Source organism: Manihot esculenta, chromosome 8 (assembly GCF_001659605.2).
Source record: "Manihot esculenta cultivar AM560-2 chromosome 8, M.esculenta_v8, whole genome shotgun sequence".
Classification (NCBI taxonomy): Eukaryota; Viridiplantae; Streptophyta; class Magnoliopsida; order Malpighiales; family Euphorbiaceae; genus Manihot; species Manihot esculenta.
The window spans coordinates 5,067,690-5,137,680 of record NC_035168.2 but is presented as its reverse complement, the minus strand read 5'-3'; the positions used below and the strand labels follow the sequence as shown (position 1 = coordinate 5,137,680).

At 30.9% G+C, this 69,991-nt stretch overlaps 4 protein-coding genes across 7 annotated transcripts; 1 reads left to right on the top strand and 3 right to left on the bottom strand.

Moving 5' to 3' along the window:
* The first annotated feature begins 19,848 nt into the window (after positions 1-19,848).
* Positions 19,849-20,196, top strand: LOC110620947. The gene has a single exon (XM_021764900.1). The coding sequence runs from the start codon at positions 19,849-19,851 to the stop codon at positions 20,194-20,196; it is 348 nt and encodes a 115-aa protein (XP_021620592.1).
* Positions 20,197-21,092: 896 nt separating this feature from the next.
* LOC110621781 (polygalacturonase) lies at positions 21,093-24,360 on the bottom strand. The gene is made up of 9 exons (XM_021766083.2): positions 23,999-24,360; positions 23,726-23,851; positions 23,458-23,625; positions 23,334-23,354; positions 23,042-23,249; positions 22,829-22,910; positions 22,634-22,742; positions 21,891-22,004; positions 21,093-21,456 (listed from the first exon to the last, which is right to left on the bottom strand). The coding sequence occupies exons 1-9, from the start codon at positions 24,344-24,346 to the stop codon at positions 21,235-21,237; spliced, it is 1,398 nt and encodes a 465-aa protein (XP_021621775.2). The 5' UTR covers positions 24,347-24,360; the 3' UTR covers positions 21,093-21,234.
* Positions 24,361-38,016: 13,656 nt separating this feature from the next.
* On the bottom strand, positions 38,017-44,544 carry LOC110620790 (probable galactinol--sucrose galactosyltransferase 2). 3 transcript variants are annotated; one of them, XM_021764661.2, is made up of 14 exons: positions 44,322-44,544; positions 42,994-43,201; positions 42,234-42,481; positions 41,747-41,837; positions 41,472-41,520; positions 41,276-41,367; positions 41,043-41,153; positions 40,524-40,646; positions 39,731-40,283; positions 39,560-39,627; positions 39,295-39,429; positions 38,985-39,202; positions 38,651-38,739; positions 38,017-38,567 (listed from the first exon to the last, which is right to left on the bottom strand). In XM_021764661.2, the coding sequence occupies exons 2-14, from the start codon at positions 43,176-43,178 to the stop codon at positions 38,205-38,207; spliced, it is 2,325 nt and encodes a 774-aa protein (XP_021620353.1). In that variant the 5' UTR covers positions 43,179-43,201; positions 44,322-44,544; the 3' UTR covers positions 38,017-38,204. The 3 variants fall into 3 exon arrangements, with proteins under 3 accessions (XP_021620353.1, XP_021620354.1, XP_043815152.1); XM_021764662.2 differs by lacking the exon at positions 44,322-44,544 and adding an exon at positions 43,665-44,306; XM_043959217.1 differs by lacking the exons at positions 41,043-41,153; positions 41,276-41,367; positions 41,472-41,520.
* An 8,843-nt stretch (positions 44,545-53,387) lies between these two features.
* Positions 53,388-59,408, bottom strand: LOC110621059 (calcium-dependent protein kinase 32). Of its 2 annotated transcripts, XM_021765097.2 has the most exons (9): positions 59,192-59,407; positions 58,261-58,733; positions 57,390-57,513; positions 57,137-57,280; positions 55,630-55,782; positions 55,392-55,507; positions 55,088-55,255; positions 54,291-54,521; positions 53,388-53,872 (listed from the first exon to the last, which is right to left on the bottom strand). In XM_021765097.2, the coding sequence occupies exons 2-9, from the start codon at positions 58,444-58,446 to the stop codon at positions 53,717-53,719; spliced, it is 1,278 nt and encodes a 425-aa protein (XP_021620789.1). In that variant the 5' UTR covers positions 58,447-58,733; positions 59,192-59,407; the 3' UTR covers positions 53,388-53,716. The 2 variants fall into 2 exon arrangements, with proteins under 2 accessions (XP_021620789.1, XP_021620788.1); XM_021765096.2 differs by having other exon boundaries at positions 58,261-59,408.
* Positions 59,409-69,991: the final 10,583 nt, after the last annotated feature.

Below are 69,991 nucleotides of genomic sequence, written 5' to 3'. Positions count from 1 at the left end.
AAAATGTGGAATATTTGATGATTGATATTTTGTGTATTGTTTTATTCTATTAATATTTTTATCTAATATTATTGAAAAAATATTATTTATATTTATTGTTTATAAAAAAAATTTGTATTAAATTAATAATTTTTTTTATATTAATGTGGTTGAAAATAGAGTTAAACTGGGATTTATCCATCTATAAAAGAGAAAGTGAGATGGCGCCACTCTAAAATTCAAGTCAATAAATTGATAGAAAGGAGCGTGTGTAATATATTACTTTTTGTGTTTATATGGTGCACAAGTAAGAAAATGGAGTTAGTTATTGAATCTCTTGAAAATCCGAATGGTATCGACTAGTAGATAATGAATTCCATAATTATAAGTATATTAGAAATTTACTAGATTATATTCGCTAGCGGTTCGTAAGAAAAGGACAAATTTTAGTGAAATACCGAATTTCATCGAGTGTTATGATGTCTGATTTTTTTTTCTTTATAAATAAGACATATGCGACTATTTGTCAAAATTTTAAAAATGTAAAAATAGATAAAATATTATTTCGGTTGTTGGATTGGAACTTATCTGTCTTATTAGAAGAAGGACGAATTTGATACAAGCTAGTGAGCTACAAGAGATTAAAAAAAAATGTTAGACAATATTACCAAATTAATTTAGAAATATTATTTTATTATTTAATTTGTGATGTTTCATAACATCTCCTAAAGAAAATCGCGAACTATCACGGCGATGTAGGGTCACGTGACAAGAATCAGACACGTAGAAAAGATTGTCTATTTTGAAGAAGAAAAATCCGGATACCACGAACACATGGATTATAACCAAAGGACTTGCCCTTTCCTCATTAAGGCGAGACTTGACACGGAGTTACCGTTGTCAAGGACAGTCCAGTATATCTCTATTACGCCTGTAATCGCAGGATTCCTACTTGTTAGCCGATAATGTCCCGTATCAAGCAGACGGTCACATCACCGCCGGATTATCAAAAAAATATCATATTCATCTCTACCTCTAGCAGTATAAAAAGGAGGAGCATCATAGAGATAAATGTACGCTATTCTCTAAAACTACTATTGCTCTGAGTAATCCATTATATTGTCTCTATTCTCCATATACTAACTTGAGCGTAGGAATGGCTGCCGTGGACACCCACCACCGCCTCACGTTTTCTTCCTTGTAGGTTATAACCAATCACAATACTGTTCTATTTCGGCCACATCATCCATCTCATCTCAGGCACATGGGCACCCACCATCGCCTCATGTTTTCTCCCTTACAAGTTCTAGCCAATTACAGCGCAGTTCTATTTCGACCACGTAATTAATTTAATCTCAGACGCATTATTTGGTTTCGTTGCCAAGAAACTCCATCGAATCCTCTTTATTTGGATTACGATCGGTTTCTAATTCCTTCTCTCTTTCTTCACTCTCAAAATGGCTGGTAGTCCTAGAGCAGCTGTAAATATTGCTACCAATGAGGGAGTCATTGTTCCTCTGCCCTGGACAACATAAAAAACACACCCCTAGTGGTCAATGAAACAGACCTCAATAATTTAAACAACGAACGGATACTTCAATATATCCAAAGGCTGCAGGCTACGCCGAGTAGTATAAGGCTCGAGAAGAGGTATCAAAGATGGACCTTGGAAGAAGGGATGAAGCCTCTGTAGACACCTCAAGGGCCCAAACAGAAGTGGCCAGATTGCGGCCCAAAGGAAAGGTCGACTCTGAAGATGAATTGGACGAAGCTCCAAAAGGAGTGGATTGGAAGCTAGTACAGGCCATACAAAGATACTAAAAGAAATAGGAAGAGGATTTTAGTTTAAACGGTGTCTCGCCTCTTTTAGAAGAAAGATTAGCAGAAACCTTTCTCACCAAGTTTAAACTACTTAGCTTAGACAAGTACAATGAAATGGCAGATCCCAGAAGCCATCTGGCCATCTTTAGGATGACCATGCAACTTCAAGATATCAATGACTTTGTATTATGCCGAGTGTTTTCGTCAACACTCACTGATTTGGCTTAGAAATGATACCAATACCTAAACTCAGGTTTAATCTAAAATTTTACACAGTTAGATACGATATTCAAATCCAGATTTATTACTTGCATACCTCCCAAAAAGCTTTCCTTTGATCTGCCAAAGATCCGCCAGAGAGAGAGTGAGTCTTTAAGGAGTTCTATTTTTCGTTTCAATGTTGAAACCATACAGGTGGAAGAGTTGAATCATGAGATAGCATGTGAGGCATTGAAGAAAGGAATTCGCAATGTCAAATTTATTGATTCCTTAATTAAAAATCTGGCCGAGACGTACTAACAGTTAATAGACAAATGAAGACAAAAGGGCAAATCAAAAGCAAAGTCAAAAGCCCGAGAGACGAGCCTATGAAGGAGATAACAGGAGCTACCCCATCTCGCGAAGGAAGGACGAACAGAGTAAGTATAAGAATTACTCTGCTAAGTGATTCACAAACTCGGATCTTCATGTGGATCAGGAAAAATGATAAAGAAAATCAGGTGACTTCCCAAGCTCAATCTCGAGAAGGTAGAAAAACAAGGCAAGACTAAGTATTATCGCTTTCATGAAGATCATGGCCACACAACAGAAGAATATCAATAACTAAAGGACGAGATAGGCTAATAAGGGATGACACCCTCTGAAAATTCACGAGTTAAGGCCATAAGGCAGTTTTCGCCAGACTAGGTCACAAGACAGTTTTCGTCAGACCATTTGGGCATTGGTGCCTTGATGTCTGGCGTTGGTCCTATAAATCAAGGCCACAATGCAATTTTTACCAGGACAGGTCACAAGACAGTTTTTGCCAGACGATTCAGGCGTTAGTCTCGCGAATCAAGGCCACAAGGCAGTTTTCACCAGGCTAGGTCACAAGGCGATTTTCGCCAAACCACTCAAGCATTGGTCAGTGAATCAATTCACAAGACAGTTTTTGCCAAGCCAGGTCACAAGGCAGTTTTCGCCAGACCACTCGGACGTTGGTCTCACGAATTAAGGCCATAAAGTAGTTTGTACCAGACTAAGTCACAAGGTAGATTCTGCCAGATCACTCGAGCATTGGTCCCACGAATCAAGGCTATAAGGTAGTTTTTGCCAGACCAGGTCATAAGGCAAATTTATGCCAGACCACTTGGACATTGGTCTCACAAATCAAGGCTACAAAGAAGTTTTCACCAAGCCAGGTCACAAGGCGGTTCCCGCAAGATCACTCAGGTTCGGTCCCATGAAGTAAAGCCACAAGGCGGGCATCAGCCGTACATTATGTTTGGATGTTAGTCCCATTCTGAAAATTAACTAAGTCTCTTATTCCATGGCCAGAAGACAGGTCAGTGACCGGGCATCATAAACGGGTGTTAGCCCCTTGAGCAAATTTTTTCAAAAAAGATTATTTGTAGAACAAATAAACGCTTAACGAAAATATAGGCAAAACATTCTCATTAGAAATTACGAAAAGTTACAAAATGGTAGGGTCATCATGCTCATCCCCCGAGTCTCCATTGCATTGATATTTTCAACGTCTATTACATTAATAGGGAAAATCCGGTCGGAGGGAACATCTTCATCACGCTCCTCTTCGGTGGGAGCATCTTTAGCACGCTCCTTTTCACCCTCATTTTCTTCCTCGGGGATAATGTCATCTATCCATGAGAAATCTTCAAAAGAAAAATGCTTCATTAGCTCTTTCCTCATGGAATCCTGGTCTTGAATAAACATCTCCCCGCCTTAGGCCACTATCTCCTTAAGTTCTGCCTCGAGCTCAGCAACCCTTGTAGTGGCAGCCCAGGCCTTCTCAACTTAATCCTGTAGCTCCAAGACCTAGTGCTACAATAGGACCACTTGATCCTTGGTGGATTTAGCCTGACCCTCAAGGCCAAGTTAGAAGCAAGGGCCATGTCAAGCTTGTCCACCAACTCCAGGGTCTCCTTCATGGTGCCCTCAACTTCGATAACCTGGGTCTTCAAGCTTGAACATTCCTTGGCCTAGAGTCCCCTGTGCATCTCGTTTGCACCAAATTCCCACCTCAAGGCTCTAAAATGCTCCTTGGCCACATAGGCGCAGATAGCACCCTTTAATGTAAAATGAATGGCATTAACAAACAACTCGTCCATCTCAACCTCATTCAAGTGGTAGCAATCTGTGGGTATCACGACACTCTTAATTAGCAGGAGACCTAGAGAAGGGTCATCAAGGAGCGAAGGCCACCGGTTTAGCACCAAGGCCAAGTGTTGAATGCCTGCAGGCCAGGAAGACTCAACCCCCGCGCTCATAGAGGCAGGAATGGAGGAAGAAAGGATATCAGCAGGGAGCTCAGAAGCTAGGGCAAAAGTACAAGCACACGGGGTTGAAGATTCGGGTTGAAGGGGTGCCAGATCCTCAGCCATAGGTTGGAGAGGAAGAGGAGGAAGTACAATCACTGCTTCTGAGGGGCGAGCGCGCTTAACAGAAGGACTAGCAACCCCAGCAGCAACAACCTTGCCCTTATGAGCAGCATGTACTGCCTTGGTGAATCTGCTTAACTCGACCATATCTGCAAACAAAAGAAAAAGTAAGTAAGTAATTGAGTTCGAAAAATAAAGAAGAGGGAAAGAGAAGCACCCCGATCCCGAGCCAGGGGAATACTTTCATAAAGGCTGAAAAAATTGGGCAAGTGAGGATTGCGGGTCTAGTTTGCCGATAGATGACTCTGCCAGGACAAAAAGGCACTCCTCACCGCATGGGTAATATTAATTTTCCTTAGGGTTTTAGTCATCGCCAGGAGAAGGGCTAAAGCTTCGACCTCCTCTCTCCTCGGACAGATCACATCCTTCTTCAACTCCACCCAGTAATGCTAGCTGATTTGAAGACACCCAAAACCCTCCGGTGTCCAATGACAGAAGATAAAAAATTTATTCTTCCACCGCTTCAAAGAGGAAGGCATCCAGTAAAAAATGTTCAAGTGCTTTTGACTACTAAAGTAGCAGAATTCCTCATTTTTACAGGTATCCAGTTGGTATAGCTAGGAGAAGAGTGCTACACTAGGTTCAATGTGATTATTAAGGCATACAAATCGAAAAAGCCGCCAAGATTTTTCAGCCTTTGGGATAAAGTTGGACAACAGAAAGCTTGTGAAATCGGAGGATCTCCATGAAGAATGGATCAAGGGGGAAGTGAAGGCCCGCCTTCAACTATTCTTCAAAGACAATGATGGTATCTTCGACAGGGATCAAGTCATTAGCATGAATAGGGGAGAATGAGCAAAAATTCAGAAAGGCTCACGAGGAATGTGGTAAGTATCATGCTAACGATCCATGTCATGCTCTATGAAGACAGACGGGGTATCGCAGAGAAGACCACCTCATTCTTTAGAGCCTCCCTCAAAAAAATAATAGGGGCCGGGCTGGCGCTCAGATGAGGCCATCAAAGGAGGAGCCAGAGATAGGCTCAAAACTCGATTCAAAAGCTTTAAAACTCGAAGCAAAGATGAAAACTCGTTAAAACCATTGGAAAGATCTAGAGGAAACACTCAAGATCGAGGGGGAGCGGTGGAGACTCACCTTGGCCGACCAATGGGAGAGAAAAAGCTCGCCCGTGCGGACCAAGGGGACCCTTTTAGTGGCTGGCCAGGCCACGTTCGGGGGCCGAATGTTGCCTCCGCATCCATGCAATGTTCGGCGGCCGAACATAAGGTTCGGCGGCCGAACCTGCACTTCCCTCACTTAGACTTTCGGGGGCCTAACGTGCCTCCCAAAGTCCATGCATGTTCGGCGGCCGAAAGTGAGTTTCGGCGGCCGAACCTGGGTTTTTCCTTAAAGAATTTTCATGCAACAACTTATTTAAAATCATACTTAAAACATTAAAATACATGAAAACATTTTATAAAAACATGCTTTTACCCCTTCTAGAGGTTTCCGACACCCAAATTCCACCGGACGGTAGGAATTCCGATACCGGAGTCTAGCCGGGTATTACATTCTCCCCCCCTTAAGAACATTCGTCCCCGAATGTTCCTCAACTAATACATGCATATCATACACATAACATACACACATATAGCACATGGAACACATCTCAACTTACCTTAGAAGAGGTGGGGGTACTGCTGGAGCATGGACTCCCGGGTCTCCCAAGTGCATTCTTCCAAATTGTGGTGGTTCCAAAGGACTTTCACCATCGGGATTTCCTTGTTCCTCAACTTTCTGATCTGAGTGTCAAGAATCCGCACTGGCTGTTCAACATAAGTGAGATCCTCTTGGATCTCCACATCAGGCTCGCTAAGAACCTTGCCCGGATCTGACACGAACTTCCTCAACATGGAAACATGGAAAACCGGATGGATCCTCTCCATAGAAGCAGGTAAATCCAGCTTGTACGATACATTCCCAACTTTTTGCAAGACCTCAAAGGGTCCGATGTACCGTGGAGTTAGCTTACCCTTCTTACCAAACCGAACCACCCCTTTCATCGGAGACACCTTGAGCAATACTAGATCCCCCTCCTGAAACTCTACCTGTTTCCTGTGGATGTCTGCATAGCTTTTCTGCCTGCTGGTGGCAGTCTTTATTCTCTCTCGGATAATGGGCACCACCCTGCTGGTGATCTCTACAAGTTCAGGCCCTGCTAAGGACCTCTCTCCAACCTCTTCCCAGCAAACAGGTGATCTGCACTTCCTCCCATACAAAGCTTCATATGGAGCCATCCCTATGCTAGCATGATAGCTGTTATTGTAGGCAAACTCCACCAAAGGTAGATGTTGCCTCCAAGAACCGCCAAAATCTAGCACACACATCCTGAGCATATCCTCTATTGTCTGGATGGTCCTCTCTGACTGTCCATCAGTCTGGGGGTGGAAGGCAGTACTGAAATCCAACCTGGTACCCATAGCATTCTGCAGACTCCGCCAAAACCTGGAGGTGAACTGGGGCCCTCTATCTGATACTATTGAAACTGGGACCCCATGCAGTCTGACAATCTCATCCACATAAACCTGCGCTAATTTATCCACAGAGTAGTTGCTCCTAACTGGAATGAAGTGAGCAGATTTGGTGAGTCTGTCCACAATCACCCATATGGAGTCTAGTCTGTTGGATGTTGCCGGTAACCCCACTACAAAATCCATAGCAATATTCTCCCATTTCCACTCTGGAATCGGTAGCGGGTTAAGCATTCCAGCCGGCTTCTGATGTTCCAGCTTCACCCTCTGACATATTTCGCAGGCTGACACGAATTGTGCCACTTCCCTCTTCATAGCTGGCCACCAATACACTCTCTTCAGATCTTGATACATCTTGGTGGCTCCAGGGTGAATGCTGTATCTTGCATTATGAGCCTCTCTCATAATGTCTCCTTTAAGTCCGATGTCATCTGGTACACATAGTCTATTCCCATAGCGGAGGATCCCCTTACTGTCGAATCTGAACTCACTGTTTTTGCCTGACTGAACAGTCCTGGCAATCTTCACTAACTCTGGGTCCTCGTGCTGTTTCTGAGCCACCTGCTCCAGAAACATGGGTGTTACTTTCATCTGTGCAATCAAAGCACCTGTACCAGACAACTCCATCTGTAGACCTTCCTCAATGAGCTTATAAAATTCCTTCACCACCGGTCTCCTCTCTGCCGTGATGTGGGATAGACTGCCAAGTGATTTCCGGCTTAAGGCATCAGCTACTACATTAGCCTTACCCGGATGGTACTGTATCTTACAATCATAGTCACTGAGCAGTTCTACCCATCTCCTCTGCCTCAAGTTCAAATCTCTCTGACTCAAGATGTGCTGCAGGCTCTTATGATCTGTAAAGATCTCACATTTTACCCCATAGAGGTAATGCCTCCACATCTTGAGGGCAAAGATAACCGCTGCCATCTCCAGATCGTGTGTGGGGTAATTCACCTCATGCCTCTTTAGCTGTCTAGAAGCATAAGCGATCACCCTACCATTCTGCATCAACACACAACCCAAGCCTACTCTGGATGCATCACAGAACACTGTGAAGTCCTCATTGCTAGTTGGCAGAGCTAACACTGGTGCTGAAGTCAACCTCTTCTTGAGCTCCTCAAAGCTTTCTTCACATCGATCGGTCCACTCGAACCTCTGATTCTTTCTGGTCAATCTGGTTAAAGGAGCTGCAATTTTGGAGAAGTCCTGTACGAACCTCCTGTAATAACCAGCCAAACCCAAGAAACTTCTGATCTCCGTCACTGAGGTGGGTCTGGGCCAGTTAGTCACAGCCTCTACTTTCTTGGGGTCTACCTCTATTCCATTTTCCGACACAATGTGCCCCAAGAACGAGATGCTCCTCAACCAGAACTCACACTTGGAGAACTTAGCATACAAGCCATGTTCCCTCAAGGTCTGTAATACAATCCTCAGATGATGGGCATGCTCCTCTGTATTCCTGGAATACACTAAGATATCATCTATAAAGACAATAACGAAGTGATCCAGGTATGGTCTGAATACTCTGTTCATGAGGTCCATGAATGCTGCAGGGGCGTTAGTTAACCCAAACGGCATTACAAGGAACTCATAGTGCCCATATCTGGTCCTGAAAGCTGTCTTTGGTATGTCTTCTTCCCTTATCCTCAGCTGATGGTACCCAGATCTCAGATCTATTTTGGAGAAACAACCCGCTCCTGCTAGCTGGTCGAATAGATCGTCGATCCTTGGCAATGGGTACTTATTCTTGATGGTGACTTTGTTCAACTGCCTGTAGTCGATACAAAGCCTGAGGGATCCATCCTTTTTCTTCACAAAGAGTACTGGAGCACCCCAAGGTGAGGTACTCGGTCGGATGAAACCCTTGTCTACCAGTTCCTGCAACTGTTCTTTCAATTCTTTCATCTCAGCTGGGGCCATCCTGTAGGGAGGGATAGAGATAGGCCTAGTTCCAGGCATCAGCTCTATTTCAAACTCTATCTCCCTTGCAGGTGGAAGTCCTGGAAGCTCGTCTGGGAAAACATCTAAAAACTCATTGACCACTGGCACTGAGGCGGGCTCTCTAACCTGACTGTCCAGCTCCCTCACATGAGCCAAAAACCCCTGACATCCCCTCCTAAGCAACCTACGAGCCTGAAGAGCTGATATCAGTCCTCTAGGTGTACCCCTCTTGTCTCCTCTGAAGACGACCTCTGACCCATCCTGACATCTGAACTTAACTACCTTGTCCCTGCAGTCCAAGGTAGCACCATGGGTAGATAGCCAATCCATCCCTAGAATGACGTCAAAGTCTGTCAAATCTAGAACCACAAGGTCGGCGGACAAGCATCTTCCCTCTATAAAAACTGGACTACACTGGCAGACTGACTCTGCAACTGACGGGTCACACTTGGGTCCACTGACCCATAGGGGACACTCTAACCCAGAGACCATCAACCCTAACCTCTGAACGGCTCTCGGTGCAATAAAAGAGTGAGATGCACCCGGGTCCATTAATGCATACACATCAGAACACCCAATGATGAGATTACCTGACACCACGGTGTTGGATGTGTTAGCCTCCTGCTGTGTCATGGTGAAGATCCGTGCTGGAGCTGATGGACCTTCACCTCTGAATCCTGCTGAGGAAGAAGCTGACCCTCTCCCTCTGCCTCTGCCACTGGCCTGGGTAGCAGCTGGAGCTACTGGCTGTGCCACACTTCCTGAAGCTGTCTGCTGTGTCTGTGCCATAGGAACTGTTTTAGGGCATTGCCATGACATATGCCCTTCTTGCCCACATCTGTAGCAGGTCGTCGTCCCAAACCGGCATAAACCCCTGTGTGGCCTACCACACTTCGCACAAGCTGCATTATCCGCCCCAGAACTAGAACCACTGCCAAATCCCAGACTAGACTTGACCTTGTTCCAGAACTTATTCTTCTTACCCTTGGGTTTACCCCATCTCTTACTGCCTGAAGCTGCTGCACTCAAGGTAGAGGGATCTAACCTTCCCCCACCCGGAGTTTTAGAACCAGAAGCTTGTGCCACTGTCTGTTTGACTGTCCCCTGAACGATGGCACTAGCCTCCATTCTCCTAGCCATGTCTACTATGGCGTGAAAACTCTCTCTATCTGCTGACTGTACCAAGGAGGAATACCTGGGATGGAGCTTCATGATATACCTCCTCGACTTCTTCTGGTCTGTGCTAAGGTCTTGCCCAGCAAATGGCAGCAACTCCATAAACCTGTCAGTATATTCGTCTACACTCATGTCATCAGTTTGCCTCAACTGCTCGAATTCTATCATCTTCAATTCCCTTGAACTATCGGGGAAAGCCCATCCTGCAAATTCATTAGCGAACTCCTCCCACGATAGGCTATCCACCCTCGGCTTCACATAGTTTTTGAACCACTCACGGGCCTTTTTGCATTTCAAAGTGAAACCAGCCATCTGAATGGCTCTACTATCATCAGCCCCAATCTCCTCTGTGATCATCTTGACCTTCTCCAAATATACAAACGGGTCATCACCTGACTCAAACTGGGGAGCACCCAACTTCATGTAATCTGTCATTTTAGCCTTACTTCCCCCAGATGAGCTAGGTTGGGGTATCTGGGTATCTGGGACGGTAGGTGCTGGTGGTGGAGGAGGTACAGCATCCCCAGGGGTAGGGTTTGCTGGATTTGGATAGTATGGTGGAGGTGGGTACATTGGGTACTGTGGATATGGTGGGTAGTATGGTGGGTATGGCATCTGTGTGGAATAAGGGTTAAAACTAGGGTAATCCGATGTACTTCCCATCGAATACCCGGGATGTTGTGAGAAATGTGGGTAGTGAGGTGGCTGTACAAATCCCGAGGCCTGAGTGCCTCCTTGGGATTCTCCCATCCCTTCTTCTGACATACTGACTCCCAAACTGCCATCCCTCCTCTGTTCTACGTCCATATCATCCCCCATATCCTCTGACGCTCCTCCCTGAACTGTTCCTCTGACTGATCTGCTTCTACCCAGATCCAGAGACCTTCTAGGGTCTCTTGCTACTCTGTCCCTGTTGGACCTGCTAGACATTGCCCTAGGCAATGCTGGAGGACGGGCGCTCATGCCCTCATCCTCAGGTGGCATTCCAGTCAATCGCGCAGATCGACGGGTTCCTCTCATCCTGTTTTCTGAAAACAGCACATAGCATAGCAACCATTAGCATCATATGATTCATGTGGGCACACATGAACCCTCATCACATACATATCACATCATTTATGCACATGCATTTTATCATGGCATATCACATCATTATAGCAAGACAGGACTCTACATCCTATCCTAGTGGACATGACTTTTCCTATTGTGCTTGACCTTCTATAACATCTATGAGCCCGACACTCTAGGTCCGACCATATGAACCTAGGGCTCTGATACCACTCTGTAACGCCCCGGAAATCCGGACCGCTACCGGCGCTAGGATTCAGGTCGGCTTAAGGCCGCCGGAACCCGTAGCAAGCCTACATACATCCTGTTTACCTGTTTAATCCCATACATGATCAACAAACATACATAAGAATTAAAAACTTTTCTTTTTCTTCATACACCAAACTCAACCTGTGCATGCACTGTATTCATCATATACATAAACATTAATCCCTCTGTGGGATCTCATCAAAGCCTCAAGGGCTATACATCATATGGTGAGTTGGTTTACATCAATATCAAAACACAAGATCATGTACATACCAAGGGATTAACATATACTATGGTCAAGCACAACTCTATCCTCAACAACATAATTACATTCTTATCATTTGTCATGTCCACATACTCTAGCTATTACATACATATGACTTTTCTCTTCTTTTCTTCTCTATCAATCCCGTACCTGCAAACCTGGGGGTTAGGGGAGAGGGGTGAGCTAAAAGCCCAGTGAGCAGAAACTAAAAACATTATATTAAAGTCATGCTTTCATGAAATGCATCATATCACAGACAATCCACGTCAAGGGTGAACCTGTCACCAATTAGTCCCAACATAGTCTCTTGCCAGGCCGTAGCATGGGGTCCTGGTCTTCCTGTCATAACATACATAATGCCTCGTGCCAGGCCGTAGCATGGGGTCCTGGTCTTCCTGTCACATCATATATCTATTAAGTCTCGTGCCAGGCCGTAGCATGGGGTCCTGGTCTTCCTGTCATCTCATATATTAAGTCTCATGGACTAATTGGATCATACAGCATTCACCCACAAGCGCAAAGGAAAATGCAATGCAACATATTCGTGAACTAATGCAATCATCCTATTACATATCATCATGATGCGTGAAGCATGCTCAAAACATTTAATAACTTGATTTAAAACATTAAGCTTGTTTCCACTCACCTCTGGCTAGCTCTGACCGGACACTGAAGCAGCTCACTCACTGCTGGGGTCCTCGGTTCCTCGGGTCCGAACCTACACAGGTGGACTCCAATGAGGGACCAAACATATATAAACATAACTCTAATATATCCCCCAAAAACCCCCTAAAACATCATGAAAACATCACAGAAAATATGCATGAAATGGCTGAACAGGGCACCTTCGGCGGCACCTTCGGCGGCCGAAAGTCCTGGACAGAGACGAAACTCAGCTAGGTTCGGCGGCACCTTCGGCGGCCGAAAGTGTCAGACAGAGACGAAAGTCTCTTTTCGGGGGCACCTTCGGCAGCCGAAAGCTGCCTCCACAAGAGGGGTTCGGCGGCCGAAACTCCCTTCGGCTGCCGAACCTGGTTTCTGCCAAACGGCAGAAACTTGGTTCAAATGAACCTCCTGCCTCCCAAAACCATAAATCGTGCATATATCTCAACCAAAACACACATACAAGTTCCTAGGGGTCTCAAACATGCATATACCCCATCTACAACACTTCAATCACACACAATCAAGCTACATTGTTCAACAAACCTCAAAAACCTAACATTTACTCAAATATACATATATCCCCAAACATGCCATTCTACCCCATGAATCTTACATGAAACTTATTTAAAACATTACAAGAGTTCAAGATCGACCCTTACCTCTTGAAGATCGAAAGTAGAGGCGATCTAACTTGGAGTTGGGAGAAATCTAGCTCCTTGGGCCTCCAAGCTCAAAACTTGCTCAAAACTCGATTCAAAAGCTTAAAACTTCAAAGCAAGATGAAAACTCGTTAAAACCATGAAAGATCTAGAGGAAACACTCAAGATCGAGGGAGGAGCGGTGGAGACTCACCTTGGCCGACAATGGGAGAGAAAAAGCTCGCCCGTGCGGACCAAGGGGACCCTTTTATAGTGGCTGGCCAGGCCACGTTCGGGGGCCGAATGTGCCTCCGCATCCATGCAATGTTCGGCGGCCGAACATAAGGTTCGGCGGCCGAACCTGCACTTCCCTCACTTAGACTTTCGGGGGCCTAACGTGCCTCCCAAAGTCCATGCATGTTCGGCGGCCGAAAGTGAGTTTCGGCGGCCGAACCTGGGTTTTTCCTTAAAGAATTTTCATGCAACAACTTATTTAAAATCATACTTAAAACATTAAAATACATGAAAACATTTTATAAAAACATGCTTTTACCCCTTCTAGAGGTTTCCGACACCCAAATTCCACCGGACGGTAGGAATTCCGATACCGGAGTCTAGCCGGGTATTACACCTTCGGCCGCCGAAGGTGCCGCCGAACATGCATGAGTTTCGTCTCTGGAGTGGGGTTTCGGCCGCCGAACCTGCCGCCGAAAGTGCCCTGTCCAGCTTTCTTTTGCATGTTTTATGTGATGGTTTGAGGATTGTTTAGAGGGGTTTTGGGGAGTTTCTTAGAGATGTGCTTGAGTAAGTTTGGTCCCTCATTTGAGTCCACCTGTGTAGGTACGGACCAGAGGAATCAGGGAAATCAGCAGTGAGTCCAGTGTCAGAACCTGCAGAGTCAGTTCAGAGATAACTAAAGGTGAGTGGAATTTAACTTAATGTTTTAATATGAGAACTGAATATTTTATCATGCTTCATGCATCATGAATATGCTATAGGGTGAGTGCATTAGTGTACACAAAGATGATGCATTGCATTTATCCTTGTACTTGGCACTGCTCCTTGTACATTGCTTATGTGAGACGGCACGGACTTCGTGAGGATTCATTAGCCCTCAGAGGAAAGACCTGGAACAGCCCTACGGGGACCAGGCACACAAAGACCTGGAACAGCCCTACGGGGACCAGGCACATGGTACTTAGGTACCCCAGATGAGATAGAGGGATTTTTGATCCGTCCGGCCGAGGTGATGTGCTTATATGTTGCATTCCATGAGAGCATGTTTTATCACCTGTTATTTTACTATTCTACTCACTGGGCTATAGTAGCTCATCCCTCTCCCCTAACTCCAGTTGTGCAGGTTCAGAGGTCAGAGAGAACTCAGCAGGGTACAGGAAGAGTACAGAGTTTTGTAATAGCTAGTGTGGACATGTAATTGTATAGAGATAGTGTATATGTATAGAATGGTGCTTGATTTATAAGACTTGTAATCCCTTTGTGGAGTCACATGATCAGTTTATACATGTTTCTTATTTGTTGTATGTGTATGAGCAAAACCAGGCTTAACATTATGAGTTTGATCCGCCTAGAGCCATGAGGAGCTCTAGTAGGGATTAGTAGAGCACAGAGAGAGTGCATGCACAGGTTAAGCCTTTGAATGAAGAAAAGATTTATGTTTTTACAGCAAATGTATGATCATGTATGGGATTTCACAGGTCGATAGACAGGATAGCAGGCTTACTACGGGTCCCGGCGACCTTAAGTCGATCTGGATTCTAGTGCCGGTGGCAGTTCGGTTTCCGGGCTGTTACACCACTACTTCATGTTTTGTTCATTGTAGGTTCTAGCCAATCACACCACTGTTCCATTCCGGTCATGTCATCTATATCATCTTAGGTATTCACTATTGCCTCATGTTTTCTCGTTTGCATATTATAGCCAATTACAATGCAGTTCTATTCCAGCCACACCATCAATTTAATCTTAAACACATCAATTTATTGTAATTAAAATACAAAATATATCAAATTTTAAAGGCCTATTAGATATAAAAAATCAAAAGTTTACGTTTAATTATAATTATAATTAAAAGTTTCAATTTTAGACTATAAAAGCTGCAATTATAATTAATTTCTAAGATAATTTTATTAATAAGAGATTATGATTATAATAAAAGAATTTTAATATTATACCCAAATATTTTATTTTTTTTATAATTATACACTTTAAAAATAATTTTATCTAATTTTAAATTAGTGCATATATAATATCATGCGTTGTTTATTTACCTTTTTAATTAAATATGAGTTAAATCTTTTTTTTTTAATCGAATGAGTTAAATCTACTTAAATAATCATTTAACTTTAATTAATCATATATTCTAAAAACACTTAATTTTTATTATTCTATCATTTAAATAATCAAAATTTCCCTAAATTTATTTTTGAATTTAAATAAAATTTCTTTAAATTTTAAAATTTTAATTTGTGGTGATAAAATTTAAACTTTATGATTAAAATACAAAAGCGTGTAAATGATCAGAATTTTAGCGCTATTATTTAGGCCCATGAAATAAAATAAACAAAATAATTTTTTTTAATTAATAAAAATTTATATATAAAAAGTAATGGTGTTAAAAAGAACTTAAAAAAAAAAAAGAAATTATTTTTCTTAAAAATAATTTTTTTAACTATAAAAATATTTTTTATTAATTAATTTTTTTAATACTTTAACCATCGTAAAATGTGAAAAAGTGTTTTACTAAAAAATATTTTTATAATGGAGCCTTTAGCCTTAAATTTGATATACTTTTCATGGTTATGTATGCATATCTCAACAAGGTCACAAGAATCTTTAGAGGTTGATGATAATCTTTTGAGTTTCATATGGATATTTGGAATTCCTTTATTTTCATTTGTAGTTGGCTTTAGTTTAGACAATGCTTCTTGCTAATGCCTTGAATTTGTTATGAATTCTCATATACATGATTCTTATTTACTTTGATTTTTTATATGTATTAAGAATAATATTTTTTTTTATTAATTTTCAAATTATACTTATCTCAAAAATATTATATTTTATTAAATATTAAAAATATTTTGAAATTTTTTTAAAAATAAAATAAAATTAAATAGAATTATAATTGTTAATTTATATGTTTTTTTTTTAAGCAAAGCCAATTAATAAAATTCCATCAGAGAGATATCATCCCAAACAGAAAGACGATTATGTCTAATAGAATTGTTAGCCAAAATATAATCAGTTAGAGTAGAATTACGACGAATTCATCTAATAGAAATATCAGTTTTAGAATTTAGCAAAAATTTACGATCATTCAAAATCAAATATCTGCATAAGATAATTTAGTAAAAATATTTCTCAAGTGTCTATCTAAACTCCTGCATAAGATAATTTAGTAAAGATACTCCTCATTTTTTCTCTCTGAGTATAAATCATTAAAGTTTCCCGAACAAAACCACAGAAGAGAGTTTTTACGAGATAAAACTCGAATAAGATTTCAAAACTGATGTCATCATTGCGATTTCGGAAATCTATAATAACTGATAAATCTTCATTGAATATTACCTCCCGAAACAATCGAATTAATAAAATTTGAAGAAAAATCAACCACAGAAGAAACAGATCCATAACTCTTCCACATTAACGAAAGATCTACTCTCAATCCTTGTTTATTAACTGAGAAGCGACCAACAAAATTTAAAAAATTATGAAAAAAATTTATATGAGAATTAAGGATTTATATGTTATTATAGTGTAAATAAAAAATGCATAATAATTTTTGAAATAGATAAAAAAAAAATTGATAAAATTGAAAGAGTATTAATTTTTAAGTTTTGCCTAACCTCTCTCTTAGGCTCACACTTTCTCCATGCACCCATAAATATTAGGACCGCTTTGCGTTTTAATGAACCTTTAATAACCATAATCCACTATATATTAATTATAGTCATATTTACTTGAAAAAAAATCACAACTTTATAGTTTTTTTTATTCTTATAAATAAAATTTTTATTTTTTATTAAAAGATTTTAATTTTCAAATTTATTATAATTATAGTAATTTTTAAATTAATTTTGATCAGATTTAATATTAGTTTATATGATACGCATAATACTATGTATTATTATTATTATTAATTCACATAAACAACTTGATTAATTTAAATTAAATTTTACTTAACATTTTAATTCCTTAATTTCTTAAAATCCTCAAATTATTTAATATTTTGATTTAACTTTAGTTAAGCAGTAGTAAATCAGAAATTTTAATTTTATAAATTTATAAATATTTTATTAAAATTAATTTAAGAAGTTGTTATAATTATAGTAAATATAAAAAGTGAGTTTTTTTATTTAAAATTAAAAATTTTGATAATAAATATAAAAGTTTATAAAAACTTATAGAAGAATTATTTAATAAATTTTTTAAAATGTTAGAAATATTTTAATATATTTTTTAAAATTGAGAAGTGATTAATGTAAAAGTGCAAATTTTAATGTTTATTTATTTTTTTAAAATTACAAATTTATCATTATTTTTCATTTTTTAATTTACCATTCAATAAATTTCTATATTATTAGTTTAAAAAAAATTAATTGTAAAAGAATAATTTTTTTTTTTTGAAATGAAAATTAGGAAGTGGAGAGTAGAATTGAGAGTTCTCATATTTACTCAAATGCATTTATCATTAGGTTAAGTCTGTGAGTGCAAAAGAATAAATTTTATACTATTGATTTTTAAAATATTTATTATTAATGAAGGTATAATAATTTTAATGTTAAATATTAACATTTCATTTTATTTAAAAATTAAAATGAATGATGGAATGAAAAATATATTTTTTTAATTATTTTTTAAAATTTTTAAATAAAGGATATAAAAATAATTAAAAAAGTACATCTGTATAAATTGAAAACTTCAAAGAATTTTTTAGCCATTAACCTTAAAATTAATTAATTAATAAAGAAAAAAAAGAAAAGAAGGTGTGAGTGGATTAATTGAGTCTCAAGGGCTAGTGGAAATGGTGAAAAGATATAACGTGTGATTCAGGGAAGGTAAAAGTGCGCATGTTGCTGTCATATGCAGCAAAATTTGAAATCCAACACTCTTGTAGCCATCACTGACAACAACGAGGGTAGTAAAAAGGTGTCACCATTCAATTTGGACAGAGGCTGGGCCGTCAACCCGGCTGCTCGTGATAGCCCCAGGTTGCCCACGAGTTCTTCTGTTATCACTATCAGGACAAAATCAGAAAGCTGAAATCTTCTGCTCTTTTTTACCTTTTCTTTCTTGTTTCATTGTTTGCTACAGCTTTAACCATAAAGGCTAAAGACAGTTCTTCCACTGGTTGAGCCTTGGCCCTTGGCTCATTGCAGGAGAAATTAATTATATTGGACTACTGGAGCACATACTGTTCGGACAGACACTCAAGAGATGAAACATATTCAAGGAACTTGAAGAGAGAATCAAATGTGCTGGATTGTTATCGTAGACTTGTACAGCAATATGAAATGTAAGAAACCTATCTATAATACCACATGGTAGGGCAGACTTGGCCCCATTGGTCCCTGTGAGAGGGCTTATAGGTTTACTCACCCATTCAAAAACACCAAATTCTCACATTTTTTTTATTAATGTTGCCAGTAATCCTGCTGCAACTTTCGATCTTGTTAACCAATCTGCAAGAAAAGATCAAAAGATGAAGTGGATGATGGTCCATGTTAGCCCCTCTAACCATCAAAATTTTAAAAAGTTTGAATTAAAAAAAAATAATTTAAAAAACTTTTTGAATTTTATATGGTAATCTAATTGATATATGTTCAAGATTTTTTCAAAAATTATTATTTCGGTAAAATTTAAAGTATTTAAAGATATATTATTAAATGTGAAACTGATACGATCAAAATTGATAATACCAAATATTTACTTTTTTTAAAAGTGATTGGACGAGTTATTTTATGGACTTGTCTTTTATGACCATGTCTTATTCATCGGTCAAAGAGACAAAACTCATATTAGAAATGCTAAATCATGTCATTTATAAAAGGTAAATAACTGAAAACAAAAAAAAATTTCAAAAGGTTTAAAAGGGTGGTAGAAAAAAGAAATTTACAGTTGTATTCTTTCTTGAAGGTCCTAAAATAAACATTAAAATATCACATATGGCATAAGTAAGGACAAATTGAAGAGATATCAAACAATTTCCCCTAGAGAAATTCAAAAATTATAAAATTGACATGTTACAAGTCTATCGATTTAAATATACATCGAAAATAAGAGAGAATTATACTTATTTTACTTGTTATTTTCACCTTTTAATTATGTTTTATTATTCAAAATACCAATTTAGATTAAAAAAAACACAAAACTTATAAAAATAACCGAATCATATTAATTAGTATTTTAAAAAAATGAGATGAGATAGGACAATTTCTTTTCAAATATAAGAGTTCGGACTCTGCATATGAAGCACATTTAAAATTTGGAAAGAAAGCTCTTTGCTTCTTTATAAGCTTGTCCAAGTGAATCCGAACTAATAAATTTCAAATATAAAAAAAAAAAAATCAATTATAACCAAAAGGAAGATCCTAACCCCAAAAGCAATGGAAAGGAGATGTTCTCAACTTTGGCAACGGCTCCAAATCCGCACAACGTACATCACCCTCATTTTCTCTATCTTCTCAATTTCCCAGTCCTGTGCCTTCAGCTTCCAACCACATTGCCTCATACGCTATAGCTAGCTAGTACTCTAAGCACCAAGCTCAAGTTCTCACTCATTTTTATTCTTATTTTCTCCCTCGACCTTATTTTTACTGTGTCACAACCGCATAGATCCACCTTCTCTATATCAAAACAAGACAACCTTTGCTTGGAAAATAAAGATCAGATTCCTGATGGGGTTCATGGTGGCAGGTCTACATGACCAGTTGCGACCAGTAGTTGAGGCACCACCAGCAGCGGCGGATGCAAGTTGCTATTCACATCGATCCATTGAGACACTGGTGGTTGTAGTAGCTGTGATCACCATAATATGTGTTATTGCAGGGATTATTGCTCGGCTTTGTGGTGGACAGCATTTTGGCAGCAATGGGGAGCATGACATAGAAGGATGGGTAGAAAAAAGGTGTAAAAGTTGCATTGATGGTGGAGTGACTACTGCACCACCACCACCACCACCGGCAGAGAAGGCAAAGCCGCCTTTGGAAGAAGCAAAGCCAGCAACAGAAGAGGCAAAGAAGTGATATGGTCATAGTTCAAGTATTATCAAAGGAATTATCAAATGTTCTTCAAGTCTATGATGTGTTGCTGCATTGCTAAAACATGTCTGAGGATTTCATTAGTAACAATCATCTTCAATATCATATATTTTTAGGGCTAGAATCAGTACCAGAAATTTTAGTGTAACCCTGATCTTGTATTGATTTTTTCTTCAACTACACTGGGTTTATTGCTCTTTCTCTCTCCATCTGCAACTACAGTTAGGTTCCACAGAGGCCCCTGAAAGCTAGGTGAGTATCCTTAATCAGTGAAGACTTAAGGGGGGCAGGGGTCCTCCCTTGATATTTTAATTTTTAATATATATTAATATTATAACTCTATTTAATTGTGTCTTATTTCTAATAAAAATTTAAAAATATTTTTTAATATTTAATAAAATTTAATATATTTAAAATGAGTATAATCGAAAAATTAATAAAAAATTAAATTTTTTAATATATATAAAAAATAAATAAAAATTATGGGACGAAAAGACTATCTTGTATTCAAAGTCTAAATGTGTATGAATGTTGCTAGTATCATTGTCCTTAGTCATAATTTCAAGAATCTAACATGCTGGATCTGCCACTATCTCCACAACGAAAAGGCAGAGCAAAATCATATCAAAAAGGGTATCAGAACAAACAAGCAGATTGTTGCTTTTTCAAAAGCTGAACTTTTTACAAGCTAACGTTCACCTTACAAGGCTTTTGAATTATTACCGTTGCCGGTTCTTGTATTTTGGAAAGCTAATGGGAATAAAGTAATTAATCACCATGTATAGTTTTCTAGCAAACCACCAAATTTTCTTGAGAAGCATTCTTGTTTAGTTGAAACGGTTTCAAGAATGTAAAGCTTGGCAAGACAGGGGCAGTTGAGAACTGAACTCGGAATGTTCAAGCTGGGTAGCTATGTGTCAAGATTTTAATATTCTATCTGAAATGTTCAAGCTTGGCTTTCTTGATTTATTTTGGATATATGATTACAACATATCAATGTCAATGCACATGATTTATTTTTAGTCATGGACAATGTGGAGAAACAACTCCTTTTTCAACCAAATTAACATTGTAACATAAAGCTTTTGCTTTTTGATCCTCTGCTTCTCTTTCCAGGATAACATCTTGCAACAAAATCCCTTGACATGGATAAGCTTTGCTGCAATCAAATTTTATAGCTACTTCAGAAGCACTGCTCCCCTTTATGTTCTTGTACATCACATTTTTCACTTCAACTGCTGATCGCTGCAACAATCCCGAACACAAATAATGTTAAAGATACAAGTTAAAAGGAAATTCTTATTTACTATATTTGATCTACCATTGATCCAACAATATTTATAGTAATACTTGTTAAATTTGAGTTAAGTTCCAAAGAGAAAGTGTCTAAACTCTTATAAGAGACATATTACTACTATTTGACGTAACCCAAAATTATATTAGAGTGTAAAATATTTACGGAAAACACAATATTAGTGAAAATTTTTTATACATGTTAAATTTTAATCAAATCTAACTTATCCAAAAAGTTTGCTTAAGAGGAAATAGTGTTTAAAACGAGCAGGTTACCTATATTCCAAACCGACAAAAGATTCAACAGTATTCACGTAGAATACATTATTTTGTTATAATCGATAAATAAAAAAAGAAAAAAGTCTTTTAAGTTTAGATTTATTTACCTGTTCGTTGCATGATTTATGATCACAATAGTACTGATCTATTATAATGGGATTTCTCACATTTTGCATTTCAATATTTTGAAACTTGATGTCTCTAGCAACTCCTGATCCTCCCTGCTTTTATATATATATATACAAGGCAAAATGAGATTCAACTTTGATATTCTTCCATATTGTAGTATTAATGAATTATTAAGGGATATATATATGCTTCGTTTTCAAATGAAGAATTCAAATAAATTTTTATAAAATTATACATGTTTTTAATTTTTTAAAAATAATAAAAAAAAGAGAAATTAACTATTTAGTCCCTATAGTATTGCAAAATCATTAATTTGTTCCTCTATTTTGAAAAATGCATTAAAATGTCTCTGACGTTTTAAAAAATCTATTAATTAGTCTCTATTAATTTTTACCGTTAAATATTATAAAAAAATCTAAAATACTCATGATACGGAGAAATTAATTAGTAGATTTTTTCAAAAATATGATTCACTAACTAATAAGTTTTTAAAATTATAAAAATTAAACAGTAAAATATTTAATTGCTAAAATTAACGGAAGGACTGATTAATAAATTTTTTAAAATGTCAGGAATATTTTAAAATGTTTTTTTAAAATAAAGGATCAATTAACGAGTTTTGTCGTATTATAGGAATTAAGTAGTAATTTTTTAAAAAAAATAAAATTTTTCATTCTAAATAAGAAAATTAATGGCAAAAAAAAATTAATTCCAAATTAACCTGCCATGTTTTGATCCTAACACCGTTGCGAGTACCAGAAAGCTTAGCACCATCAATTGTTACTCCTGAAACATAAGCTCTTGATTTGCCAGAGCCTAAGCTTCCAATACTGTGTTTTCACCACGAAAAATCAATATAGCTTAACAATGATTGCTATTAGAATTGATGACTAAAATTAGGTAGAATTGATGAGACCTTATCCCATGACCTGGTCCACAGGTTATGTCCATGGCATGCACATTTTGCGACCCACTTACAATAGAGATGCAATCATCACCTGTAATAACATTTTAAACACAAATCGGTTAGAAACGGTAAGAAAAGTTCTAGTAAAAGAATCGGACTGCGAGTGAGTTTTAAGTTAATGATACTGCAGATTTCGAAGAAGATAGATGAGAGTGTATATACCTGTTGCTATGACTGAATTAGTAATGTAGATGTTTTGGGTACGTGTTACATGGATTCCATCTGTGTTGGGGCTATGTTCAGGTGAAGTTATACTAAGATTGGAGACTTGAACATCCTTGCTGCCTTCAAAAGATATATGCATTTGTTGTGCATTTTGAATTTTCAAGTTATCCACCACCAGATTCTTGCATTCATAGAAAGTGAGAGCCTGCCAAGTTCCACTTTCCAAATATTAATTTTGAAATGCAGAGTTTTGTGAAAATATACATATTGAAAAGAAAAAAAAACCTACCGTAGGGGCGTCCCTGCAGGGCTGCAGATGATTAAGAAAAATCAAGAGTTAGTTTCTTCATCAACATTAACAAAAAGAAGATAAAAGAGAGATTAAGAATGTAGAGAGAGAAGTAATATTTTACAAGATCCTTATCAACTTTGCATGAGTTTTGCCACCAAATCTTGCCATTCCCATCAATAGTTCCACCACCTTCAACTAGCAAATTCTCAACTCCATCAAACACAAGCCAGTGTCTATCATCTTTCTTATAGTCTGATCGATCATCTGATGCTTCAATTACTCCATATATCTATCATTTCTCAAATTTCAAAAAAAAAATATTTATATATCTAATTTACATTTGTTTTGAAAATGAAAATCAAGAGCATTATGGTCGTGTTTAACCTCACCTGCACTGTGAGATTGGATTTGCATGGACCTGAGAATCTAACCGGCTTCACACGGTACCTGTTTTTCGGCACAACAAGAACTGCTCCTTTAGACGAACAAGCTTCCTCCCATGCCTTTTCAAATGCCTGAAAACAGCCCATGCATAAATAAAATATACACCAGCTTTTTACCCAGATTAAGCAAAATTATAATATTGGATGGTTTAGATTCGTGACAGATGTAGCATTTACACTTAAAGATAATTTATTGATAAAAGACAATATATATTATACCTTTGTATCATCGGCGCTGTCTGTATTAGCACGATAATCATCAACATTAACGGTTTTAACTGAAGTTGATGTGCTACCTACTTTGTCAAATATCTTCAAATTAAGAACATTACTAGATCTTAACTTGATGAAGTCCTTGAACTGGCTATCCTCAATGGAACTAAAATAAGAAGGATAAGCTTGAGAATAATGATACCCAAAAGCTTCTCCTCCTTGTTCTTCAAGATAATGATTAAGGGTATCTCCTGGCAAACAATAATAACAAGGGATAATGATAACAAAAATAATAGAGAGAAGAAGAATGATGAAGAATGGAGAAAGATGAAGTCCTTGTAAAGCCATAATCATAAATAATTAATAAATTTCTTGTTGCTCAAGATAAGAGAATTGAGAAAGTTGATGGGAATTGAATTAGAGAATTGTAAGGAAACTGGGTATGGAAATTGAAGGAAATGTGATGGATGATGATTGTGTATTTATAGACTTAGAGAGTGAAAAGTTGATATGCTTAGGTGTCCTTATAGAGGTATGGTGTATATGAGATAAATGAGATTGAGACGAAAGGATCTCTTCTCTTGGGCAGTCTCTTGCTGACTTTGATTTAGCTTCATACACAGGTAAATTAGCAATCAAAGAATTTTTTTTTTAAAAAGAAAAAGGTTTATGAGATATGTACACATCTTTATTCCATACCTATGTATCATCCACTAGCAAAATTTAATTCTTATATATCTTACATACGTATATGATCATGATTGACTTTTTCTTTCTTTTTTTTTTTTTCCCTTTTGGTTGCTATAATTAATTATATTTTATTGATCAAAAAATAATTTAATTTTTTTTATAATAGAAAGATTAAATTTAAAAAATAATATTTTAATAGTGAATGTAAAATTATTATTTTAAAATTATTGAAAGCTGATTAAACATTAAAATACTGTAACAACATTAAGTTTCAACTGCACTCTTTTTTTTATATAATTGACTCTAACGAAGATTTCAAACTTAAGGTTTTATAGTATTAGAGACGACTCTAATACTAATATGCTAAAATTTAATAACTAATACGCTAAAATAACTGTAACGTAATAAATATTATGTATAATTATATTATAAATTAGTATAAAAATATTATTAAAAACTTTAAATTATAGACACTATAACAAATTGAATTTTTTATAATGAAGTTTTAATGGAGAAATAATTTACTACTAAAAATTTATTAAGTGGGATAAACACTTAAATTTCGCCATTAAATATATAAAATTGCCACTAAAAATTTAAGTATGTCATTTTTTAAGGCGATTCAGTGGCGAATTTTAATTGCTCCATTAAATAATTTAGTAGCAAATTTTCGAGTTTTAATGACAAATTTTATTCCACTAAAAATTAAATTTTTTATTTTATTAATTATACGTTAGAAGATAAATTTATGGTAATAATATTATGTTTTGATAGAATTAATTTCAAATTAAGACGCAAACAATCAACTCCAACTAAGTTTATTGATGTAACATAAATACATAGTATCAATTATTATAAAATTAATTAATATTAAAATTTTGTAATGATAATAAATTAGTTGAATCTTGTTGACTTAATTAGTTTAATTAGAAAAAAGATTAATTCAATATTCAATGCATCTTAGAAACATAGGATTTCAGTTGTTTTAGGAGTAAATTTTATATTATCCTTTCCGTTACTACATTATTTTTCTTTTTTTTTTAAATAAAAATTTAAAAATAAAATTTGATAACTCTCAAATTTATTTAAATACAATTATTATCATATTAAATTTATAAAGATATTACTACGTGATTCTTATAATTAAAAAAATTATTTTTTATATAAATTAAATAAAAATTAATTATAAATTATTAGTGAAGTATAATATACGACGTAAGAAAAATAAAAATAAGACAATATTTATGGAGGAGAATATTATAGAAAAACGAAACCTATGATTTTGAAAAACTAACATTAATTTCAGCGGCTTCGACCAAAACATGTAGCTTATATAGTGCCGACTTTCTCAGTGGTCTGGAGGGAAAGCAGCGAAAGGGGAAAATATATATATATATGTGTGTGCATTATTTTAAATAAATTATAATATAAAATTTAATAAATTAATACTTTATGGATAAATTTATAAAAAAAAATTCAGACTTTATTTTTAAAAAAAGTAACAATAATTTTTTATTTAAAATGAAAATTTTAATGAGAATTTAATCTAATTTATTTTTTTAATAATTTTTATTTAGAATGAAAGAATTATTTTTTTCCATAATTTTTTATAAAAGAAATAATTTCTTTTAAAATAATTTTTTTTTATAAAAAAATATTTTTCATGTTTAAACATTAAAAAATATTTTTTTATAAAACAAACGGGAGCCTAAAAAATCTAACAAACTAAATCATAAATACTAAATATTAGAAAAAAATTTAATTATTTGATTAATGAATGATAAACCGGTTTCTAATAGTCAACTAGCCATTAATACTTGAGCAATGAAAATAATATTAACACAGGTTTAACTGTGATATATTTAATTTTATAATTAATAAAAATTTATTTATTAAATATGCAGTCCATAATTTTAATAAATAATAGATTTTATTTTATAATAATAATAATTATAAAAATAGTATAATATACTTATTATAATTAATTATTTTGTATAATATGTTATTATTTTAAATTAAATAATATATTAATTATAAAATATTTATAATTATTACTAAAAAAATAAAATTTATATTGTATATTAAAAATTAATAATGAGAAAGTAAACATATGAAATTTATTTTAACAATTATGTCACCAAATAATTCTTAATAAAGAAATAATTTTTAAAGAATCCTAACATAACGAAATCTATTTTAAAAGTATTTCTTAATAAAGAATTAATTTCAAAAAAAAAATCTTAAAAATCAATAAATAAATTACAAGAGAATACTATTAGTTAGTCCTTAAAATATGACCATTTTATTTGTTTAATGAAAATTATTTAATTTTTTTAAAATTTAATTTCATTAAAAAAAATTCCTATCGGTTCCTCTTGTATTTTAATTAAATATAAAATAAACAATAATTTAAGGAAAATGGGCTCATAGGCGCTCCGGTTTATATAAATTTAATTTAAATTTTTTTAAAAATTATTATTAAAAAATTAAATAGATTGAATAGAGCATAATTTACATTCTTAATTAATTTTAACAAGTAATGGAGTTATATGACTTTTTGATGATAATTTAGAAGTAAATTTAAATTAAAATTTTAAAAATTAATATTTTTAGTTTTGCCATATAATTTATGAATAAATTTAATTTTTTAACCATAATATTTTTTTTGAAAAAATAAAGAGATATTTTAATAAATAATAAGGAAGTGGAGTTGAGGGGGGAATAGCTTTGGAGTAGAGAAGAATTTGGTGAATGAAGTTTCTAAGATTTGTACCCAAGCCATTATGAATTGCAAGACTTTAATCACCCTTAATTTAATTTTTGTACATCAAGCAATTGAAAAACCTAAGAAATTGATATGCACCACTAAATTTATTTATATAAAAATTATTTATGGAACCCATCAAATCAAATGTGGCCACATATAATATCTTCCTATAAAATTTCAAGTCTCTCATAATAACATATGATTATATTGAATATATTAGAGAATGATTTGATGATTGCCTAATTATAATGGTTATCTAATTGACTAAGGTAAGAAATTGTACTTGGAAAGGATAATAAATATGATCTACATCATTAAGACCATAATCTTTCATTAATTAATTATAGAGTCACGTAACGTAACGAAATACTTACATTACACAGTGAACACAACGATAACAGAAAATAAAAGAGAGGAAAAATAAAAGAGAGGAAAAACTTATGTATATTGCTTGCTTTGTATTAATTTATATATATAAAAGTGAAAACTACTAAAATAATCTAGAAGTTCTTTTCAACAGAATATTAACTACTGTCATAACTAACTATTTATTTTCCTCTTAAATTCCTTCTCGTAATTTGCTGCATGTGGAAGGCGTGACTTTTCAATTTGGCAGCAATTCAGTGTAGCGTGATTTTTCAGTTCGATATCAGTTCGGTATTTTTTCAGTTCGGCCTCAGTTCGATATTTTTAAGTTCGACATAGTCTTGGAAAAGAGACGCTGGAGCTCGTCGCTGTGCATTTCCTTATACGAACTATTTCATTAACCCATACTTGTTACACTCTGTGTTGTTTACTAGCCATTGTTCTTTCATCCCTCCCTCAAGTTGAGAATGGGATATTGAAACCATTCCCAGCTTGGAGATGAAGGTGGAGAATAGAGGAGATTCGAGGCACTTAATAAAGATATCTGCCAGCTGAAGACGAGAAGATAAGTGGAATGGTTGAATGAAGTCTTTGCTGGTTTGATCACGAAAAAGATGGCAGTCTATATCTAGATGTTTCATCCATTCATGAAAGACCAGGTTTGCTACTATATATAGGGCCACCTTATTGTCAAAGTGTAGTGGGAATGTTGTGCAAAGGTGGAGAGAGAAAGTGCCTAGGAGATAGTTGAGTCATTATAACTCAGACAGTGGAGGTCATACTTCTATATTTGGCTTCAGCAGAGTAGTGACTGACAGTGCTCTGTTTTTTTGTTTTTATAAAATGAGAGCTTGCCCTATAAATATACAAAAGCCGGATATGGATCGACGAGTATCAATGCAGGAGGCCCAATTAGCATCATAGTATGCGTGAAGATTAAGTGATGTCTGAGATGGATAAAATAGTCCTTGCTCAGTGGTGCCTTTGAGATAACATAGCACATGTGCTACCGTATCCCAATGTGTTTGACACGGTTCCTGTATAAATTGGCTTAACTGTTGTACATATTTGGTCATGAAAGATTGAGGTATAAAAGCGGTCCCACTAATCTTTTATAACATGTTGGGTCAGGGAGGAGAGTTCCTAAACAGTTTGTGAGCTTGAGTTCTCGGAGCAGAAGTACTTGTGCAGTTTTGGCATTTGAAATACCAGTGTTAAGAATAATGTTTATGATGTATTTCCTCTGATTAATGTACATTTCAAATACAGAGTGGACAATTTTCATGCTAAGAAAAAATTTCACATGTCCCAAGTCCCTGATTATGGACTGAGAGTCAAGATAGCGTTTGGTAGCTAGGATCTCAACTTCAGTGTCTCTAGTAATCAACACATCATCAACATAGACAATTAAGGCTTTGAAGGAAGAAGATGAAGATCTGGTGAAAAAATAGTGATCAGGTGGACATTGAGTAAAGCCATATTGCTTGAGTTTGAAGGTGAATTCTTTGTTTCATTGGCGGCTGCTATGGTCAGAAATAGGCAAATGGTGATCATTTTTACTATGGTAGAGAAGCTCTCAGTGTAATCAATTCCTTCAAGCTAGTTGAACCCCTTAGCCACTAACCTGGCTTTATATTTATCAATTGAGCCATCAGCTTTTCTTTTGATTTTGTACACCCACTTAAAGGCGATAGGCTTTTTGAGTACAAGGAATGCGATAAATTCCCAAGTAGAATTTTTCTTGGGAGCTTCCAATTCAATATCCATGGCTTTTACCCAATTTTCATCTATCTTTGCTTGTCGTAAGAATATGGTTCATGTGTCAAAGATAGTAATGCTATAAGCTTTTTGTGTACAAGTGCAAAATAAAGATGGTTTGAAGAAATTTGGGTTAATAATGTACCTGAAGGTGGACTTAGACTGTCAAAGCAATTGTGTGGGACATAGGTTGTATATTGAGTTGTTACCACAAAGTCATTTAACCAACTTGGTTTTTGATGAGTCCTTGAACTCTTTCGAATATGTGTATTTGTAATGACATCCTATTGTAGGTCTGAAGGTGAGGTCGGATAGTGTTGTAGGTCTAACATTAAGGTTGGATGGTGCGGTAGGTCTAAAGGTGAGATCAGATAGTGCTATAGATCTAAAGGTGAGGTAGGATGGGGTTGCAGGTCTGAAGGTGAGGTTGGATGGGGTATAATGTGGGTATCATGAGGCAGTGGTACTTCTATTTGGGATTCTTCTTAAACTAATAGAGGGTAAGAGAGGTTAAAATCTGTCTAGTTATGTACTTGGTAGGGAAAGATGAATTAAAAGAGGACGTCTCTGGATATACATATGGTCTTGCCACTAAGGTCATACAGTTTGTATGCCTTTATGGCCTGTGGCAAACCCCAAAAAAAATGCATTTGGTTGCTCTAGATTCAAACTTGATTTTTTGAGGCCTTACATTAGTTGCATAACACAGACATCCAAAATATCACAATATGTGATAATTTGGTACTCTATTGTGAGAAGTTCATAGGGAGTCTTCTAGTTAATGACTAAACTTGGGGTTCTATTTATGAGATAAGCGGTATGTAAGACTGCCTCTCCCCATAAATTCTATGGCAAGCGATAATGGAACATCAAAGCTCTGGCTATTTGAAGAAGGGTTTTATGCTTTCTTTCTACAACCCCGTTCTGTTGGGGTGTATAGGCTGTCCTTTTTTATGGATAATGTACATTGTTGAAATAGTTTCATTGTCCTAGAACTCAAGAATTATACTCCATTGTCTGTCCTTATGTGTTTCACAGTGGCTTGGTATTATGTTTGGATCATTTTGAGAAAGGTGAAGAGGAGTGAATGGATTTGGAACTTATTTTTCATGAGGTATGTCCATGTTGATCTGCTGTAGTCATCCACTATGATTAAAAAATATGAGGCACTTGTAAAATTAGGTCAGTAGTGAGGTCCCCAGATGTCTATGTAAGAGGTAAAAATTAGTGGGGCCGGAGCTTGAGCTTTTTGGAAATGGCAGTCTTGACTGTTTGGCAAGAGGGCATATGTGACATGGTGACATTGATACATCACAGTTAAAACCCTGTATACAAGCAAACTTTGATAAGGAAGCATGGCCAAATCTGATGTGCCATGGAGAAGTATCCTTTTTATTCATTTTGAAATCGGTTACATTATCACAGGCATTAGTTTTTTCTGATACATATCTTATTATAGAGAATGAACTACTGCTGATCTTGTATAATCCTTCATAGAGGTGTCTCTCAGCAACCAACTCTTTAATCCAAAGGTCCTATGACTCACAGTGATTTGGATTAAAAATTACAGAAATATTAAAATCATTTAGAAGTTGTTGAACAGATAAGAGGTTGTATTTGAAACCTGGTATGCGAAGTACATTTGCAATATCAGGCTAGTTTTAAGTCTGACCTCGCCAATCCTTCTAACCTCTTTAGTCAATCCATTAGGTAGTGACACAATTATGGATTTAGTTATAGGCTTGGTGTTTTGTAAAAGTGTGAGGGAAGAACACATATGAGATGTAGCACCACTATTTATGATCCAATTACCAATATTAATAGAACAAACAAAAATAGAAGGATTTTTAGTATATTTACTTGCAAATCCAGTAAATTCAGCACGGTTGGCCTCCTAGACTCCTTTGCCTTTTATCATCTTGCTCAATTCTTGTTGAATAATGCTGGTGATGGTGGCAGTTATTTCTTCGTTATGGGCTTTGTCTGGCTCAACCTTAAATGCGATATCGCATATATCTTCTACAGCATTTGCGAATTGCTTCACCTTCTTTTGTTTGAACCATTCAGGATATCCAATTAATTTGAAACAAGAGTCCTTGGTGTCCTTTGTGTTTTTGCAGTAATCGCAGAACCTTTCATCGTTCTTTCCAGTTTTCCTTCTCTTGAATGATGTTTTATAGCACATGTTCTCCCTATTATTGCGTTGTGCCTTAGCCATCATGGCCATAGAACCATCTGTCACGTCTAGTGTGAAGGTATTAACCTCTTTTTATTTTTCAACCCTCAGTACCAAGGCATATGCACGATTCATTAGGGAAAACAGATCCATGAGGAAGAACCAGTTCCTAACATGATCATATGATGAATTTAGTCCCATGAGGAACTGGATTAATTTATCATTTTCACATATTTCACTCATCTCTTTTGCAGCACCACAAGTATATACAGAAAATAGTCTGACATAGGCTAATTCATCCCAAACTTTCTTGAGTTTAGTAAAGTAAACCATTACATTCATGTTACCTTGTTGGAACAAGCTGATTTCTCTCACGATCTAGTAGATCGGAGGTCCATTGCTGCCTCTAAAGCATTGAGCCAATTCTTCCCATAGTTCATGAGAAGTCGTGGTATACAGAAATGCCTCTAAGATTTCTTTGGAAATAGAGTTAAGAATCCAAGAAATCACCATGCTATCGACTTTCTGCCATTGCTCAAAATCCTCAATCTTCATCAGATTTCTTGTGTTTTCCCATGACAAAGCCAACCTTATCCTTGGCTCATAGTGCGATCAGCAGTGATCTGCTCTAGGACAGGTAGTTTTTTCCAGTGAGTGGTACGCTCACCAACACTACTCCTGGAGAATCAGAATTATGCAAAGTGAGGTGGCTCTTCTGATTCATAGTTGAGATCATGTCACTGGTACTGGCCATGACTACTACGGAAGCTTGATCATCAAGCTGTGATACCATGAACAGAAAGTAACAACGATAACAAAAAAAATAAAAGAGAGGAAAAACTCATGTATATTGCTTGCTTTGTGTTAACTTATATATACAAAAGCAAAAACTACTAGAACAATCTAGAAGTTCTTCTCAACAGCATGCTAACTATTTGTGTAATTGACTGTTCGTTTCCTACTTAAATTCCTTCTCGTAATCTGCTGCATGTGAAAGGTGTAACTTTTCAGTTCGGTAGCAGTTCAACGTAACGTGACTTTCCAGTTCGGCATCAGTTTGGTGTTTTCCAGTTTAGCATAGTCTCGAAGAAAAGACGTTGAGCTCCTCCTTGCGCATTTCCTTATATGCATTGTTTTGTTAATTCATATTTATTGCGCTCTATTTTGTTTACTAGCCCTTACTCTTTTGTACACTATATTTTTTATTTGTATAATTTTTCAATTAAGAATAACTGAATTCTTTCCTTTAAAAAATTAATAAAAAGAAATTAATCAAATTAAAATTTTATGCAGTTTTTTATTTGAAATCGAAGAATATATATACTTTGTGAATGAATTTATTGTCCATTTTATTAGTCAATGTTAGAATTTTAGAGATAAATAACCTAAAAAAGGGGAATTCCTTTAGTTTAATTTTAATGGCATAAAATGTTTTTTAATTTTTATACATACAAGTCTTTGAACCTTCTTCACTTTTCTTAATTAAGTCCTAAGAAAGTTTTTCATTTATCAAGTGAGCTCGTAACTAAATTTATACTCCCATCCTCCGTATTATAATTTTTATTTTTTTTATTAGCTTAAAATTATTATTTTTTTTAAAATTATAATAACATATAAATCGAGAATTATAATTTTATTTTATTTTATTTTATTTTATTTTATTTTTATAAAATATTTAAAATATTTTATAATATTTAATAAAATTTAATATATTTAAAATAAATATAATTAAAAAATTAATAAAAAAATTATATTTTAATATATAAAAAATAAAATGAATAAAAATGATGAGAAAGAGAGTAAATAAGATATGAAATAAAGAAAAGTAATTGCTTATAAAATTTGTCCAAATCAACATTCATTATAAGAAATATCCAAAATTAGTAACAAAAATATCAGCAAATAAAACATATTTTTATTAATTAATGGATTTAAAATGAAAAAGAAAACTAAGCAACAATTCCATTATAAAATTACTTTTTTGGCCAAATAGACCTATAACTTTACATTAAGATCAAATGGGTAAAATAGTATATTAAAATATTATATTTTTAATAAAGTAATATAATTTTTATAATTTTTAAAAATTATTTTTATTTAAAATAATATTAAAATCAATATAATATCATTTTCAATATTATTTCAATTAAAAATAATTTTTAAAAAATAAAAATTATATTTTATTATTATAAATATAATATTTTAATATGATATGATCTAATTGACTTTTAATAAATTTTATTAACTAGCACTGGTAAATGGATCTGAATAAATCTTAGAGGTTTCGATTTTACTTTCCAAATCTCTAATTTTCATTTTTTTTAATTTTCAATTTAAAAAAATAAATTTTTATTTTCCCTAATTTTTAATTTAAAAAATAAATAAATAAATTTTATTAGATAAAAAACCATAATTTAAAAACTTTTCACACTTATATTCAAAAATTTTAATTTTAGATAAAAAAAACTTCCCTTTTAACTTATTTTAATTATAACAATTTATTAAATTAATTTTGATTAAATTTAAATTAGCATCATAATATTATTTTTACCACATAAATAATTTAATTAACTTAAATTAAATTTTAGTTAAATCACTAATTATTTAAAATCTCCAAAAAAAAATTTTATTTAATTAATAGAGATTTAAATATTTTAATTATATAATTTAAAATTTTTAAATAATTAACATTTTAGTGTTTTAACTAAGATTTAACTTCAGTTAATTAAATAATTTATATAATAGAAATAATGATATATTGGGCATCATATAAATTAATTTAAATTTAGTTAAGCTTAATTTAAGAAATTGATATAGTTATAATAAATTTAAAAGTTGAAATTTTTTATTTAAAATTAAAAATTTTGGCTATAAATATAAAAAAATTATAATATATATTTTTTATTTTAATTATATGTTTTATTTTTTAGAAAATTAATAAATTAACAACAAATTATTAATGGATGTTGCTATTGTTACTTAGCAATATAATATAGCTCGTTGTAGATCAAGAATAAGAATTAACTGCCAAAATACTTTTCATTATTAATTTGCTATGAAATCTTTTTTAGTTCTAATACGTTGTATTTAGTTAATTAACTGAAAATTAAATATTGTTCAAAAAATTATCCAGCAATGTAGTCATAAATATCTTCTGGTATTAAATTAAATAAATCATTAATTTTTAATTATTGACATAAATTTTTTCTTAAATTAAAATAATTATTTTTTCTGCTTCAATAGATAAAATTATATTATTCACCATAAAAATTTAGATTTGAGTCTCCATACATACTTTCTATACGCAAAAAAATTACTTTTTTTTATTTATTATGCTAAAATATAAAAATTGATAAAAAAAATCAATTAAATTGAAATTTTTTTACACCTTATTTATAATAAATTATTTACCTAATTTTTTATTTTTAAAATTAAAAGAATCATTTTAAATATAAAAATTAATTTTAAAAATTAATTAAATTATCATAAATTTTTTAATTATTAATAGAGTTAATGACAAAAAAGTATATACTTTTAATTTTATTATAATTATATTTTATATTTTTTTATCAATTAAATTCTAATTTTTTAAAATTATTTCATTGATACTTATCGTTATTTATGCTGTTAAAAAATTAATGAAATTATCACGTATTAACACATATTATCATGCCACATCAGTAAAATTTAGAGTTAATCGCTAAAAAAACTTATATTTTACTTTTATTATAATTTTATCTATACTTTTATTTTTTACCGTAATATTTAATTAAATGCATTCTATCGTTATTTAGAGACTTATGAAATTATTAAATTATATTTTTTTACTATTAGATATATTTAAAAATTATAATTTATATTATTATTTAAATTTTATCAATAATTTTATAATAATAATTTATTTTAATTTTATTTTGACTAAAATTATTATTAATAAATTTTTTATGAATCTCTCTAATATACTTACTATTTAGCAATAAATTTTTTGTGAACATGTCTAATATACTTACTATTTAACATTATTTTTAAAATTATTATTAAAAAAATTTATTAAATACATTAATAATAAAATATTAAAAAATAATTTAAAATAATATTTAACATAATTCAGTTTAAAAATATTAAAATAATAAAATAATTTTTAAAATTTTTTTAAAATTTTTTTTAATTTTTAACTATAATACTAATTTATCACTTTTTTTTTTAATTATACTAATATTTAGAATGGAGTTCAAAAAAATTAATAATATATAGATTAAATATTTGATTATTTAGTCTGACTTGATTAAATAGTTAAAATAATATGTAATTTATATAAAATTATAAATTTATGTTGCATTATTTCATTTTTTTAAAATATTAATAAAATAAACAATTATAAAAAAAATCATATACTATGAATGTTATTATAATTTTATTCTATATTTTTAAATTATTATCAATTATACTCTGAAATTTATTGATGAAGTATTAATAAGTATTAATATGGTGAGTAAGGTGGTAATTTTATTAATTTTTAATAATATAAATAACAGTATGGTACAATTAAAATAATTTTAAATAATTAAATTTTAATTAATAAAAAATATAGAATATAGTCATAATAAAATTAAAAATACAAACGTTTTTTTATCATTAACTCTTATTAAGAAAGTTAAATTTATATATATTAAACAAGGATTATCCGAATAAGAGAGGTATTTAGATAGATCACTATCACTAAACAGTTTTCTCCACTAATATTTTTTTAAAAAAATATATTCAATTAAAATCTCTTTATTTGTAAAAAATAATTTATATATATATAAAAAAAAATTTATGAAAAATATTTTTTTATTGAATAATTTATTATTTAAAATTATTTAATTCTCATATTCATCGTTATTCTAATAATTATATTGTTGTGATTATTTATTTTCAATATCTTTGTTTTTTTTATTCTATTAATAAAAACGAAGTTTTTTTTAAAAAAAAAACATATGATATATTATATTATAGGATTAGATAATGATTTTTTATTATTTTTTAATATATTTTTTAAAATCAAGAGATGAATTAAGAAATTTTTTTAATAATATAATAACTAAATAATAATTTTGTTATTATTTTTTAATATTATAATTAAATAATAAAAATAAATTACTTTTTACAGAATATAAAAAATATTTTACATATTTTACACATAGGAATTATATTCAGAAAAGAAAAACAGAAGTTTAGACTTTCTTTTAGATGTTATTTATCTCTAAATATTTATAAATTTTTGGTATTTTTATACTATATAATTTTAACCTTTTATATTTTATATATATATATATATATCTTTTTGGTATCATATATTAGTTATACAATATGTTTTTAGATATTAATTATATGAGTATCTTTTAATCTAAAATTATATAATTAATAACTATATATAAAATAATATAATATATTTATTGAGAATTATATAATATATTTTTAATATTAATATTTTTATTGTTTAAATGTTAGTATTGTTATTTTTATTATTGTTTTAATTAATGAATAGAAATACTTTGGTGCCAGATTGTCTCTATGTATATATGTACAGTACAATTTATGATTTGATTATATTTAGTGTGATCACTATTCGGTTCAAATCTAAAAAATTGATCGAATCGATTTAATTTTAAAATTTAATTTTAATTTTTTATTTAATTTTGTTTGTTTCAATTTTTAATTTCAGAAATTTCAGTTATTTCGATTTGGTTCGATTTTGATCACAAAAAAATTAAAAAAATTAAACCGAATCGATTAGTAATAATAATATGTTATTTTTAATAATATAAAAAAATAAAATTATATTAAAATTAAAATATTTTAATTAAATTTTAAAAAATTAAAAATAAAGTGTAAAAAATAAAAAATTTATTAAAAATTAAAACTGATTAAATCGAATCGAATCGACCGAATCAGACCGATTCAATTCGATTCAGTTTTTAACCAAAATCGATTCGATTTAATTTTCATAAATATTAAAATTTTAATTTTTAATTTATTCAGTTCGATTCGATTTTAAATCGAACCGACCGAATGCTCAGCAATAATTATATTCATGAGATGCAATTGGCAATTGGCAATTGGTAGAACTGGTAGCAATTGATCCTACTCTTCACAACCTTAACTTAAACAACAGTATTTAGAGCAAGAATTACAGACAAATACAAATTGAAAGTCTAGTGAAGAAACTCAAACTATGCACATATGATTCAAATCTTCAAATTATAACTGAAAGAAACGCAGAAATTCCGACGAAAAGCACTTTTATTATCAAAATATGACATACAACACCATCACCATCACCATCATGGATCTTTGCAAAATATGAGCATCACTCAAGGGAACCCACACGTCTGCAAAGCTTGCTACTCAAAAGATGGTGATATTCTAGTTGATATTTGATACTTGCTCTTATAACTACTTCTACCTTTTACTTAAACCTGGATCTCCATATTCCATCTATACATCTCCTCCTCCGGTATGGGGAGAGTCAGGGTGACTAGGCCAGTATCGGAGTCATAGTTGAACTCTGTCTCAGCATTGTCCACGCTGCATTTTAGCGGGCGCTGCGAAGAGTAAGCACCAAAACGTCCGCATCCCCTTACTTTCAGTGCAATAGTTGCAGCTGGAGATCGATTTTCACTTAGTGATGTAGTCAGCCCTGAGGAGACCTCACCATCAAAGAGCTCTGATTTTTTGTCAGGATTCATCTTGATTTCAAACTTATCCATTGCGCCACCGACATTGAACATGTCGAGCAACCCTATTGGTGCAAATAAAATGTTGGAAGCAATCTCCTGCATGATCAAGTCGTCGAGTAAACTACCTTGTTGTCTAATTAATAGCCAGCCAAGAAGAGAGAGAGAGACTTGAAAATTACCTTGATTGGGCAGAAATGGAAAAGTTCATATTCAAGAACTTTTAGCGTCACCGGCACCGAAGCACCTTTAGGCAACCGAATAACCTCCCCTGAGATTTAAAATAGAAAAACACCCTTTCTGGTTAATTTCTTTTAAATCCACAAAGTCACTGAAGATGATAGACCTTATTTCAAAGAAAATTTAGTTCTATATTCCCTTTGCAACATTATTTAGTTTTCCTTACAAGGAACTCCATATGATAATTAATCCAAGAATAACAAAAGAAAAATATTTTCCTGTAGCAGTGAATATCAATCACTCTATCACAAGGGCCAAAAACTCCAGTAAATTTACCTGATTTGTAAGCATACACTATTGTCTCCCCACTCCAATCTGGACTAGCAACTTGAGCAATGCAGTCCACATCAGTGGAGCGAACAGAGCCTGAGAGAGTACCAGGAGAGGCATCATGAATACGAGTCTTCTTCTCAATCTTGCACCAACCAGCACCTTGGCAGTTAAAAACACCGACCACACCAGTGCATGTGTTCACATTCCATACTTTTAGTAAGCTACAAAATACAACAGAATAGATGAGTATCTAACTAAAGCAGCATGCTCAGAGGAAAGCTCCCTCACATGCAAGAGGAGAAAAGCTACACACCTAGTGCCATCTCTTGCTGGATCAGCAAAGAGACAATCACGGGTCGGCCTGCCAGGAAGTTGGGCACGCAGAACTGATCCATCAGGAAGGACCAGCTTCTTCAGTAGCTCGAAGTTGTGGTTGCCAGGCTTATCACTACATAAAAAGAGCGAAAAAAAAAAAAAGAGAGAACACATAAGCATGTTAAAAGTCTTGTTAATTTCTAATCTTTTAATGTTAATCTTGATATGCACAATGTGAAATCAGTTTTAAGGATGAAGGTAACCTGACATAGATTGCACATCCACCAATAGCACGAGCTGCACCATGATAATCTGCAGCAGGGTGTAAACTCTGCAACCACATATTTTGTTAATATGTCAGTAATTGACATTCTAAGAAACCAAAGTTGAATCTTCATGAATGTAAAGCAGGATAACACTCTTCATTTACTCACATGGAACATATCCCAGTCAGGTTGCATAAATTCTCCAAGGAAAAGGGTATTGTAAGCCACAGAAGAAATGTGAATAGTGTGGGAGGCAGGGTCCCTAGGATAGAAGTCATCAGAGGCTCTCACAACAGCAGTCTGCTTGGCACTATAGATCCCATCAGTGTTATGGCACATGCACGAAATACATCCATTATCAGGGAAGTTTCGTGCAATTGAGGCCTCAAGAGCTTGATGATAGCTGCGGGTAAGGGAAACTCTTCCACCATGACCAGCACCAAGAGTTTCAATGATGTTCTGAACATCAACTTTGACTCCATCTATTCCACACGAGGCCAAGTAGGCATGAAGCTCATTGTAGAAGTTGAAAACCTTCTTGGGATGCACCAAACCTAGGCCATGGACAGAGAGACTGTCCATGACAATGTCTGGTTGGTTACCTAACACGCCAGGAGACTGAACTGGATATGCCAACGCAGTGTCATAATGCTCCATACCAGAAGATGCTGGTTTTACTCCACCCCAGTAGCCAGCTAAAGCATGCCATGCATATACAAACCTGTGGAGAATAAAAGAAACAGAATGAAACTATCAGATGCATTACTTTTTTTAATCTATTGCTCTTCTTTCTTTTACTTCTTTTTCCTTTTAAGCTCACCTGTTATTCAGTATATTTTTCAACCACTAAAATAGCTATGTGAACAACTTTTATGGAAGTTGAGAAATTCCAATATACACCATTAGCAATGGCAGAAAACTAGAAAATTTCTAAGGAAACAAAACAATGAAGACCACTCACTTCACATTGTGGCATTGCTTGGCATCTTCAACGACATGCTTTAGTCCTCTGGCCTCTTCATCCTTTTCACCATTCTTCCGAAATTTTGCATTCTCCTTTATTCCAGTGAGCCTACTAGCAAATCTGCAGGAAAGCAACAATTTGATATTTTAATTTAATACAAACAATGCTAACTGAAAAACTATGTCCATGAAGATCATTTGACAACATGCAGAGAACTGCAAATATTAAGTTTAGACCGCCAACACAATTGAAGACTTCAGTCCTCATACCAGTTTAAAAACATACAAATATTTGTTAAAGGACAATTAGGCAATCTGACCCTCATAGCTTAATTCAAAGACCAAGCATGGAAACCACTAAACAAGATTTTTCACAAGCATCAAAAACTTGTTATCAATGCATGGTGTTATATTTTTAGCAAAACAGGACTTGCCATGAATTCCATTGGTATAATTAACAGATAATGGAAGATTCATAATCACAGCTTTAATAAATGAGAGAGGGAAAGACTCATACTGTGCTCCTTCTTGCACAACAGCATTAGTATCTTTCAAGGATTTATTTTCAATCTGTTGCCAACCATCATCTATGATCAAAAATCGTGGTGGAGACCCTCCCTCTGATAGGCTGCAACCATAAGATGCCCATAAGTCAGTAATTTTATCTTCTAACTTACAATTGCTCATTAATTTTGGCTTCCACATATAAACTATGAGTTAATTTACTCTCCAACATCATTTCTGAACTACCTTTTAAGGCCTTCCTTAACACCCTCAGCTGTGACATCAGTGTAAAATGCATCCCAAGTGCACCAGCCAAACCAGTCAAGGAAAGAGGGCAACTATGCGAGACCAAAATAAATAGACATGAGATTTAGACATTTCAGCTGCATCATAATAGTGATAGAAATTTTTGGTGAAAAATATTAGCACAAAATATTCTCACCTTTTTCTTCTCACGATGAAGAAAAGTTTGCATGTGCTTTTCCAAAGCTCTGTTTTCATGTGAAACTACTAATTAAATTATGAGCATTGCAAGCAAAAATATTGACACCAGAAGACACAGAAAAAGGGATTGGAGAGAAGCAAAAGAATCAAACTTCTGAATATCAAATAAGCAGCTTTATAGTTCCTAACATATAGATTCATAAATAGTCTTCTCACTAATCTTTCAAAGATAAACATCGGCAAGTTTATTTTGAGATAAAGTAGGGGACTCACTTTACAGCCTGGTTGATAACTTCAAACGGATTGGTCCCAGCATGAATGTAGACAAGATGAAGGCCTTGATTGGTTTCAACAGCATTATCCCCTGCAAAACCAAATCACACACCAAAAAACTCGTCGTTTCGGTTCTTTCACCTCCTACTATTTCCTCCCCAATTGAAATAAACTCCATAAATTTGGTTCATTTGGATAGGACAGTCATTGACTGGTTCTCCAGCATGTTTGTGTTGGCATCAATGACAACTCCACCCCATATTCAGCATGTTAGTCTCCTTCACTAGAAGCCGACGGGATGGAATGAATTAATAGTAGAACAAGCCCTATGTATGGGCTCATTAATGACAGCTCCACTCATATGTTGTACTGTTAGTCTCCACCACTAACAGCCGACAAGATGAAACTGAATTAATGAAGAATTGGCTCATGGGCAGGGTGCACATAGCCTACACCAGACACTTTATGATGGCTATGATCAACTCACCACTCTCAAGGCAGATCTCCATCTCATTCTTTTCATTGCCTTGCAGAACAGCCCGGAACTGGCCTTCAAGGAGGGGAAGGAAGACTGTGTAAATGGTCTGGGCATCACCCTGATCAACTCCTTCACCACCATCCTTGCTCTCCACCAGCATGAACTGGGTCTCCAAAGGAATGTCTTTACCGCACATGCCCATCCTCTGGGTCATCCACCATAACTTGAAGCGGAAACAACACATAAAACGGAGACCCCTGTCATAAATGATAATTGAATTTCTGTATTTGTAAGTATATATACGCATAAATCACCCAAAAGTATATTTTTTTTCTTTATATGCATATGTAGTTCCAAGAACCATGTTATGTGCTGAAAGAATATAATAACCTGACACATAGATGAGTACAACAACATTTATGGTCCTAGTTGAAGTTCTGCATTTATTTCTAGTTAGTATTTTAGGATATGCTGGAAATCTGCAGTATATACTCCCTACATCATCTGGTCTTGTAGTTGACAGGAAATAAATAAAGGAGCAATGAGAAAGGAATCTCAGTGTAATTCAGAAGTGCAAGAAACAGATGGTTCATATTATGGTAAGCAATCAAGACCCAATTACTATTAGTTCTGAATTTACAAATAGTAATCAATTGCTATTCATATAAAGGATGATTTTTCCATATAAAGAGTAAGAAGAATGATTCGTTAATTCACATCAAAAACAAAATACGAAAAAAACAGAAAGAAAAAGGAAGCCGAAGCTTACTCTAAAACGCCCACAGTAAAGACATGGAGACTCTTGCTATGGGAAGCAGTGGCACCAATGAATGCACCAGCAACGAGCCCGCCAGCAGGAGTCAACACAATGTTGTCTGGCACTCCAGTTAATATGGTCTTCCCATGCACTACAAGTTTCCCATCGTTGATTGAGATCTTGGGTGTGATCGTCATTGTTGATGTTGAGCACCGAGTTACTGCGCCACAAATCCGAGGTAAAGAGAGAATAAAAAATCAATAAACCGAATAAGCACAACTAGGAAACAAACCGCAGCTAAAAAGTTCCGATTGTTGCTCCTACAACGCCACAATTCTTGGCATTTTCTAGCTAACCTATTTAATTTTTGCCACGTTTTTGGAAAACATATCCCCACACCATTTGGGTCCAGAAAATAAAGAAAATCCTGCAATATAAAATTAAATACTAACAAAAAAACTAAAACACATGAGTTAGCGGCTTTAGCTTTCAGAAAATTTATGCTGGTCCAAATTTCATTTGGAAAGTTTAGTTTTATCATCTATTTGTGCGTACAAGGTTTCACTCATATCTTGGTATGAATACAAAATATGCAGTCAAGTATGGACTGAATTGTTAATTTTGGCAACTTTCAGGCGGTTTTCTGAAAATCTCTTAAGGACGTAAAAAAAGCAGAAAATTACAGAGCCGAGTTGGCGGTTGGACCAGGAACACGAGTTACATGACACCGACGCGATCAGATCCGCTTTCAACTTTCAGCAGCAGTGCAGAAAAACCTTTTTGTCCAGAGCTTTAAAGACAGAAGATATTGGAGACGGTGACTGATCAGAAATAACCGTGAAATCAAAAATTTCATTCGGGGAAAAAAAAAGCGAAAAGGAAAAAGTAAAAGGGGAAAAAATAAGAAGGAAAAGCTGGATACAGCTGAAAAAGCTTCAAAAATGGCAAATTCATGGAAAAGAGCTTCAATTTTCGTGGAAAATGAATCTGATTACTAGAGTAAAAGCTTGAAAATCGCAAAAATCTGACAAGATTAAAGCAAGGCAAGGCAAAAGTCGGCAAGAATCCTTGTGATCGACGCATATATATTTAAGCTTAGCCTGAAGTTCATTATTTTTTTCTAGTAACCATAGGTTTAATCACATCTGAATCATACTGATCTGCACAAAAATTCCAAAATAATCTCAGCAACCACCGTGATAAGAGCTTCAAATTCTCCAGCAGAAGCTTAAAATTAGGCCATGAACTTTGAAATTCCATTACCATCATAAGAATTCAACATGAGAAAATCCATGGGCATAACTAACTAGAAAAAGAAAAATCTCCACCAAGAAACTCACCAGTAAAACAAATCACTAGCTAGTCCAATGAGCTGCTCGAGCTCTTGCTCTACGAAAGCAAATCTTAAAGAAACCTTATAGAGAAAAATCTCAGTAGCTATAAGCTCAATAGAAGCGCATTCACCAGGGAATGCTTCTTCTACGAGAAAAATAGAGAGAAGCTCTAAGCAACGCTCAGTTACAGAGATATGACGCACACAAAACACTAAGGTGCGATGAAGGAGAAGGAAGGCGTTGTGAGATTTTATAGTCCTTGATCGTTAAAAGTCGAACATGTTGTAACAACTGTAGCTTCTCATATCACGATACGTGGAAAACGTTGTCGGGAGTGAGTTTATATGTCCAAATTCTTTTTAAAAAAATAAAATTATTACAATTATTGTCCGCCTTTAAGATAATTTATCCATAAAATCTAAAATTTTATATCTAAGTATCCTCATCAAATATAATACTTATTTAATAATAAAAATATCTTTATATAATAAAATTTTTATTTTTATAATTTTAAAATTATTTATTATATTTATATATTATTTTAAATTTTTATAATAATTAAAATACTAAATTTTTTATTTTTTAAATTATAAAAATAATATTTTATTATTAAATAATATTATTATATTATATTAAAATTTATTTGATCCTTAATAAAAATATAAAAATTTAATTCATCTAAAATTTTAAATTTAATTTATTTAATTCTTAAAAAGAAGTATAAAAATTTAATTTAACTTATTTCTATTAATTTTTCTTTAATTTTATATATTAAGTACAGTATCGAGTTCAAATTTATTCATCCAGCTATTTTTGAGATATTCATCAAATTTTTTTATACTTTTTACAATAAAAAGATATCAACTCAATTTTGACAATAACATAATTTCATAATAAAATTAAGACTTAATGATTTGAAATTCAGAAAATTGAATTTTTGAATTTAGAAAGACCTTAGATCTAGAGGGGTATTTCTCCTTTTATCTATTTTCTTTTGTTGACGTGTAACAGAATATATATCATTGGGTTACCTATTTCTGTCACGTTGATATGGACGTACGAGGAAATCAGATCGCTGCCCCATGCGTAACGGCCCCTGGTTTTCCTGAACGCGCGTGCGGACTGTCCCACGTGAAGGATTGGTAAGTCTCCTTCCTGATTCCAGGCTGGATCGAAAAATATGATATGGGCTGAACCTAGAGAGGGTTTGTTCGTCGGATCCAAAGAGTTAGGTCGGCCTGATTGAGGAGATTGATGGGAGTCCGGTCTCCAGACTAAGTGGACCGGATTTGATACATATATGAGGCTTAAAGGCCTCTAAATAATGAGCTGGTATCGTGGGTCTGACCCATACCAGAATAAAGAAATCCAGCGATCACTACGACTATTTTAAAATTGAAATTCAACTTATATTTGGTACACTCAAATAATTTTTATGCAAATTGTTCTAAAAATAATTTAAAACATTCACGCTAGCTAGCAGCTAATTGATATTGCCATGTTATTTTTTAATTCGCATTTCGTAATAATCGAAAATTTTTATTTTTTATTTTTTAAAAAATTAGAAATAGATTTTAATTTTTTATTTATTTCTTAAACATAAGTTTTTTTAAATTATTTATATAAAAATAAATTTATAAACTTTTATATAAAAATAAAAACTAAAATACTTTTTAATACAATATTTAATAATAAAATAAGAATGCAAATAATTTTATAAATAATCAATTATTTATTTTTTCATACTATAAATTCTTACAATAATAATAAAAAGTATTTTATAAATTAATTGAATAAATACTATCCAAAAATAAAAAATTAAATTTGATTGATGAAATATAATTTTAAAATTCTTAATGATAATTTAATAAAAATTATAAAAAAATAATAATTTAATTAATAGAATCTATAACAAGAAAATTAATATTTATAGTTTTTTATTTTTTTGATTTTTTAATTTTAAAAACATTTTTAATAAATAAAAAAATTAAAAATACAACTCTAACAAACGAACAATTATGTATTTTTTATCAAATAAAAAATAAAAAACCATAATGATAACCAACGCTCCCTAAGATGTTATCATATTTTTTAATAAAATTGGAAACACAAATATATATTATACATTTTCTTAAAAATAAAATTTAATAAATTTAAATTTATCTTTAACCATCATTTAAATCAGAAGATTAATGTAGATTTTAATAATTAATTTGTATATTGATTTTAGTAAAAAATTGATAAAGTGGAGACTCGTATTTGGATCTTCCAGGTGAATTACATATGTCGTTCTCTCAATAAAATTTATTATTTAGTTTTTATATAATAGAAAATTTTATTAATTAATTTTTTATTTCAAAAAATATATTAAAATATTTTTAATATTTTAAAATTTTATTAATTTTAATATTTAAATATTATAAAAAATTTTAAAATATTTCAGTGCAAAATAACTAATATTTTTATAAATTTAAGAGAATTATAAATTATTTTTTTTAAATTTAAGAAATTAACTATTAAAATATTTTTAAACTATAAAAACTAATAAAATATTTAATGGATAAAATTAATAAAAACAATAAATAATATATTGTTTAAAGTATTTAACATATTTTAATATATTTTTTAAAATAAAATAATTAATTAATAAATTTATTCGTATAATTACATAATAATTTTTCGTACAATTAAACTTGGGCAATTTGTATTATATTATTATTGGTCAGAGTTTCTCAACATATTCAAGAATATATACAGTTTGGAAAAGAGGCCGCCGTTCGGCGACAATTACTGAAACTCTGAGCTCACCGTTAAAGAGGGAGGGTTGCGGAGGGAGTAACTGACAAGGAAGCCTTATCCTTCCATTACTTTATAAAAATAAAAATATTAAATATTAAATAATAAATTATTTACCTGCACCATGTGATATTTGGCCAACAATTTAGGAAGGAGATTTTCGCATTAATTAAAAATATATATAATTTGCATTGCTTTTTGTGTTTTATAATTTTTATTTATTTTTTTAATTATTTTAAAATTATTTTTTATTTTTAAGATTATCATAGTATATAAATATTTTTAAATTTTTTAAAATATATTTTAATATTTATAAAATTTGATTATAATATAAAAAATAATTATTGGCTCCTTGTGAAGCCCTTATGAATCGTCCCGGAGCCGCAAGGGTCAAGCCGGCGATCTTGAAAACATGCTCCAAATGTCCTAAACGTTAATGACAAATTATAATCTCTTTGGTAGTAGGGATTTAGAATTAGGTCTCGTGCCAGTGAATGAGAATGACAATGACAATGACAATGACATCATCTTTAATTTGCCTTTTAATTTTATTTATTACTTTTATGTTTTTGTAATAATATTTTTTTATCCGTAATAATAATTGCATTGTAAGACTATACAACGCAACGAGAGTGACAATTAAATCAAAGAATTAAATCTTTCATATTATAACATCTTCAAGAGAAGACTATAATTTTAATTAAAAAAATAATTTATAGTCTTGAATATTTATATTATTTAATTATTATAATTTTAAATATTTATATTATTTAATTTTATAAAATAAATTAATAATTTTCTAAAACTTCAAGTATCCGATAGTAATTATCTCTGTAGAAATTTGCAACAAAATTACATTTCAATCATTGCTTGGCTTATAGTGTTGCCTTTTTCCCTTAGAAAAGCAAGCAAATAAATAAATTAGTAAATAAATTAGGGGCCAACTTGCAAGTCAAAACAATCATTAAGCAAACGAACAAAAATTGATGGTGATGGGTTTACGTGCTCAATATCCGTGGCCCACTCGCAGATTAACACGTATGAGTTCCATGTTTTGTTCTTGCTTGTTGATCCTTGCCACGTTGGCTTCGTATCTGTACAGGGACAGGCAGGCTCCGCGTGTGGACCCCAAACGTCGGCTCTGACTGTAAAACAATCGTAAAGTTATCGTCTTTGTCATCATCTTTGTCCTTAAATTACTATTTAATTTTATATTATAAAAAATTCATTAATTAATTTCACAATTTTAAAAAATATATTAAAATATTTTTTATATTTTAAAAAAATTATTAATTAATTATTTTATTAATTTTAATTATTAAAAAATTATATAAAAATTTAAAATATTCGTAATACATAGTAATTAATTAATATTTTTTTATTAAATTAATAAATTATTTTAAATATAAAAATTAATGTTATGTTCATGGACAGATAATAGATAATCTGACCAACCGAAATATTTTAATAATCAAAAGAAAAGAGTGTAAAAGCAATTCTTGTACTAACAGTGAGTAAAATAAAAACAGCTCAAACCGTGAAAATAGAATTATAGGAGAGCAATACAAACATTGTGCTGCTAGGCAAAAGCGATGGAGTGTTGCATTCTAAATGACAAAAATTTAGTAGCCGAAAGCATTACTAGTTTACGCTATGATTTAAGTAGTATAAGATAAGTAAAATTTTGTGTGAATCAGTAAAAACTACCTTATATTGTTAAATACTTCTCGATAACTGATAGCGAAGTATATCATGAGAAAAGAGTGAAAAAAATTCAATAAAAAATGAAATAAAATATAAAATCATAGTCTAAAAAAAAATTTAGAATTCTGACCGTGTGTCTGTTGAAAAATAAGCAAATAACTCATAGACCGTAGTTTGATTAAGGAAATCCACTGGAATCATAGTGAAAACGAATTTTTATAGGGTAATTATTGTCGTTACATATGGATTCGAATCTTGTCTAAATAAAATTATGGAGAGGAAGGAAAATAAAAGAAGAAAAATAATTTCTCTATTTTATTTTCGCTTCTTATGTTTAAATGGAAGAAGAAAATAAAAGATAATAAAAGAGAAATAAATTTATTTTTTATTTTAAAATATAAAAAAAAGTAAAATTACTAAAATGCTTTTAATGTGTAACTTACATTTTTGCTAATAGTAACGAAATCAAATCTATTAAATAATAATACATTTTACTCAAATCATCCATTCACATCTTCTATAAGGGTGGAATAAATTATATACATATATATATCTTTAATAAATAAATTTTATTTTTATATCAATTTATTTTATTAAAAAAATATGGATTGTATCAAACATTGTACACGTGGAATCCAACCATCCTTATATTTTTTATTAACTTATAATATTATCAGAAAATTGGATACAAATAAGAATGGTGTTATAAAGAAAATTTAGTATTATATTAATTAATGGTAGGAAAATAAATTAAAATAGATAACAGGGGCATAAGAGTAATTTTATAGCAAACAGCAGACTTCACTCCTTGGAGTTCACGTTTTCTCTCCAAAACAAGGAGAAAATAATCAGAGAAAAATAAGAGTAATTAATGAAATTTTTTTAAAAAATATTACAAACATTTTAATATATTTTTTAAAATTAAAAAATTAATTAAAATTTTTTATATTATAAAAATTAAATAATAAATTACATTTTACTTTTTATTAACAAAAAATTAATCTAATAAGCAATAAGGTTAATATACTTCATGGAGTAGAATTAATTTTATTGTGGTAAAATGATCAACTTCACCTTTGAATTATACGGTGAAAGCAAAAAATATTAAATTTTAGTTTTTAATTTAAATTTACTTATAAATAAAAAGTTAAATAAATTCAATTAAAATTAAATAGATGGAAAATTGCAACTCAATCGGCTCTATTTAAATTTTTATAATGATTTAAGAATAAATTTGAACTAAAGGGAATTGCTTTTTTAAATCTAAAATTTTCCAAATAATCATCATTATATGATTTAATTTAAAATACATTAAATTTTATTAAAAATATAATTTCATTAATTAATTTCAATATAAACTAAGTGAAAAAGCCGAAAAAAATAGAAGGTTGGTATAATATGCTATAATTGATTAAAATAATTGTTTTTGAAATAAAATTAAAACTAAATATTTTATATGTATATATATAAATATATATTTAAAAATCTATTAAAACATTTTTATTTTTTCTCTTTATCAACGAAATAGTTTTTCTGTCTTTTTTCGTTAAAAATAGATGAAAAATGAGAGATAAAATTTTTAAAATATAATTTTACCCTCAAATAAAATTTCTTATTTAGTTCTTTAATATTGCTATTATTAATAAGGCAGTTTTTACGTTTTTAAAAATTTATTAAAACGTTCTTTTTTTTATATCTATTAAAACGTTCTTATTATTTTTTCTGTTAACGAAATAGTTTCTCTTTCTCTTCTTTCTGAAAAAAAAAAAGAAGAAAATGATGAAGAAAAAAAAAAAGAAGAAGGAGAATCGCCTCTTTCTCCTCCTATTTTTTTAAAAAAAAGAAAAATTAAAAAAGAAAAAGAAGAATGAAAGAAGAAAGAGGAGGAGGAAGAAAAAGAATAATTGAAGAAGAAAAAAAAAGATAAAAAAAAGAGATAATTTAATTTTTTATTATATTTTTAACAAGCGAAATAAAAAGAATGATTATTTTATTAATAGAGAGAAAAAATAAAAATATTTTAATAAATTTTTAAAAATTATAAAAACTGAATTTTTAATAATAATAATATTTAAAAATTAAATTATAAATCTCTTAAATAAAAAATATAAATTTAATAATTATTATTACCGATAATTGAATGATAATATATTTTATATAAATCTTAATTATTATATTTATAATAATATTTATTTGATGGGAACTTCACTAAATCATTATATATAGTCTCTAAAATTAATGTTTTTATTATTTTAAATATTTTTATGCATGGTTGGTGAGATATTTTACCCTTTTTTAAATATTTTATACATCTTTTTAAAGTTAGATCAATCATCATATGCTAATTTAACAATAAAGTATTGAATTTTATAAATCATAAAATAGGGGGGAAATAGAAATTTTAAAAAAAAAATAAAGAGACATGAAATTTTCAAATAGTTTGGTATGTGTAGCTTTCAACGTTCTCTTTTAACAGTATAATGCATTTAACGGGAAAATAAAATTGGGTAAACTGTAATTTAGTCTCTTTGATTTAGTGAAATATAATATTTCGTCCCTCTATTTTAAAAAATTTTCAATTTAATTCTTCACATTTAAAAAAACTGCAAAATAGTCTTTACCTTCAAATTTTCAGTTAACTTTCCGTTTATTTTAATGAAAATGATTAAACTACCCTTTAAATAAAAAAACTCAACCAAACAATATTCACTCCATCCCAACACAGGAGGAGGAGGAGAAAAGGAGGAGGAGGAGGAAGATGAGGATTGAAAAAAGAAGGAGAAGGATAAGAATGAGGAGAAAATGGTAGTTTAGTTCTTTTTATTAAAATAAATGGAAGGTTAACTGAAAATTTGACGGTAGAGACTATTTTGTAATTTTTTTAAATATGAAAGATTAAATTGAAGATTTTTTAAAACAGATGGACGAAAGGTTGTATTTCACTAAATTAGAGGGACTAAATTATAGTTTACCCAATGAAATTTGTATATTTAATCAATAAAAAATTTGAATTTTATATTCGTATTAACTAATTTTTTTAATTTTAAATTATATATTAAAAACGATGAGACATATATATTTAAATAGAAATAAAACAATTAATTAAGGTTGCATAGTCGTGCAAGGCATGCATGCAATAAATATAAAAAAATTCTGGCCTCATTGCATGGCCAACTTGATCAGTACTATCTGAATTATGATAAGATAAACGATCAACGATGTAAAAATACAAGTATCTAGATCTAACAAAAAGATTACATTTTTTTTTACTGGGTTGAGTTCTGGGTTTTGGGTTAAATTCTAATTGGTATATACTAATCTTTAGATTAGTTTTGCTTGGATTGAATTTTCTAGTTTCTTGGATTATATACTCATTTTCTGACATGGTCCGGGTTGTGGATCTAGTTATGGGTTGGTGGGTTAAGGGTATAGCAGGAGTTTGAGTGTTTGGGTTAAGAGTCTTTTTACGATTTCTTGTCATTAACAATTCAAACTCTAAAAGAGGGAGTCTGAAACCTCTGAAACTTAAGGCGCTTAAAACTTAATTGATTTTGAAAACTTGTACTCTTTATTACTGTTATTGCTTAAATACAGGAAAGAAGTATACCTGTTTTCTACATTAAATGTGCACTATTTCAATATGGAGGAACACCCTCCTCAACTAACAACATGAAATAGAAAGTGCTTCCTACATCAAAGGAGCACTACTTTAACATGGAGAAACATTCTCTTCTCAACTAACAAATGAAATAGAAAGTGGAGGAATATCCTCCTACAAATAGGGAACAATTTAACTAAAAAATAACTGAAAAATAATTGAAATTTTTTTATTAATTTAGAGGCTCAATATGTGACTGTTTTGACTTGGATCAATGGTTGAATCAGGTATATCAGCCAGATATAGACTTGCAGTGATTTAGTAACATTCTCATATAGCTACTGTTCATCGACATTACTGCCAGCACACCAATCCAACATCCTCGGTTATAAACACACAGAAAAATTACAAGCAGCCAACGATGGAATCAACACAGAGGCGACTCCAACACTCAAAAACATGAGAATAGCACCAGAAAAAAGGCTACCCATGAGAAGACGAAACTGAGGATCAAAATCAGCAAAGCTGAGAAAGCAAACCCCAGTTTGATTGTGACGCGTGTATTGCTGCTTCCTTATTGACCGGCAAATTGTAAGATTTTCTTTTCCGTGAAATCCGAGCTTCGTCGGCTTCTTGCCAAGGGGTCGACTTCGTCCTCAGACAATTTTGCTCCAACATCTCATTTCCCTAACAATTATATTTACATTATTCCTTCTCATTAAATTTTATTTAAATACATTTAAAATTTAGAACCAGATTACAATCTCCAACATTCTCATCATGCGACAGCGTCATTGTCCTGACCTCCCTTATGGGGCCCAGGGCTTTTTATTATATTTGAGCCGAAAGCTTATTATTCTTATTTGGATTTCCAGTTTGCAACCCTTAAGCTTGGGCCTACTGTTCTTTTTGGACTTCACATTGAAAATTACCTTGGACCAAAAAGAAAAAAATACATTTCTTTTTTCTTCCCATGCAATCCAATAATTTTTTTTTTTAATTTTTCATGTAAAGATTGAATTAATAACATTGTAACTATATTTACAAGTTACACCCACAAATAACAGCCCTTTCATCACTGGTTTTGTCCTATAACTCTCACGAAAAAACAGAAGCACAAGGAACATTGCAAATTCAGGAGAAAAAACAATAAGAATCAACAAACAGGGCTCAAATCCTAGTTACCCAAAGAAAAAAAAAAGATTTTGCAAGATGATTAAAAATTTAAGATGTGGAAAAAAAAAAAAAAAAAAACTAAGTGTACTTTCAGCCTTCTCATGGGTCATGATTCTCTCTTGTTGAGTCATCTACCTTCACTGTTCACCTGTAATGACCCATCCTGCATTAATTTGAGGCTCAGACTACTGAACCGCTCTCGTGAATACTGCCTCGATGCTTTTCTCCAATCTGTACCAGCCTTCATCATCGTTGCGAACTCTTCGTAACTTATTCTTCCATCCTGACAAGTTTAAGCAAGATATTCAGGTAAGATTCCAGAACAAGAAGAACAACATATGATGAACTAATAATTTTGCAGGATACTTCAAACACATAAATCAACCCACAAATTATGTTTCATTCTTTTTCAAACAAGCAAGAAGATTTCTATGAAAACATCTCATGTGTTGTGTGGGCCGGATCAAAAGATTTTGGGGTATGTATATGCACAAACAAGAAAACTTCCTTTTAAGATTAATGGTATGATTTTAACTTCCAAAGAAAGATAATTTTAAAGAAACAGACAAGTAGCATTCCATAATTTGTTAGCATAGAACATATCTTCCTTGAAAAAGAATAAAGCCATCACACAATTTTGGAAATGCATGTGCTACTCTTACAACCAAAAGCAGAGCAGTTGATAAAAAAGTAAGACCAACCTTATTTGTGTCCACATCATGAATAATAGCATAAATGATCTCTTCGCTGTTTTCATCGATTTCATCAGCCAAGGCATCTCTTAGCTCGTCAATTTCAATATACCCATTTTGGTCTTTATCAAAGAATTCAAAGGCTTTGCGAAGGTGTTCATCATTGCCCATCTTTCTTAGATGAACGGAAATTGTCACAAACTCACCATAGTCCAGATGCCCATCCCTATCTACATCACCCTGTAAAAATTTTGAAAAAGATTATCAAAATCATAGCGCAAGGCTGCACTTCATTTTAAATGGAGATCATTATTTATCTTTTGTTTTTTTCATAGCCAAACAGCAAATGGAGAGTTTCTTGTTTCTGTTTAGGTACAAGGAAGAATAATACAGGTTATTATCTCGTATATCAACAAGCACTTTTGCTCAAGAAAAATTAAAACAAATATGTTATTTTTCCAAATGTTATTTGGTCGAACACATGATCTTTTTGCAGCTTGTAACAGAATACAACTAATTCTTATATAGAAAACAAGATATACAAAAGAAGTCTGTGGGCAAAAATTTGGCACTATGGTGCAACAAGCAGCAATAACAGTATCACATTGTCCATTGGATTTTAGACACATCTTAAAGCTGTTTAGAAGGCTCCATACAAGGTAATTAAAAAAATTTAATCAGGGATATTCATTCTGAATCCAGTTAAGCAATGAATACAAGGGCAACAAGTTTGTAAATTCCAATCAGCACATAATCTAGACAAGGATAAAAGCTTTTAACAATCATGATAGTATTCAAGGACTTACAGCTTCCATTAAAATTTGAAGATCAGTATCAGTGATGTGATGACCGAGTTTCTGCAATCCAATTCTTAGCTCATCCACATTAATCTTGCCCTTATTGCTAGTATCCATCAATTCGAAACCCTCCTTTATGCCAGCAACTTCCTCTACTGACAAATGCTCAGCAATTACCTGTAAAGTTTACAATGGGAAGAAATAACAATGAATTATAAGCATGTATAATAGCACTTAAAACTAAATTTGATATTGGATCAAGAGGCCTGAACATTTTTATGTTTAACTGGGAAACAAATATTTGAGACATTACCCTAAGAGCTCTTTTCTTGAGTTTGTTCATTACAGAGAATTGCTTGAGCCTTGCTTTAACTGTTTCACCTAGAGAAACATTAGGCGCCGTCTTTGCATTCTGCAACCAAGGGTGCTCTGCACTCAAAGAACAAGCAACCAGTCAATTTTGGGAATCACTAAAGCATAATCACTCGATATTGCAAGCAATAAAAGCTCCATAAATATGAGTTACCCATTTCATCACAAACCACATTTACCTAGCACTTGTTGTGCTGTAAGCCGACGATTTGGGTCAGGATCAAGCATCTTTTTCACCAGGTCTTTGGCATTATCAGAAACCATAGGCCAAGGATCCCTTTTGAAATCTATAATGGACCTAATGATTGCCTGTGCAACTCCCTGTTCAGTTTCTGCATAAGGAGGAGGAAAAAAGAAAATTAAGAAATCAAGTACAGGAACAGATATAATAAATTTATGAAAAAAAATTCCAACAATTGACTTTTCGACAGTTAAATTTAATTAAACTTGAACTTTTTTTGACTTATTTGCATAAGTTCATACAAACATGAACTGCATAACAGTGGACCATGCATGATATGCTAACCCATGTAGCTATGTAGATCATTGGATTCATAGCCTCCAGTGAAGGTCATACATGACAGAATTTAGAGTTTAAAGACATTAACTGTCCAAAACTGTAACCAACATTTCTAGATAATATATGTTTATAACACATCATTTTTAGATGACAGGTAATTGCAACTTTTTCTCAACATACAAGGTCAATAACCGAATGGGTGCTAGTTTCCTGGCGATTTAGAGAATGGATATGAAAATGAGATGAGAAAAATTACAAATTAGAAAAACAACAACAAGGTGGTTTCTCCCATATGCATACAGAATTCATAACTAGTTCTTAGGCTTCTTGATTTGAATCTACAGGGTGAATCTTAAATGTACTTAAATCTTATAATTATTAATTCGAATCTTATGATTCTCTATTCGATTCCACATCCTAACAATTGAAATCTATAGGGTAAATTGTAAATGTGTGTAAATTGTGACTAAATCAATAGTGAATCAAGTGAATTAATATGAATCAATCGAGTTTTCACTCAATTCAATTAATTATTTATAAAGAGTTTATCGGAACTTACATTTTCAAAACTTAAGATCTCATTCATTTTTGACATGAAAAGTGTACAAAAACTTTTTCTTAGCTATTCTTCCACCATCTATTCTTTTCCCTTTCCCTCTTCTTTCTTTATTTTTTTTTAGTTAATTTACTTAACTAATTATAGTTGTCAAGGTATGACAATTTATATTAATAATATTCTAACCCGCTATCTTTTTTCTATTGTTTAATTATTTGACCAAATTTAAATGAGAATTTCAGCATATATATAATGATAACTATTGTCTATGGTTCCAAAGTTCATAATTTGCTACATAAAACTATATAACATAAATACATAATATTCTATTGTAAAGAATATTTCTAATTAGATAAATAATAATTCTATTTTTATCAAAATATGTCATTATGATGTATTGTTTACTTGTTTCTAAAACATATATTATTTTTAATTGATTTCTAGAATTTTTATCAAATCTCGATTCATAAAATGAATATTTCAACTCTTGATTCAAATTTCAATTTGACAACTATGGTACTTACATATCCACATTTTTTGCCACATACACCTAATGGAAACAACATTGATTTAGTAATGATTTTTTTTAACCAAAACACAAAATACCAACCTGCCCAAAAGGGTGGGACACCACATAGTAAGATGTAAAGTATGACACCAGCACTCCAGACATCTACTTCTGGGCCATAATCCCTCTTTAACACCTCAGGAGCCATGTAGTATGGACTTCCAACTATCTCATTGAATCTTTCCCCTGCATAAAGTAATCAAACGTCAGCAATTATACATGGAAGGCAAACACCCACTAACTGTGGCTAAAAAGTGAGATTACAAAATACTATAGGTTATATTTTAGGCATTACCAGGTTTGAAAAACACAGAAAGTCCAAAATCAATTGCCTTCAAAGGTGCAGTTTCCTTCTTGTTTGCAAACAAAAAGTTCTCAGGTTTCAGATCCCGATGCATCACCCCATGCTTATGGCACATCTGACAGAAAACAAAACACAATAAACTTAATACAAAGTACATTGAGAAGCAGCTAAATGTTTCTGTTGGACTTGTATACAAGTTCAGTATTTGGCAACCTACATACACAAGAAATCAACCCCCTGCTAGCCACCACTCTAATGGATATACGACTATATAGAACTTATTATCAAGAAAGTAAACAGCAAACTCAACAACTTTTCAGAATTCTAGTAAATCTCTAATAGATATTGCAAGAGTGACGGAGGAGATATTTGATATTGTCAACAGGCAGAATCTAAAGTAACAAAACTTTAATTGTAACAAAAAGACACTTAGAAGAGGAAAATAGAAATAAAGGTAATAGGAGAATAGCACAAAAAGAAAGGGGAAATTGAAAAAGGGGAAATCTGAAAAAAGGGAATCCATAAAAGAAAAGTCAAAATTCTGAATCATCATCTGCGTGTGCAATGTATATTCTTCAAAAACAGGAAGTTAACTCAATCAGATATTATTTATTAATCACTTTAAAATCATCAGACGTTTATCAATTGAATTAGTGGATTGGTCCCAGATCCCTGCACTCAGGAAGAGCAAAACATCATCTTTTATGAAAATAAATATAGCATCCAACTGGATCCCCAGCAGTAGGTAATTTTCTCTCTCGTTTGGCCAATACCCATAAAAAATCAAACATTGAAATTTGAAATAAACAAAAGATCCAATCACAAAATTTTAGAGAAGAAAGAAAGAAAGAAAGTTTCTTACCTGAACAACCTCCACAATGGTCTTTGTAACCGCAGCAGCAGCTCTCTCAGTGTAATGCCCTCTAGCCACAATCCTATCAAACAACTCTCCACCCTCGCACAATTCCATCACCAGATGCACAGCGTTATCATCCTCATACGTATCCTTCAAACTCACAATATTAGGATGCTTAGGCAAATGTCTCATGATCTGCACTTCTCTCCTGACATCTTCAATATCCACCGCTGTTCTTAGCTTCTTCTTAGAGATTGATTTGCAGGCGAAAGTATCGCCAGTCTCCTTGTCCGTACATAAATATGTGATCCCAAATTCACCCCTACCTAGCTCTTGGCCTAGCTCATATCTTTGCTCGATTTCTCGTCCTGTTGGGTCTTTTAAGACGGTTAGCCTGTGCTGGACTCCATTATTGACGCCATAATCGATAGCAAATGGGTTTTGTTTCTTGTTGTTCTTCTTATTCTCGTGACCTGCGGCTGTTGATGGGGTAACACAACAATTACCCATGAATCAGAAATTACAACAGATATAAATTTGACAAAAAAAAAAAAAAAACTGTGGTTCTCGGTGAGAAGAATAATTGGATTTGCAGAGAAAATGGATTCGGATTATTAAAAAAAAAACTTGGAAATCTGACGCTTTGAGAAAAACAACAAGTGGGTATTTCTAATTGCCAAATAAGATCCAAGATCCAGCTACAAATGACCAAACAACAGCCACTTTTAATAGAAAATGAAGAAGTTGACTTTCAGGAAATTATAGTTTGAGAAAAATCAAAGAAGGGAAGAGAATCGGAGAGGATATTTATGAGAAGAAGGAAAAATAAGGATGAGAATAGGAATTTACAAGACAAGAGGCAAGATTATGAAGAAGATGAATTAGAAGAATTCAAAAGGGCTGAAAGAGAAGGAAGAGAGAGAAAGAGAGGTCAAACCTCTTTTCCAGAGAATGCCCTCCTAACCTCTTTTCCTTCCTTTCTCTTGAAATTTTTTTTGTGTTTTATGTAAATTGTTTATCAATTTTGATTTGGTTTTTGTTTTCTCCCCATTTCTTGGAACTGAGAAATGAAGAAAATAAAGAGATCAGGAACACAAAATATCCACAAAATTTTCATGTTTTCTCTGTTCAAATCTCTTCATTCACTTCTCTCTTGATTTAAGCCCTTGCTTCTTTGGTTTTTATTTCATCCTTCCCTACTTTTAGTTTAATTTCAATAAAAATATTAATATTTTATTATTTAAATAGCAACTTAAAAATAATTATAAATGAAAAATGAACTAATATATTTATGAAAATTAACTTATAGGTATTTAGCATTTATAAGTTATTTTATAAAATATAAAAAAATTTAAATTTAAGTAATTGTGTGAATTTAGTTAAAATATTTATAAGTAATTAATAATTACTTATTTATTTTCTTTATTTAAAAAATAAAACTTTTAGTGTTAATTCTCATTGAATCGAATGCTATTCACACTATATATAATTTTCATTTATTAAATTTAAATAATTATTTTTAATATATTATAAAAAATAAATTATAATTATAATTTTTTAAAAATAAATAATCAATAATTTTATTATTAATATTTAAAATATTTAATAAATAATAAATAATTTATTTTAACAACTACTTTTTCCCTAATCGATAATCATATTTTTTTTCATCTTTTGTCCCAATGCGAATCATAATTTTTTTATTTTGTTTTTTCTGTCCCAACGCGAATCATATCTCAAATTCGGACATGATTTTCATTTTTGAAATTACAAAGTCAATCTAATAATTTATTATCTTTTGAATAAAAAATTTTTTCTTTCATAATTTTTCAAGAGTTAATTGACATACATTTTATTGCAATTATACACTACATTTTTTTAATAATTAAAATTTATTTTTTAAAAAATTATTTTAAATATATTAAACCATTATTTATATTATTAGAAATTAATAAAATTATTATGCTTTTCGCACATCAATATTTTGTCATATATATCAATATTATATTATTATGGTAATAAAATTTAAAATTAATCATCAAAATATTTATGTATTTTATTTTTATTATAATTTTATTTTTATTTATATTTTTTATCAATTAAATTATATTCTTTTAATATTTAACTAAATATATTTTACCATGAAAATTTATAAAATTATAAAATTATTTTTTTATTATTAAAAGTATTTAAAAAATTATTATTCATTCTTTCATTTTATCAATAATTTTATAAAAAATTATTTTTATTTTATTTTAATTAAAATTATTATCGATTAATTCTTTAAAATTTGTCGAATATATTTATTATTTAATATTATTTTTAAAATGATTATTACAAAAATAATCATATTAAATATATTAATTATGAAATATTATAAAATAATTTTAAATAATATTTAATATGATTCGATTAAAAATAATAAAATAATTTTTTAAGATATTTTTTTTAAATTATTCTTTTAACTCTCTAATTATTAGGGGTGGGCAGTATTCGATTCAAATCGAAAAAATCGATCGAACTGAATTAATTTGAAAATTCAGTTCAATTTTTTATTTAATTTGATTCAGTTTGGTTTTTAATTTCAAAAATTTCGGTTATTTCGGTTTTGTTCGATTTTGATAAAAAAAAATCAAAAAAACTAAATCAAACCGATTAGTGATAATAATATGTTATTTTCAATAATATAGAAAAATTTAATCATATTAATATTAAAATATTTTAATTAAATTTTAAAATACTAAAAATAAAGTATAAAAAATAAAAAATTTATTAAAAATCGAAACCGATCAAATCGAATCGAATCAGAATGATTCGGTTTTTAATCAAAATCGATTCGGTTTGATTTTTATAAATATTAAAATTTCAGTTTTCAGTTTATTCGGTTCGGTTCGATTTTGAATCGAACCGACCGAATACTCACCTTTTAATTATAATACTAATTAGCTATTTTTTCTAAATTATATTAATATTTAGAGTGTTTTTTAAAAAATTAATAATATATTAATTAAATTAAAATTTAATTCACTAACAAAATATATAATTCATGTGAAGTCATGGATTTGAGTCTCCATTCTTATCTCTTAAAAAAAATTTTATATTTATAATTTTATTATAATTTTACTCCAAAATTTTAAATTATTATTAATTTTACATTAAAATTTACTGATATGTTATATTGATATGGTGATACGTATTAAGCAATGTGATAATTTTATTAATTTTTAATAATATAAATAACTATAGGTGTAATTGAAATAATTTTAAAAAATAAAAATTTAATTGATTAAAATAATACTACAGTATATAATTATAATAAAATTAAATTTTTTTAAATATTTTAAATTCTATAAAATAAAATTAAAAATTCATAAAATATATTTACCACACAAGAAAAATAATTTTTATATTGATAATAAATAAAAAAATCGATAGAATTGAATTAATTTAAAATTTTGATTCGATTTTTTATTTATTTTAATTTAATTTAATATTCAATTTTAAAAATTTTAATTATTTTAATTTTGTTTGATTTTAATTAAAAAAATTAAATCGATTAATTATAATAATATATTATTTTTAATAATATAAAAAAATTAGACCTTTTGAAATATTTTAATTAAATTTTAAAATATTAGAAATATTAATATTTTGTTATTAAAATAACAACTTAAAAATAAATATAAATGAAAAATGAACTAATATATTTATGAAAATTAACTTATAGGTATTTAGCATTTATAAGTTATTTTTTAAATTTATAAAAAAGTTTTAAATTTAAGTAATTGTGTGAATTTAGTTAAAGTGTTTATAAGTAATTAATAAATACTAATCGACATGTTTGACAAAAAATTTGGGCGTAAATTAACCGATTTGAATCAAATTTTAATGAGGTTAAATTTAATTTATTAAAATTTTTCTTAATTTGAAACAAATTGAAATTTCACTCAATTAAATTCGAATTAAATGTAAATAATCTTAATTAAATGACTATTAATTAGTAAATTTTTTTATTAATTTACGCATAAATAAAAATTTGTTAGTTGTGAGACACATCTTTCATAATTAAAAAAATAATTTATTAAAATTAATAATAATTTATTATTATATTTATATCAAATTTTTTATTGAAATAATTCTTATTTTTTAATTGAAATTTATTTATATATATATTTTTTAATTAAATTCATTGATTTTATCTTAGTTGTATTTCCTCGCTTTATTTCATTACTTAGCTTTAATTCGATTTTTAATCAAATCTTTTTTTTTTTTGAAATTTTATTATTTATTTACCTGATAGTTAAAACAATGAATTTTTAATGTCAATTCATTTTATTCTCCGTATATATAATTTTTATTTGTTGAATTTGAATTAATTATTTTTAATATATTATAAAAAAAATAAAATTATAATTATAATTTTTATTAATAAATAATTAATAATTTTATTATTAATATTTTAAAAATTTAATAAATAATCAATAATTTATTTTAACGGCCACCTTTTCATAATATTATAAATTTATTCGTTCTTTTTGTATTTTCTGTTTCAAACGACGACCATATCTCAAATTTGGGGAATGATTTATTTTTTAAATACAAAGTCATTTTAATAATTGATTATCTTTTGATTAAAATTTTTGTTTCTTTCATTGTTTTTTAAGAGTTAATTGTCATATGCTTTTTATTTTATTATAATTATATACTATATTTTTTTACTGATTAAATTTTAATTTTTCAAAAATTACTTTAAATGTATTAAATCGTTATTTATATTATTAAAAATTAATAAAATTATCATATTATTCATATATTAAAATTTAAAATTAATAAAAAATTATATACTTTACTTTTATTATAATTTTACTTTATACTTTTATTTTTATTAATTAAATTTTATATTTTTAATTTGATTAAATATACCTACCATTATTTATATAATTAAAAACTCATAAAATTATTAAATTATATTTTTCACTATTAAATATATTTAAAAATTATTATTATATTATTATTCATTCTTTCATTTTTATTAAATATTTCATAAAAATAATTTATTTTGACTTAAATTATTATCGATTTTTTTAAAAAAAATTATCAAATATACTCATATTATTTTTAAAATTATTGTTAAAAAATAATCTTATTAAATATATTAATTATAAAATATTAAAAATATTTTAAAATAATATTTAACATAATTCAATTGAAAAAATTAAAAATAATAAAATATTTTTAAAATATATATTTTTTAAATTATTCTTTTAACTCTCTTTGTACAATACTAATTAGCTAACATTTTTAAATTATATTAATATTTAGAGTGTTTCAAAAAAATTAATAATATATTGATTAAATTAAAATTTGATTCACTAAAAAATATATAATTATTACTTTTTAAATGTTATTTTATTTAAATTATAAATTATTTTGAGAAAATTAATGAATATTATTTTTTATTTTATTCTTATTTTATTAAATACAATAAAATGGTTTACAATTTTCTAAAGTTTATTCTATCATTTCTTCACCTTCTTAAATATTCTGCGTTTTCTAATAATAAATTGATGGAGAATAATTTTAGATATTGATGTAATTAAGTGAGATAAAAAGTAATTTAATTAAATTGAAGAGTATTTTTAATAAAATTAATTATTTTAATTACTTTTTTAATCACTGAGTGCAAAAATCTTAAACAAATAAAATTATACAAAGGATTAACTATTTTTATTAAATTATGGTTTCATTAATAATTACAACTTATCATGAGCATGGAATGCAAAATTAATTATTTTTTTTTATTAATTTTTTAATTTATATTTATTTATATTAATTTTTATTAAAAAATAAAATTATTATTATTAATATTTAGTTTAAATTAAATCTTAAAAAACTATATTCAAATTCACACATATAATTTTCTATTTTGCAAAAATAAACTATTCCTATGCTTTGACTTTATTTAACTTTAAAAAACATAGACTATTTTTAATGATGGTATATGTGATTTTTAGTTTAACAAAAAAATAAATAAAAAATAAATAATCATACTTTAAAAATTTAAAATCGATGACCACTGAATTATTGGCATCCCGGCCACACAAGGGAGTCTTAGTAGGAGAGACGAGTCCAAAACTAATCAGAGTCCATTATGCAAATTGATTTCATTAGCACGAAATCTAGTTCACAATCGAGCTCATCGGAGGGGAATTCAACTTATCTGACGTGATAAAAAAATAGGAGAGTAGGTCCATTTATATCGTGATCCTATTAGTACAAGCGTCAAAAAGGAATTAAATGACCGTCTGACTATAGAGGACATGTGGCACTATAATAGGATGACGGTTAGCGTGAACCATCTTAGAGGAGTTTATTCCTGACACACCTAAATCATAGGTCTTTCAGTATCTCAAATCATTAAAAATATTTATAGACCTAAATTTTAATACAACTTAAAAAAAAAATAATTTTACTTTATTATTATATTCTATTTTATTTCTTCACGACTTGCTATAGATCAATTTTTAAAGAAACAATAAGGAGAAAATATGGAAATTTGGTTTGTTTTATTTGAAATGGTGGTCTTCTAGATGGGCAGCACTTGCATTTTCAAGGAGGGTGATGTTACACTTTACCATATATCACTTCAAAGAAATTTTATCCATTTTGATTTTTTTTTTTCCTTAATTTAATTTGATTTCCTTTCTAGAAGTGCCATAGTCATCTGTTGGACTGGCCTACGAGCCATAGTTGCCTCATGTTGGGACTTTAGGACTATTACGAGAATCATGAAAAAATTTGGAATTTAAGTTTTGAATTCTTTTAATAATTTAACATGGTTTCTCTCTTTATATTATATTTTTTTTACGATGCAAAATCATTACATTAAAAATTGTTATAGAGTAAAATAGTATAAAATTTATTAATGTATAAAAAATATAAATCAATAAAATTAACTTTTTTTTTGAAGTCTCAATAAAATTAACTTAAATTTATTTATAATGATTCAGTTTATAATTTAGTATGAAACTGTCACACCAACAATATACATGCAATATAAAAAAATTTAAGGAGATTTATCGAATCTATGAATGTTTATTTAATTTTAAATTGAATTAAATTGAAATTCGAATTTCACTGAATTTGAAAAGGCTTATTTTATTAAAAAAATGAAAATATTAAAAAAAACATTAACTATTAAAATTAACTCAATTCAAATTGAATTAAAATTAAAATCAAAGTTGTCCGCAAATTAAAATTGAAATTAAATTAAAAAAATCCAAAATCACAATCAACCTCACTTTCAGGGATCCGATACAAGACCGTCCATCCACATGGAATAAACCACTAATTTCCAGTCGAAAATGGATCATGATTATCTATAATAAAATCAAACCCTAATGGAGATGAGGAAAAAAAATATTAAGAAAAAATTTTTATCTTTATCTAATAAATCATTTGGAAAAAATAATTTTATTACCTAGTTTATGCAAAGTTATAACTTACTTGACTTAAAGAACAAATTTTACAAAACGACAATTATATGTATAATAATTGTATTAAATTATTGATTATGACAAATTTTATATAGAATCACTATCATTAATTAATATATCATGATTGTATGAAATATCTTTTTTTATATTATGATGAATATTTTTATTTTTATTTTATCAAATGAGTCTTACAATACACTATTTGAGAATAGTAGTTTGTAAAATATAAAAAAAGGTCAAGATCTATGGAAATACTCTCAATGAAAATTCTATGATGTTGAAGTTAGATTTAAGAAATTTCAAAATTTTTATGATAAAATTTTGAATAGAATTGCGAAAAGGAAAGGAAGAAAAGAGAAAGATAAGAAAGAAAAGAGATGGAAGGAAGGGGAGTCTCAAAATCTCCCTTTTTTTTATTTTATTTTTATTTTTATAGAGAAGTGTAAAAATATATTTTAATACATTTTTTAATTATTATTTTTTAATTTAAATAATTTTATTTGTTATCAATTACCGTGTTATAAATTGATTATTAGACAGAGAAGAAGAAAAATCTACAGAAGATAAAAATTTTTCTTTAACAAAAATTATCTCACGCTAATCATCCATAGATACAAAATTACTTGGACTCATATTTCAAATATAATTGATATTGATACAAAGCTATAGAAAAATAAAATTTAAAAGTTTTAATAAAAAGAAATTCATGATTCAAAAATTCAAATAGGCTATTCTATAGCCCATTCTAGACCATAATTTTAAATATGGGTTATGGAAGGAATATTTATTTGATTAAAACTCAATAATAAATTTTGAATCCTACTAGGATAAAATTATTGACAAGGTATATAAATAGGTAACCTCTAGGCATGTAAGCGATATGATTATGTGATTTTTTCAGTAAATATCTTTTGGTCATTTGGCTGATTTAAGTATCAGAAATTTTGCTCATCAAACTATTTGGTTCTTATTGTGTTGCAGATTTATACCTGAAAAAAAAAACTAGTGCAATATCATTGGCGTCATCTGTGAGAAAAGAAAGTTTTCTCATAAAAATATAAATTTCATAATCGTTTGCCTCGATTCTATCTTTAAATGATTCATGACCTTTTCACCCTTAATCGTAACAATGGATAACAAGAGTAACACCAAAGTAGGCAACAAAGGAAATCTCATAAGTATGAAAGAGTGTAGTGGAGATGAATCTTTCACGCGAGAACAACTTTTGAAGAAATTGAAAGCACTGACGAAACTTTTGAAGAAACGAGAAGGAGATGACATCTCACAAGGGACCCATAGTGTTTGTGTTGGGGAGAATAGGGAGGACACATGGAAAAGGATGGTGGAAAGTCGAAAAACTATATGAACGAAAATAAGAAATCATGAAAGCGGGCAACTGGAGGCGAGATTAATGGATGCTATGAGGAGAATTCAAAAGGAGCAGTTGGGCGATGACTTTGGAATCGAAGATGTTTCCCCCCTTTTTGCTAAGGTACTAGTCGAGTCTTTTCCCGACAAATTCAAACTACGGTTTTTGGATAAGTATGATGGCAAGTCTAATATGCATAGCCACTTGGCTAACTTCTGTACATCTATGCTCCTCCAGAATATCAATGACGTGGTCGTATACCGAGTATTTCCTTCCACTCTCACTGAATTAGCACAAAAGCGGTACCAGCACGTTCCAGCTAAATCCATCAATGACTTTAAGGAATTAGCTTATGCCTTTAAGCAACGATTCATCATATATATTCATCCCAAGAAGTTATCTTCTGATCTTTAGAAGGTAAGGCAAGGGGAGTATAAGTCCATCAGAAGCTATGTAGACAGATTCAATGTGGAAGCAATTCAGGTAGACAATCTGAATCATGAAATGGCCCGCGAAATAATTTAAAAGGGATGCTGCAACACAAGGTTCATGGAGTCTTTAATAAAAACCTCTAGCTACAGATTATCACCAGTTGATGGAGAGAGCCCAAAAATACATTCACCTAGATGATGATAAGCAGGCTTAGAAAGCGGAAAAAAAGAGATGAGAAGAAGTTCCTTCATGGAAAGGGGGAACCAAGAGATGGAGAAAGGAAGGTACCAAGTGATGGATACTGGCATACTTGAACAGGAAAACTGTTCCAAGATCATGAAACATCCCAATATTAAAAAATTCAATCAGTAGCACCAAGCTATCCTACCATCTATTTTGACACTAGGAGACATAAGGGCGCCCTGTCAGGCAACCAATTGTCCCTTAGGCGTTATGAGCGCCCTCATCAGCATGTTACCAAATCTTATAAACGAGTTAGCCAGACTAATTGCCCTTTAGGCGTTATGAGCACCCTCATCAGCAACTGATACTATGGTAGTATGATACCATGACAGCTTGGTATCAGATCTTATCAACGTCAAGTTGCCAATGCAATGAGGAAATATGTCAACCAATCAATAGCCCTTTAGGGGTTATGAGTGCTCTCATTAGCAACTAATGCCATGGTAGCATGATATCAAATTTTATCAATGTCGAACCGCCAATGCAGTGGGAAAATAAACCAACCAGCACCGGCGTGCTACCACGCTAAGATCGAAAATCTGAAAAGGGGGAAGGGTCCATTGAAAACCAACACCGACGTGCTACCATGCTAAGACTAAAAATCCGAAAACCAAACAAGGGAGACTGAAAACCCAAAAATTGACAAGGGAGGCCGAAAATCTGAAAACCTAAAAATCCACGAGGGAGGTTGAAAACTCAAAAACCCAAAAACCAACAAGGGAGGCTGAAAACTCAAAAACCCATAAAACCGCAAGGGAGGTCGAAAACTTAAAAACCAACAAGGGAGGCCGAAAACCTGAAAAGACCACCAAAGATTAACCAAAGTTTCAAATTTCGGCAATTGGATAAACAAGCTTTCTAGAGAGAAACAAGGAAGTTGATATTTTCACTAAATACTTTTTGATTCCATGACTAGCTTAAGTATTAGAGGTTTTTCCCATCAAACCACTCAATGTTTTTATTGTTTTGCAGATCCACAATAAGTGCAACATCAACAATGATATAAAAAGAATTACTATAAGTTCCAAGCATTTAAAAAATTCACTAGTTCATTTTTATTTCAAAATCAATTAATTAAAAAGCTTTTACATTTTGTAAAATTAAATTTTTTAGTTGTTCTGTTAAAAAAATTATAAATCAATTTATTTTAATTTTAATTAAAAACCCTAAATAGAATAAATATTTAAAATTATAAAATTAAATAACACATATAATTAAAATTATAAAAATTAAATAATATAAAAAATTCAAGACAATTAATAATTTTTTAATAGAATTATGTAATTAATTTTTACAAAATATAATAGGATGAACTAATTAATTTTATAAAAACTCAAATTTGATAGTAATTTACCCAATAATACAAGTGTGCCTATAATTCTAATAGATTCTACAATCTCGTTATTATTATTATTTTTCTTTTTAATCTTTTTTTTTTTTGTTATTGTTGTCTAAAATTTCCTTTTGGTGGCCATTGATGAATTTCTCGCCGAGATTCACTAACGGCTCCCATTTTTTTTTCTTTTTCAAATATATCATATCTGTTATAGATTTGATTTATTTCTCAATATCAGGGTTGTACTCTTTCCGTTTTCCCGTCTTTTTAGTTCTTTCTTGCCTATTGATAGTATGCAACATAGATCATCAAATTTTTATTTTTTCATTTCAAACTTTGCATCTAAAAACATAAATAATAATTTGAAAAAATAATTATTTAATCCCTAAATTTAATAAAATTCATTAATTTAAAAAAAACTCATTAAAATATTGCTGAAATATTAAAAAATCTACTAATAAGTTCTTTATTAACTTTAAACATTAAGTGTTTTACTAGATAGTCTCTGAATAAAATTTATCAATTGATCTTTTAATTTTATAAAAATTAAATAAATTAGTCCCTCTAACTGATAGCATTTTAAATTTTTCTCGGTAGAGAACTAATTAGTAAATTTTTTTAATATTTTAAGAATGTTTTAATGTGTTTTTCAAATTAAAAAATTAATTAATAAATTTTATTAAATTTAAGAAACTAAATAATAATTCTTCCTAACGATTAAAAATCGACTGAATTTGACAGCGTGGTACATTTCTATATCAATGCTTGGTAATGTAAACTTTTCTGCTACCACTGAAGTAGCTAACTCCTGAAAAGACAATATTTCTAAAGGTTCTTTAGTCATTGAAAAGATAATGGCCT

What these genes read in the sequence shown, in the direction of transcription:
- LOC110620790 (XM_021764661.2), bottom strand. Translation starts at nt 43,178, where the DNA reads ATGACGATCACACCCAAGATCTCAATCAACGATGGGAAACTTGTAGTG. An exon ending in TTTACTGTGGGCGTTTTAGA is followed by an intron (nt 42,482 to 42,993) that starts GTAAGCTTCGGC and finishes CATTTATGACAG; the next exon opens with GGGTCTCCGTTTTATGTGTT. An exon ending in CTGACTGGGATATGTTCCAT is followed by an intron (nt 39,628 to 39,730) that starts GTGAGTAAATGA and finishes ATGTGGTTGCAG; the next exon opens with AGTTTACACCCTGCTGCAGA.
- LOC110620947 (XM_021764900.1), top strand. Translation starts at nt 19,849, where the DNA reads ATGGGGTTCATGGTGGCAGGTCTACATGACCAGTTGCGACCAGTAGTT.
- LOC110621781 (XM_021766083.2), bottom strand. Translation starts at nt 24,346, where the DNA reads ATGATTATGGCTTTACAAGGACTTCATCTTTCTCCATTCTTCATCATT. An exon ending in AATCCAATCTCACAGTGCAG is followed by an intron (nt 23,626 to 23,725) that starts GTGAGGTTAAAC and finishes GAGAAATGATAG; the next exon opens with ATATATGGAGTAATTGAAGC. An exon ending in TAATTCAGTCATAGCAACAG is followed by an intron (nt 22,911 to 23,041) that starts GTATATACACTC and finishes ATGTTATTACAG; the next exon opens with GTGATGATTGCATCTCTATT.
- LOC110621059 (XM_021765096.2), bottom strand. Translation starts at nt 58,764, where the DNA reads ATGGGTAATTGTTGTGTTACCCCATCAACAGCCGCAGGTCACGAGAAT. An exon ending in TACAGCACAACAAGTGCTAG is followed by an intron (nt 55,508 to 55,629) that starts GTAAATGTGGTT and finishes CTTTGAGTGCAG; the next exon opens with AGCACCCTTGGTTGCAGAAT. An exon ending in TTCAAATTTTAATGGAAGCT is followed by an intron (nt 54,522 to 55,087) that starts GTAAGTCCTTGA and finishes AAATTTTTACAG; the next exon opens with GGTGATGTAGATAGGGATGG.